This window comes from Mytilus edulis, chromosome 4, assembly GCF_963676685.1.
Source record: "Mytilus edulis chromosome 4, xbMytEdul2.2, whole genome shotgun sequence".
Lineage (NCBI taxonomy): Eukaryota > Metazoa > Mollusca > Bivalvia > Mytilida > Mytilidae > Mytilus > Mytilus edulis.
Window position 1 is genome coordinate 92782473 of NC_092347.1, and position 67610 is coordinate 92850082.

Consider the following 67610-nt stretch of genomic DNA (forward strand, 5'->3'; position numbering starts at 1 on the left):
GGGGTGCTGACCATGTGTTGTTACTTTGTTGCTGATCCATCATCCAAGATGGCCGCCAGCCGGGGACTTAGTTTAACATAGGACCCTATGGGAAATGCATACAAATGACTTCTTTTAGAGAACCACTGAATGAAATAAAACCAAACATGGCATGAATGTTCCTTATGAGGTGCTGACCAAGTGTTGTTACTTTGTAGCCAATCCATCATCCAAGATGGCCGCCAGCAGGGGACTTAGTTTAACATAGGACCCTATGAGAAATGCATACAAATGACTTCTTTAAGAGAACCACTGAATGAAATAAAACCAAACATGGCATGAATGTTCCTTATGAGGTGCTGACCAAGTGTTGTTACTTTGTAGCCGATCCGTCATCCAAGATGGCCGCCAGTGGGGGGACTTTTGAATGAAATTAAACATGTTTCTTTCCTAGCTTATAAATGAGGTTGTGTTGTCACTTTTAGCCAAATTTTATACTTTTTTATATGATTTCAAAAACCCAAGTAGAATCAGGTGAGCGATACAGGCTCTTGAGAGCCTCTAGTTAATTTTAATGAAGAAATTAGAACATGTGATATGATTGCCAGGAAGACAGAGCTCTTTCAGAGACCAAATGATGTAGAAGTTGCAAATATAAAACAATCTTTGCCCTTCTTTTATTTTATTTTTTCTTCAAGTTTTGGTTATTACTTGTAAACAATAATAGAATAAGAAAGTCTGAACAGCCAACATGATCAACAACCCTAGATCTTAAAAAATATCAATTGAAGGGAGCTTCAATTTACTCCTAGATGGGTTATTATCCCTAAATGAAGTCATAATTTTTGTGAAGATCTGTATCAAACCAAGTCACTATTTCTTATTTTGTTTGAAGATAACTGCCACTGTTGCTAAATAGTTGAAGGTAGAATTTTCCACATATGATCAATTCAGGAGATCCTCTAATGAAAAATTGTCAAGTTATAAGCAACTTTCACCTTCCATATAACCTGTCATAAGACTTGATTGTAATGCCCCCTTCCATATAACCTTGATGAGACTTGATTGTAATGCCCCCTTCCATATAACCTGTGATAAGACTTAATTGCAATGCCCCCTTCCATATAACCTGTGATAAGACTTGATTGTAATGCCCACTTCCATATAACCTGTGATAAGACTTGATTGTAATGTCCCCTTCCATATAACCTGTGATAAGACTTGATTGTAATGCCCACTTCCATATAACCTGTGATAAGACTTGATTGTAATGTCCCCTTCCATATAACCTGTGATGATACTTGATTGAATGTCCCCTTCCATATAACCTGTCATAAGACTTGATTGTAATGCCCACTTCCATATAACCTTGATGAGACTTGATTGTAATGCCCCCTTCCATATAACCTGTGATAAGACTTAATTGCAATGCCCCCTTCCATATAACCTGTGATAAGACTTGATTGTAATGCCCCCTTCCATATAACCTGTGATAAGACTTGATTGTAATGTCCCCTTCCATATAACCTGTGATAAGACTTGATTGTAATGTCCACTTCCATATAACCTGTGATAAGACTTGATTGTAATGTCCCCTTCCATATAACCTGTGATGATACTTGATTGAATGTCCCCTTCCATATAACCTGTCATAAGACTTGATTGTAATGTCCCCTTCCATATAACCTGTGATAAGACTTGATTGTAATGCCCCCTTCCATATAACCTTGATGAGACTTGATTGTAATGCCCCCTTCCATATAACCTGTGATAAGACTTGATTGTAATGTCCACTTCCATATAACCTGTGATAAGACTTGATTGTAATGTCCCCTTCCATATAACCTGTGATAAGACTTGATTGAATGTCTCCTTCCATATAACCTGTGATAAGACTTGATTGAATGCCCCCTTCCATATAACCTGTGATGATACTTGATTGTAATGCCCCCTTCCATATAACCTGTGATAAGACTTGATTGAATGTCTCCTTCCATATAACCTGTGATAAGACTTGATTGAATGTCTCCTTCCATATAACCTGTGATAAGACTTGATTGCAATGTCCCCTTCCATATAACCTGTGATGAGACTTGATTGTAATGCCCCCTTCCATATAACCTGTGATGATACTTGATTGTAATGTCCACTTCCATATAACCTGTGATAAGACTTGATTGTAATGTCCCCTTCCATATAACCTGTGATGAGACTTGATTGTAATGTCCACTTCCATATAACCTGTGATAAGACTTGATTGTAATGTCCCCTTCCATATAACCTGTGATGATACTTGATTGAATGTCCCCTTCCATATAACCTGTGATGATACTTGACTGTAATGTCCCCTTCCATATAACCTGTGATAAGACTTGATTGTAATGTCCCCTTCCATATAACCTGTGATGAGACTTGATTGTAATGTCCACTTCCATATAACCTGTGATAAGACTTGATTGAATGTCCCCTTCCATATAACCTGTGATGAGACTTGATTGTAATGTCCCCTTCCATATAACCTGTGATGAGACTTAATTGAATGTCTCCTTCCATATAACCTGTGATAAGACTTGATTGTAATGCCCCCTTCCATATAACCTGTGATGAGACTTGATTGTTATGTCCCCTTCCATATAACCTTGATGAGACTTGATTGAATGTCCCCTTCCATATAACCTGTGATGAGACTTGATTGTAATGTCCACTTCCATATAACCCTGATAAGACTTGATTGCAATGTCCCCTTCCATATAACCTGTGATGAGACTTGATTGTAATGTCCCCTTCCATATAACCTGTGATGAGACTTAATAGAATGTCTCCTTCCATTTAACTTTGATGAGACTTGATTGTAATGTCCCCTTCCATATAACCTGTGATAAGACTTGATTGTAATGCCCCCTTCCATATAACCTGTGATGAGACTTAATTGTAAATGTCCCCTTCCATATAACCTGTGATGAGACTTAATTGCAATGTCCCCTTCCATATAACCTTGATGAGACTTGATTGAATGTTCCCTTCCATATAACCTGTGATGAGACTTGATTGTAATGTCCCCTTCCATATAACCTTGATGAGACTTGATTGAATGTCTCCTTCCATATAACCTGTGATGAGACTTAATTGCAATGCCCCCTTCCATATAACCTTGATGAGACTTGATTGAATGTCCCCTTCCATATAACCTTGATGAGACTTGATTGAATGTTCCCTTCCATATAACCTTGATGAGACTTAATTGCAATGTCCCCTTCCATATAACCTTGATGAGACTTGATTGAATGTTCCCTTCCATATAACCTGTGATAAGACTTGATTGCAATGTCCCCTTCCATATAACCTGTGATAAGACTTGATTGTAATGTCCCCTTCCATATAACCTGTGATGAGACTTGATTGTAATGTCCACTTCCATATAACCTGTGATAAGACTTGATTGAATGTCCCCTTCCATATAACCTGTGATGAGACTTGATTGTAATGTCCCCTTCCATATAACCTGTGATGAGACTTAATTGAATGTCTCCTTCCATATAACCTGTGATAAGACTTGATTGTAATGCCCCCTTCCATATAACCTGTGATGAGACTTGATTGTAATGTCCCCTTCCATATAACCTTGATGAGACTTGATTGAATGTCCCCTTCCATATAACCTGTGATGAGACTTGATTGTAATGTCCACTTCCATATAACCTTGATAAGACTTGATTGCAATTTCCCCTTCCATATAACCTGTGATGAGACTTGATTGTAATGTCCCCTTCCATATAACCTGTGATGAGACTTAATTGAATGTCTCCTTCCATTTAACTTTGATGAGACTTGATTGTAATGTCCCCTTCCATATAACCTGTGATAAGACTTGATTGTAATGCCCCCTTCCATATAACCTGTGATGAGACTTAATTGTAAATGTCCCCTTCCATATAACCTGTGATGAGACTTAATTGCAATGTCCCCTTCCATATAACCTTGATGAGACTTGATTGAATGTTCCCTTCCATATAACCTGTGATGAGACTTGATTGTAATGTCCTCTTCCATATAACCTTGATGAGACTTGATTGAATGTCTCCTTCCATATAACCTGTGATGAGACTTAATTGCAATGCCCCCTTCCATATAACCTTGATGAGACTTGATTGAATGTCCCCTTCCATATAACCTTGATGAGACTTGATTGAATGTTCCCTTCCATATAACCTTGATGAGACTTAATTGCAATGTCCCCTTCCATATAACCTTGATGAGACTTGATTGAATGTTCCCTTCCATATAACCTGTGATAAGACTTGATTGCAATGTCCCCTTCCATATAACCTGTGATGAGACTTGATTGTAATGCCCCCTTCCATATAACCTGTGATGATACTTGATTGAATGTCCCCTTCCATATAACCTGTGAAGAGACTTAATTGAATGTCCCCTTCCATATAACCTGTGATGAGACTTGATTGTAATGTCCACTTCCATATAACCTGTGATGAGGCTTAATTGCAATGTCCCCTTCCATATAACCTGTGATGAGACTTAATTGCAATGTCCCCTTCCATATAACCTGTGATGAGACTTGATTGAATGTCCCCTTCCATATAACCTGTGATGAGACTTAATTGAATGTCTCCTTCCATATAACCTGTGATGAGACTTGATTGTAATGTCCCCTTCCATATAACCTGTGATGAGACTTGATTGTAATGTCCCCTTCCATATAACCTGTGATAAGACTTGATTGTAATGTCCCCTTCCATATAACCTGTGATGAGACTTAATTGCAATGTCCCCTTCCATATAACCTGTGATGAGACTTGATTGTAATGTCCCCTTCCATATAACCTGTGATAAGACTTGATTGTAATGTCCCCTTCCATATAACCTTGATGAGACTTGATTGTAATGTCCCCTTCCATATAACCTATGATGGAATGTCCCCTTCCATATAACCTGTGATGAGACTTGATTGTAATGTCCCCTTCCATATAACCTGTGATGAGACTTAATTGCAATGACCACTTCCATTTAACCTCGATGAGACTTGATTGTAATGTCCCATTCCATATAACCTGTGATGAGACTTAATTGCAATGTCCCCTTCCATATAACCTGTGATGAGACTTAATTGCAATGTCCACTTCCATATAAGCTTGATGAGACTTAATTGAATGTCTCCTTCCATATAACCTGTGATGAGACTTAATTGAATGTCCCCTTCCATATAACCTGTGATGAGACTTGATTGTAATGTCCACTTCCATATAACCTTGATAAGACTTGATTGCAATTTCCCCTTCCATATAACCTGTGATGAGACTTGATTGTAATGTCCCCTTCCATATAACCTGTGATGAGACTTAATTGAATGTCTCCTTCCATTTAACTTTGATGAGACTTGATTGTAATGTCCCCTTCCATATAACCTGTGATAAGACTTGATTGTAATGCCCCCTTCCATATAACCTGTGATGAGACTTAATTGTAAATGTCCCCTTCCATATAACCTGTGATGAGACTTAATTGCAATGTCCCCTTCCATATAACCTTGATGAGACTTGATTGAATGTTCCCTTCCATATAACCTGTGATGAGACTTGATTGTAATGTCCTCTTCCATATAACCTTGATGAGACTTGATTGAATGTCTCCTTCCATATAACCTGTGATGAGACTTAATTGCAATGCCCCCTTCCATATAACCTTGATGAGACTTGATTGAATGTCCCCTTCCATATAACCTTGATGAGACTTGATTGAATGTTCCCTTCCATATAACCTTGATGAGACTTAATTGCAATGTCCCCTTCCATATAACCTTGATGAGACTTGATTGAATGTTCCCTTCCATATAACCTGTGATAAGACTTGATTGCAATGTCCCCTTCCATATAACCTGTGATGAGACTTGATTGTAATGCCCCCTTCCATATAACCTGTGATGATACTTGATTGAATGTCCCCTTCCATATAACCTGTGAAGAGACTTAATTGAATGTCCCCTTCCATATAACCTGTGATGAGACTTGATTGTAATGTCCACTTCCATATAACCTGTGATGAGGCTTAATTGCAATGTCCCCTTCCATATAACCTGTGATGAGACTTAATTGCAATGTCCCCTTCCATATAACCTGTGATGAGACTTGATTGAATGTCCCCTTCCATATAACCTGTGATGAGACTTAATTGAATGTCTCCTTCCATATAACCTGTGATGAGACTTGATTGTAATGTCCCCTTCCATATAACCTGTGATGAGACTTGATTGTAATGTCCCCTTCCATATAACCTGTGATAAGACTTGATTGTAATGTCCCCTTCCATATAACCTGTGATGAGACTTAATTGCAATGTCCCCTTCCATATAACCTGTGATGAGACTTGATTGTAATGTCCCCTTCCATATAACCTGTGATAAGACTTGATTGTAATGTCCCCTTCCATATAACCTTGATGAGACTTGATTGTAATGTCCCCTTCCATATAACCTATGATGGAATGTCCCCTTCCATATAACCTGTGATGAGACTTGATTGTAATGTCCCCTTCCATATAACCTGTGATGAGACTTAATTGCAATGACCACTTCCATTTAACCTCGATGAGACTTGATTGTAATGTCCCATTCCATATAACCTGTGATGAGACTTAATTGCAATGTCCCCTTCCATATAACCTGTGATGAGACTTAATTGCAATGTCCACTTCCATATAAGCTTGATGAGACTTAATTGAATGTCTCCTTCCATATAACCTGTGATGAGACTTAATTGAATGTCTCCTTCCATATAACCTGTGATGAGACTTAATTGTAATGTCCCCTTCCATATAACCTGTGATGAGACTTAATTGTAATGTCCCCTTCCATATAACCTGTGATGAGACTTAATTGCAATGCCCCCTTCCATATAACCTTGATGAGACTTGATTGAATGTCCCCTACCATATAACCTGTGATAAGACTTGATTGTAATGTCCCCTTCCATATAACCTGTGATGAGACTTAATTGTAATGCCCCCTTCCATATAACCTGTGATGATACTTGACTGTAATGCCCCCTTCCATATAACCTGTGATGAGACTTGATTGTAATGTCCCCTTCCATATAACCTGTGATGAGACTTGATTGTAATGTCCCCTTCCATATAACCTGTGATAAGACTTGATTGCAATGTCCCCTTCCATATAACCTGTGATGAGACTTGATTGTAATGCCCCCTTCCATATAACCTGTGATGAGACTTAATTGTAATGTCCCCTTCCGTATAACCTTGATGAGACTTGATTGAATGTCCCCTTCCATATAACCTGTGATGAGACTTGATTGCAATGTCCCCTTCCATATAACCTGTGATGAGACTTGATTGTAATGCCCCCTTCCATATAACCTGTGATGAGACTTAATTGCAATGTCTCCTTCCATATAACCTGTGATAAGACTTGATTGTAATGCCCCCTTCCATATAACCTGTGATGAGACTTGATGGTAATGTCCCCTTCCGTATAACCTTGATGAGACTTGATTGAATGTCCCCTTCCATATAACCTGTGATGAGACTTGATTGTAATGTCCCCTTCCATATAACCTGTGATAAGACTTGATTGTAATGCCCCCTTCCATATAACCTTGATGAGACTTGATTGAATGTCCCCTTTCATATAACCTGTGATGAGACTTAATTGCAATGTCCACTTCCATATAACCTTGATGAGACTTGATTGAATGTCCCCTTCCATATAACTTGTGATGAGACTTGATTGAATGTCTCCATCCATATAACCTGTGATGAGACTTAATTGCAATGTCCCATTCCATATAACCTGTGATGAGACTTAATTGCAATGTCCCCTTCCATATAACCTGTGATAAGACTTAATTGCAATGTCCACTTCCATATAACCTTGCTGAGACTTAATTGAATGTCTCCTTCCATATAACCTGTGATGAGACTTGATTGTAATGTCCCCTTCCATATAACCTGTGATAAGACTTGATTGTAATGTCCCCTTCCATATAACCTGTGATGAGACTTGATTGTAACGTCCCCTTCCGTATAACCTTGATGAGACTTGATTGAATGTCCCCTTCCATATAACCTGTGATAAGACTTGATTGTAATGTCCCCTTCCGTATACCCTTGATGAGACTTGATTGTAATGTCCCCTTCCATATAACCTGTGATAAGACTTGATTGTAATGTCCCCTTCCATATAACCTGTGATAAGACTTGATTGTAATGTCCACTTCCATATAACCTGTGATGAGACTTAATTGTAATGTCCCCTTCCATATAACCTGTGATGAGACTTAATTGCAATGTCCCCTTCCAAATAACCTTGATGAGACTTAATTGAATGTCCCCTTCCATATAACCTGTGATGAGACTTGATTGTAATGTCCCCTTCCATATAACCTGTGATAAGACTTGATTGTTATGTCCCCTTCCATATAACCTGTGATGTCCCCTCCCATATAACCTGTGATGAGACTTGATTGAATGTCCCCTTCCATATAACCTGTGATGAGACTTGATTGTAATGCCCCCTTCCATATAACCTGTGATGAGACTTAATTGTAAATGTCCACTTCCATATAACTTTGATGAGACTTGATTGTAATGTCCCCTTCCATATAACCTGTGATAAGACTTGATTGTAATGCCCCCTTCCATATAACCTGTGATGAGACTTAATTGTAAATGTCCCCTTCCATATAACCTGTGATGAGACTTAATTGCAATGTCCCCTTCCATATAACCTTGATGAGACTTGATTGAATGTTCCCTTCCATATAACCTGTGATGAGACTTGATTGTAATGTCCCCTTCCATATAACCTTGATGAGACTTGATTGAATGTCTCCTTCCATATAACCTGTGATGAGACTTAATTGCAATGCCCCCTTCCATATAACCTTGATGAGACTTGATTGAATGTCCCCTTCCATATAACCTTGATGAGACTTGATTGAATGTTCCCTTCCATATAACCTTGATGAGACTTAATTGCAATGTCCCCTTCCATATAACCTTGATGAGACTTGATTGAATGTTCCCTTCCATATAACCTGTGATAAGACTTGATTGCAATGTCCCCTTCCATATAACCTGTGATGAGACTTGATTGTAATGCCCCCTTCCATATAACCTGTGATGATACTTGATTGAATGTCCCCTTCCATATAACCTGTGAAGAGACTTAATTGAATGTCCCCTTCCATATAACCTGTGATGAGACTTGATTGTAATGTCCACTTCCATATAACCTGTGATGAGGCTTAATTGCAATGTCCCCTTCCATATAACCTGTGATGAGACTTAATTGCAATGTCCCCTTCCATATAACCTGTGATGAGACTTGATTGAATGTCTCCTTCCATATAACCTGTGATGAGACTTGATTGTAATGTCCCCTTCCATATAACCTGTGATGAGACTTGATTGTAATGTCCCCTTCCATATAACCTGTGATAAGACTTGATTGTAATGTCCCCTTCCATATAACCTGTGATGAGACTTAATTGCAATGTCCCCTTCCATATAACCTGTGATGAGACTTGATTGAATGTCCCCTTCCATATAACCTGTGATGAGACTTTATTGAATGTCTCCTTCCATATAACCTGTGATGAGACTTGATTGTAATGTCCCCTTCCATATAACCTGTGATGAGACTTGATTGTAATGTCCCCTTCCATATAACCTGTGATAAGACTTGATTGTAATGTCCCCTTCCATATAACCTGTGATGAGACTTAATTGCAATGTCCCCTTCCATATAACCTGTGATGAGACTTGATTGTAATGTCCCCTTCCATATAACCTGTGATAAGACTTGATTGTAATGTCCCCTTCCATATAACCTTGATGAGACTTGATTGTAATGTCCCCTTCCATATAACCTATGATGGAATGTCCCCTTCCATATAACCTGTGATGAGACTTGATTTTAATGTCCCCTTCCATATAACCTGTGATGAGACTTAATTGCAATGACCACTTCCATTTAACCTCGATGAGACTTGATTGTAATGTCCCATTCCATATAACCTGTGATGAGACTTAATTGCAATGTCCCCTTCCATATAACCTGTGATGAGACTTAATTGCAATGTCCACTTCCATATAACCTGTGATAAGACTTGATTGTAATGTCCCCTTCCATATAACCTGTGATGAGACTTGATTGTAATGCCCCCTTCCATATAACCTGTGATGAGACTTAATTGTAATGTCCCCTTCCGTATAACCTTGATGAGACTTGATTGAATGTCCCCTTCCATATAACCTGTGATGAGACTTGATTGCAATGTCCCCTTCCATATAACCTGTGATGAGACTTGATTGTAATGCCCCCTTCCATATAACCTGTGATGAGACTTAATTGCAATGTCTCCTTCCATATAACCTGTATTAAGACTTGATTGTAATGCCCCCTTCCATATAACCTGTGATGAGACTTGATTGTAATGTCCCCTTCCGTATAACCTTGATGAGACTTGATTGAATGTCCACTTCCATATAACCTGTGATGAGACTTGATTGTAATGTCCCCTTCCATATAACCTGTGATAAGACTTGATTGTAATGCCCCCTTCCATATAACCTTGATGAGACTTGATTGAATGTCCCCTTTCATATAACCTGTGATGAGACTTAATTGCAATGTCCACTTCCATATAACCTTGATGAGACTTGATTGAATGTCCCCTTCCATATAACTTGTGATGAGACTTGATTGAATGTCTCCATCCATATAACCTGTGATGAGACTTAATTGCAATGTCCCATTCCATATAACCTGTGATGAGATTTAATTGCAATGTCCCCTTCCATATAACCTGTGATAAGACTTAATTGCAATGTCCACTTCCATATAACCTTGATGAGACTTAATTGAATGTCTCCTTCCATATAACCTGTGATGAGACTTGATTGTAATGTCCCCTTCCATATAACCTGTGATAAGACTTGATTGTAATGTCCCCTTCCATATAACCTGTGATGAGACTTGATTGTAACGTCCCCTTCCGTATAACCTTGATGAGACTTGATTGAATGTCCCCTTCCATATAACCTGTGATAAGACTTCATTGTAATGTCCCCTTCCGTATAACCTTGATGAGACTTGATTGAATGTCCCCTACCATATAACCTGTGATAAGACTTGATTGTAATGTCCCCTTCCATATAACCTGTGATAAGACTTGATTGTAATGTCCACTTCCATATAACCTGTGATGAGACTTAATTGTAATGTCCCCTTCCATATAACCTGTGATGAGACTTAATTGTAATGTCCCCTTCCATATAACCTGTGATGAGACTTAATTGCAATGCCCCCTTCCATATAACCTTGATGAGACTTGATTGAATGTCCCCTACCATATAACCTGTGATAAGACTTGATTGTAATGTCCCCTTCCATATAACCTGTGATGAGACTTGATTGTAATGCCCCCTTCCATATAACCTGTGATGAGACTTAATTGTAATGTCCCCTTCCGTATAACCTTGATGAGACTTGATTGAATGTCCCCTTCCATATAACCTGTGATGAGACTTGATTGCAATGTCCCCTTCCATATAACCTGTGATGAGACTTGATTGTAATGCCCCCTTCCATATAACCTGTGATGAGACTTAATTGCAATGTCTCCTTCCATATAACCTGTATTAAGACTTGATTGTAATGCCCCCTTCCATATAACCTGTGATGAGACTTGATTGTAATGTCCCCTTCCGTATAGCCTTGATGAGACTTGATTGAATGTCCACTTCCATATAACCTGTGATGAGACTTGATTGTAATGTCCCCTTCCATATAACCTGTGATAAGACTTGATTGTAATGCCCCCTTCCATATAACCTTGATGAGACTTGATTGAATGTCCCCTTTCATATAACCTGTGATGAGACTTAATTGCAATGTCCACTTCCATATAACCTTGATGAGACTTGATTGAATGTCCCCTTCCATATAACTTGTGATGAGACTTGATTGAATGTCTCCATCCATATAACCTGTGATGAGACTTAATTGCAATGTCCCATTCCATATAACCTGTGATGAGATTTAATTGCAATGTCCCCTTCCATATAACCTGTGATAAGACTTAATTGCAATGTCCACTTCCATATAACCTTGATGAGACTTAATTGAATGTCTCCTTCCATATAACCTGTGATGAGACTTGATTGTAATGTCCCCTTCCATATAACCTGTGATAAGACTTGATTGTAATGTCCCCTTCCATATAACCTGTGATGAGACTTGATTGTAACGTCCCCTTCCGTATAACCTTGATGAGACTTGATTGAATGTCCCCTTCCATATAACCTGTGATAAGACTTCATTGTAATGTCCCCTTCCGTATAACCTTGATGAGACTTGATTGAATGTCCCCTACCATATAACCTGTGATAAGACTTGATTGTAATGTCCCCTTCCATATAACCTGTGATAAGACTTGATTGTAATGTCCACTTCCATATAACCTGTGATGAGACTTAATTGTAATGTCCCCTTCCATATAACCTGTGATGAGACTTAATTGCAATGTCCCCTTCCAAATAACCTTGATGAGACTTAATTGAATGTCCCCTTCCATATAACCTGTGATGAGACTTGATTGTAATGTCCCCTTCCATATAACCTGTGATAAGACTTGATTGTTATGTCCCCTTCCATATAACCTGTGATGTCCCCTCCCATATAACCTGTGATGAGACTTGATTGAATGTCCCCTTCCATATAACCTGTGATGAGACTTAATTGAATGTCTCCTTCCATATAACCTGTGATAAGACTTGATTGCAATGTCCCCTTTCATATAACCTGTGATGAGACTTAATTGAATGTCTCCTTCCATATAACCTGTGATAAGACTTGATTGCAATGTCCCCTTCCATATAACCTGTGATGAGACTTAATTGCAATGTCCCCTTCCATATAACCTGTGATGAGACTTAATTGCAATGTCCACTTTCATATAACCTGTGATGAGACTTGATTGTAATGTCCCCTTCCATATAACCTGTGATGAGACTTGATTGTAATGTCCACTTTCATATTACCTTGATGAGACTTAATTGAATGTCCCCTTCCATATAACCTGTGATGAGACTTGATTGTAATGTCCCCTTCCATATAACCTGTGATGATACTTGATTGAATGTCTCCTTCCATATAACCTGTGATAAGACTTGATTGTAATGTCCCCTTCCATATAACCTGTGATAAGACTTGATTGTAATGTCCCCTTCCATATAACCTGTGATGAGACTTAATTGCAATGTCCACTTTCATATTACCTTGATGAGACTTAATTGAATGTCCCCTTCCATATAACCTGTGATAAGACTTAATTGTAATGTCCCCTTCCATATAACCTGTGATGAGACTTGATTGTAATGTCCCCTTCCATATAACCTGTGATGAGACTTGATTGTAATGTCCCCTCCCATATAACCTGTGATAAGACTTGATTGTAATGTCCCCTCCCATATAACCTGTGATAAGACTTGATTGAATGTCCCCTTCCATATAACTTTGATGAGACTTGATTGCAATGTCCACTTCCATATAACCTTGATGAGACTTGATTGAATGTTCCCTTCCATATAACTTGTGATGAGACTTGATTGAATGTCCCCTTCCATATAACCTGTGATGAGACTTAATTGCAATGTCCCCTTCCATATAACCTGTGATAAGACTTAATTGTAATGTCCACTTCCATATAACCTTGATGAGACTTAATTGAATGTCCCCTTCCATATAACCTATGATGAGACTTAAATGATATGTCCCCTTCAATATAACCTTGATGACAATTGAATGTCCCCTTCCACATAACCTTGATGAGACTTAATTGAATGTCCCCTTCCATATAACCTATGATGAGACTTAAATGATATGTCCCCTTCAATATAACCTTGATGACAATTGAATGTCCCCTTCCACATAACCTTGATAAGACTTGATTGAATGTCCCCTTACATATAACCTGTGATGAGACTTAATTGTAATGTCCCCTTCCATATAACCTTGATGACAATTGAATGTCCCCTTCCACATAACCTTGATGAGACTTAATTGTAATGTCCCCTTCCATATAACCTTGATGAGACTTAATTATATGTCCCCTTCCATATAACCTCTGATGAGTTTTAAATGTAATGCCCCCTTCCATATAACCTGTGTTGAGACTTAATTGTAATGTCCCCTTCGATATAACCTGTGATGAGACTTAATTGCAATGTCCCCTTCCATATAGCCGTTAGGGGAACTTAATCGTAATGCTCCAATCCATATAAGTTGTATAATCTGCAATTAGACTTTCTTATTATGTCCCCTTCCATGTTGTATTAAGGGAGACTTTATCGTAAGTCCCTTTCCATATAGTATGTGATGAGACTTAAGGGCATCCGATACAGTTTCTCGATATAATGTCATTTTTATAATATTAAAATATGTTGTAGGCATTGGCGAGTTATAGAATAAAACACAAAATAAAACATAGGTCACCGTGCTTGTTTTCGAGAAAATTGAGGCTGAAAATTGGGGATTTGTGCCAATTTGTAAAAATGTTAGACAATGTTATAAATTTTTTGGAGCAGATATTCTTCGTCGTAAATTATTAAGATCGGGTTCAATCTGAAGCTGTGATAAGAGACAATAAGGAAATAATAAATTCCTACACGAATGACTATACAATTATTCAAGCCTTGCTTGATATTGCGGACCAGATGCTCAAAAAGGTATTATTTTAACCTAAAAATATAGAAATAAAGTGTTTCTGAAAATGTCATTTTTATCATTTTTCTACATTAACTGTATTTTGTCATGCTTTCTCCAAATCTCAAGTAAAAAATATATGTCACCGTGCTGGATTTCATGATAAACGCGATTTATTCCCAAAAATGCGTCCCCCCTTTGTAACCTCAACGTTAGCGCTAAAATGCACTACGTCGCTGGCGGACAATTTCGACGTTATCCCTGCAAGTTACCGGCGACATTTTACAGATGTATAAATATTGCTTGTAAAGAGCTACCTATAAATCGGAAATATTGTTGGCACTGGCTACGGTTACATGGAAATGTAACAATAATAAAAATATTATTGTTACATTTGAGACTAAATGCCGGAATGCATGGCTGGGTAAGGACCTAATTAATTAGGAATGTAACAATAACTATTGAGGCTACGGTTACATAGCGTTATTGTTACATGAAAAACAGCAATGTACGATGGGACTTGTAATATGTACTAAATAATAAAATTTGATGAAATCAATTTTATATTTACAATACATAAGATTATTACAACGTCTGTATCGCATACCGTGCAATTTCATTCTGCGATATTCCTTTTCAAAGACAACTTAGCAGTCAAGCAAACTGCTTTTGATGTATCAAAATTGGTAATAGGAATCTCTTTATCCATTGTTCAAGTATAATGACAGTAATAATAGTAGGTGTGCACTTTTCTCAGCCTGAGTTCTCAACAACAAATCATAGTACTATAGTTTTGGCCTTTGGAACTGCTAATCTGAAGTAGTACCTTTAAGAACATCACTGAAACCATTAATACGTAAAACTATTTAAACACCATTTGTTGAATAATAATATTTACCAAACATCATTATTACAAGTATTATTTAGTACATATGAAAGAATTAAGCAACACAACTATATATGATTTTAATTTAATAAATCTAGCGTACATTGATGTTTTTCATGTAATAATAACACAATGTAACCGTAGACTCAATAATTATTGTTACATTCTTAATTAATCGGTTCCTTACCCAACTTTGCATTCCGGCAATTAGTCTCTGATGTAACAATAATATTTTTATTATTGTTACATTTCCATGTAACCGTAGCCAGTGCCAATATTGTTTCGGAAATAAAATCACGTGAATCATAAGTACCTTTCTCTGTGTCTGGTCTAACACCCCATTTACACTGACAAAAAAAGATCGATCTTTAATAAGATCGATCTTTGGTCCAGTGTAAACGGGTAAGATCAATCTGCAATCGGACTTGAAAATTCTACCTCTAGAGGTGGTTTTAAAAAGATCGATCTTATTTGAATCGATCTTGTTTTTGGTGTAAACGCTTAGGTCGATCGAGATCGATCTTTTTTCGGGTAAATGTTATATTTAGATATAAAAATAAAGGTCAGATCGGTTCTTTTTATGTTGTAGTGTAAACGCACTGGATTAAATAAGATCGATTGCGATCGATCTTGCGTGAGCAATGTAAACGCAAACTGTTTTTTTTTTAAAGATCGATTCAAATAAAGATCGATTCAATTATTTGGTGGTGTAAACTTAGTGAGAAATATCTCTAGAATAGTTGTTACGGACTGTGGATAATTTTTACGGCTTTTAAAATTAAAGACTCGGCAATTTAGAACTTGACATACAGGTACATGCACTCGTGTATTATTTTATACCATATGTTGACCTCTAGATGGTTTTTTTTGTTTTTTTTGTTTTTTTTTGTTTTTGTTTGGTGGGCTGCTGTTTCATTACAATACTCCTTAAAATCCTTTTATTCACGTTTTAATCACTTTTTAGAATTTCACATTTATTCATAAAATTGAACTTTTATTAGGGTCAATGATTACAATAAAATAAAATTTATAGGCTCCTAAACAGTTTTGAAGTTCACTTGTATATATACTTATTTCCACTGGATAACAACATAAAGGTCTTTTCCTGCAAACGGAATTTCTTTTTTGAACATAAATTAGGCCTTGAGTTCCCCGTTTGAATTGTTTAACATTATCATTTCGGGGCCTTTTATAGCTAACTATGCGGTATGGGCTTTGCTCATTGTTGAAGACCGTACGGTGCCCTATGGTTGTTAATTTCTGCGTCATGGTTGTCTCTTGTGGAGAGTTATGTTACAGTTTGTATCAGAAAACAAACAAACTCTTATAAAGGAGAATCTTCAATTTGCTAAAGTATCCAGAGAGAGAAACTATTATACCATAATTTAGAATTTTTTGATTTGGCAAAACGATTGAATTAATAGCGAAAGGACTGGACATATTTCCTATACACCCCCACCCCCCAGCTTTGGGTTTGTTTTTGTTCCTCTCCCAACTTTCCACACTACACCAACCTAAATTACGATTTCAAAGCAAGTCAATTTTTAAAACTTATACTACTACTAGAACACACCCGTGATATCGCGGGTCCGTGACTGAATTTAGGTGTATGATTATGCGTAAGCCTTATTTTAGTATGGTATTGTCATCTGATAAAGTCATGCCGATTATAAGGTTGTTTTTTTCGCCAACTTTTCTACCCTCTCCAAGCATTGTCTGGCATGAGCAATTGAGAACAAAAGTATCCCTATATAGTTCTCTCAATTATCTATCCACTAACAATATACTCTGGTGAAACACTCATTCTTGTATTGCAAGTGTTGGCACATCATCTCAGGATATTATAAGTCGTCTTCAAACAAACCTAAAGCTTCTAACATTAACCTATTATCTTCAAAGCAACAAAGCTTCGATATAATCAAAATACTGTAGATCCTACCTGCTTACCATGCAAAAAAACCACAGAAACACTAGATCACTTCCTTCTTGAATGTAAGAATGTTATGTTCTTTTCATATTGTTATGATGGTATGATACTAAACCCCTAACGGGAAGGATTGTGCCTGATGTTCATATGATGAAATCATAATCTTTCAGTCAGTTTAATTGAAGTCTGGAGCTGGCATGTCAGTTAACTGCTAGTAGTCTGTTGTTATTTATGTATTATTGTCATTTTGTTTATTTTCTTTGGTTACATCTTCTGACATCAGACTCGGACTATTCTTGAACTGAATTTTAATGTGCGTATTGTTATGCGTTTACTTTTCTACATTGGTTAGAGGTATAGGGGGAGGGTTGAGATCTCACAAACATGTTTAACCCCGCCGCATTTTTGCGCCTGTCCCAAGTCAGGAGCCTCTGGCCTTTGTTAGTCTTGTATTATTTTAATTTTAGTTTCTTGTGTACAATTTGGAAATTAGTATGGCGTTCATTATCACTGGACTAGTATATATTTGTTTAGGGGCCAGCTGAAGGACGCCTCCGGGTGCGGGAATTTTTCGCTACATTGAAGACCTGTTGGTGACCCTCTGCTGTTGTTTTTCGGGACAGGTGAGCTTATGCCATCACTTGGCGTCCGTCGTCGTCCGTCGTCTGTCGTCCGTCGTCTGTCGTCGTCTGTCGTCGTAAACTATTTCAAGAATCTTCTCCTCTGAAACTGCTGGGCCAAATACTTTCAAACTTTAACTGAATGTTTCTTATGGTATCTTATTTATAAATTGTATTCGAAGTTTTGATCTATCAACAAACATGGTCGCCATTGCTAAAAATAGAACATAGGGGTCAAATGCAGTTTTTGGCTTATAACTCAAAAACCAAAGCATTTAGAGCAAATCTGACATGGGATGATATTGTTTATCAGGTCAAGATCTATCTGCCCTGAAATTTTCAGATGAATCAGACAACCTGTTGTTGGGTTACTGCCCCTGAATTGGTAATTTTAAAGAAATTTTGCTGTTTTTGGTTATTATCTTGAATATTATTATAGATAGAGATAAACTGTAAACAGCAATAATGTTCAGCAAAGTAAGATTTACAAATAAGTCAAAATGACGGAAATGGTCAGTTGACCCCTTTAGGAGTTATAGCCCTTTAGAGTCAATTTTTAACCATTTTTCGTAAATCTTAGTAATCTTTTACAAAAATCTTCTCCTCTGAAACTACTGGGCCAAATACTTCCAAACTTTAACTGAATGTTCCTTAGGGTATCTAGTTTGTAAATTGTATCCGAAGTTATGATCAATCAACAAACATGGTCGCCATTGCTAAAAATAGAACATAGGGGTCAAATGCAGTTTTTGGCTTATAACTCAACAAGAATGCACACACTGAAATGTCTCGCCTTCTTTACTAATCATTGATTTTATGTCGATAGTCCTAAGTATAAAGCTTGATTACAACTGTCACATAAACTTAACATTAACCAAGATAGCTAAACAAAGACCAATGAACCATGAAAAGTAGGTCGAGGTCAGATGAACCATGCCAGGCAGACATGTACAGCTAACAAAGCTTCCATAAAACAAATATAGTTGACCTATTACTTATAGTTTAAGAAAAATAGACCAAAACACAAAAACTTAACACTGTGCAATGAACCGTGCAATTGAGGTCATGGTCAAATAAAACCTGCGGGACTGACATATAGACCATAATATATTTCCATACACCAAATATAGTTGACCTTTGGCCTATAATATTAGATAAAAAGACCAAAACTTAAAAACTTAACTTTGACCACTCAACCATGAAAATGAGGTCAAGGTTAGATGACATCTGCACGCTAGACAAGTACACCTTACAAACATTCCATACAACAAATATAGTAGACCTATTGCATAAAGTAGGAGAAAAACAGACCAAAACACAAAAACTTAACTATAACCACTGAACCATGAAAATGAGGTCAAGGTCAGATGACATCTACCAGTTGGACATGTACACCTTCCAGTCCTTCCATACACCAAATATACTAGCCCTATTACTTATAGTATCTGAGATATGGACTTGACCACCAAAACTTAACCTTGTTCACTGATCCATGAAATGAGGTCGAGGTCAAGTGAAAACTGTCTAACAGGCATGAGGACCTTGCAAGGTACGCACATACCAAATATAGTTATCCTATTACTTATAATAAGAGAGAATTCAACATTACACAAATTTTGAACTTTTTTTTCAAGTGGTCACTGAACCATGAAAATGAGGTCAAGGACATTGGACATGTGACTGACTGAAAATTCGTAACATGAGGCATCTATATACAAAAGAGGGACAGTCAAACTCATAAATCTAAAACAAACTGACAACGCCATGGCTAAAAATAAAAAAGACAAACAGAAAAACAATAGTACACACGACACAACATAGAAAACTAAAGAATAAACAACACGAACCCCACCAAAAACTAGAGGTGATCTCAGGTGCTCCGGAAGGGTAAGCAGATCCTGCTCCACATGTGGCACCCGTCGTGTTGCTTTAGTGATTACAAATCCGGTAAATAGTCTAATTCGGTAGGTCATATTCATGAAAGGGAAGGGGATTGTAGTTACGACGTAAGGAACATATCCGATATCATTTGTGAAACGGTTATTCCATAACGGTCAACCAACTCGTGATGGCGTCCGTAAAATTTACGAAGGGATGATTTCAACTTCACCATTTTCAAAGTATGAAGCATCCAGGTCTTTCACCTTCTAAAATATAAACCTTTTAAGAAGTTAGCTAACACCGCCGCCGCCGCCGTCGCCGGATCACTATCCCTATGTCGAGCTTTCTGCAACAAAAGTTGCAGGCTCGACAAAAACCAAAGCATTTAGAGAAAATCTGACGTTGGGTAATATTGATTATCAGGTCAAGATCTATCTGCCCTGAAATTTTCAGATGAATCAGACAACCCGTTTTTGGGTTGCTGCCCCTGAATTGATAATTTTAAGGAAATTTTGCTGTTTTTGTTTATTATCTTGAATGTAATTATAGATAGAAATAAACTGTAAACAGCAATAATGTTCAGCAAAGTAAGATCTTCAATTAAGACAATTTCACCAAAATTGTCAATCGACCCCTTAAGGAGTTATTGCCCTTTAAAGACTTTTTTTACAATTTGTTCATCATGTTGACTTACTTTAAAAAATCTTCTCCTTTGAAACTGCTGTATCAATTTCAGCCAAACTTAGGCTAAATGAGTTTCAGAGTATCTAGTATAAATTTTATATTTTATTTCCTTGTATGTCAAGAAACATAGCTCCTATGGCTAAAATAGAACATAGGAGAAAATGATTATTTTTTTTGGCTTTTGAAGAAAATAGGACGATCCAAAAAACATTTAAATAAATTGAAAAGCCAAAATAATCATTGATGAGAGATTTAACCAAAAGAATTAAGGTGAGCGATTCAGGCTCTTGAGAGCCTCTTGTTTTATTTGGTCGGGTTGTTGTCTCTTTGACACATTCCCCATTTCCATTCTCAATTTTATCATGTGATACCCGCATATTATACCTACACGAACTGGAAAGCTTCTTCGGCGTAGCTTTAGAACTGACTGTACCAATGCTCAAATCTTACCAACATAGTAATAGACGCACAGTTAACTCGCTATGTGCTTGTGGTTGTAGATGCAAATGCACTGACAATTGCTTTATGGTAGAATATATAACCCGGCAGCAAACTGTGCTATGCTTTGCATGCTCAAAGTCCAGCAAGCGTAAAGGTCAGCGATTGTTGCCAATGTACACCCCACAGGGAGTACATTTATTTATTTTTTATATTCCCAAACCAAGTGTATATAGACTTTTTAAAAAACTTATTCATTACGTAGTGCTCCTTTGAAGGAGGGATTTTCTATTACAGATACAGATTGGCCGTATACGTAATCTAGTCCGGTAAGGACTTCAATTTTCTTATGCATGTAGAATTTCCGGTAAAATTCCAAGGAGAATGTAAACAACTGTTTGAACATACATCATCTTAACTTCTTATTTGCAAAAAAGAACAATGTGCCAAAGCATGCAACTATACTTTGCTGTCCTTAGAATAGGTCTTTACACTGTACGTGAATATCTTTTTACGAAAGCACCTGTTTTTCAGGTTTTTTTAACATGTTTATTAAAGGTCTTTTACTTTTTTGGGGGTTTAAAATAATTTATCCACATCAAGCTCCATAAAGATATACATACATACGATACATGTATATATGATGTGAAGTCCTATGACATAGAAATCTGCAACATTAAATATTTATCGATTTTCAACATTTATATTCTGAAATTTTCCTATTTACATAATATGATGCAGGCATTACCTGTAAAGTGGGTCTCATTGGGGTCTAAGCGTGATGCGGGATTGCTGATTTTTCGTAAACTGAAAGTCAAATTATTGTGTCATGAAAACGGGAAATGAGGTCTTGCAGGACCCCGGAAATGACAAAAAAATGAGAATTGCTTACGCACATACATGTAGTGTGAGCGGGATACATGAATCTAACAAAACAGTAAGCGAGATCCGGGATTGGAATCCCCCAATGAGACCCCCTGTAAATGAGGACGAAGTCTGTTATGATTTTTTTTTTAAATCAAACATGTAATAGGGTTCTTGGACAGAATAAAAGGATTCGTCAAGTTTAAGATGCTTTATTCATACGACATAGATAAATTAATCCTGAAAGTACACAAATAACAAAACGTAAATACATAGACAGTACAGTGTACAAAGGGATATAACTCTAAATCATAAAACTGAAAGTACATGTATAAAATACGATAAACTAGCTCTTTTCTGTAAGAATACAACCAATACGATTTAAGTGAATATATTATAAATATATGAATTCAATCAAACTCAAATATCAACCAAGTCAGGAATAAGTGCTACATTATGTCCAATCATGTTACGCTACTCATTCATAGATTTATGAATGAACTATAATGTCTTACTATAATGTTTACGTGTAATAATTGACATACATGTACAGGTAACTACTATTCAGAAGACACAAACAATACATACACACTGTATACTGAACTAAAATTAAATAGACAAACACAGACAATAGGGTAAACTAAAAATACATGTAACACTGATCTTACCATGTATATGGTACAAAGGTCTATCTCCGTATTTGGAAACATCACTAGATCAATAGAATATGAAGATATTCTGGTCCTGTTAAAAATACAAATATAACCTACATAAGTCTAATGAACTAACTATATCAGCATAGCATTTATAAACAATAAGTAAGACGTTCAGTAGACATTGCTTTAGACCTTTTATAATAATAAAATAATTGTACCAATACATGTATCATTAATATATCTATGATATATTATTTCTCTGAGTTCATGAAAATACTTCTTTAAAATAAAATATCTATCATTAAGCACAATCATTCTGACTTATTCAAAATACATTTTCTCTCAGATTCAAACTAAAGGAATACTGTGCAAATATTAAAGACTAAGAAATATTAGTAACTGACCTGATTAATATGGAATAAGTGTCCAGAATATTAAACTATATAACTATTTAAATATGGCTGCTACATGTAAAGCTTTCTCTCAAGGTATATCAAAAAGAGTGGCAAAAACTATGAACTTAATGACTGTGACCAATAGTAGACAAGATAATATGACACATGACTGACTGACTAATGAACCAGAAAAATAGAGTAGAACTGTACTAAGATATAAGAGAATAGAAGAATTGATGAACTCTTAATAAACATATAATAAAACTACTAATTAACATGATTAATATTAATTATTCTAAAAGAAAATAAATATTAATGCTAAACACTCTACCACAAACATGTTTTAAAAAAGAGAAACGGAAATACCGTAACGTTTCTGATTTTGGTTCTGTTGTTAGGGATTTTAGTTGTGACGTTATTTAAATTTTCCCGATTTAAAAAAAAAAAATTTTTTTTATTGAATTTTCTACTGTTACAAGGGACTTCATCCCCATATTATTGATTGCAAAAGCCAAAACCAGCAAATATAAAACAAACATTTTTGTGTGACAAGACTGCTTCTCTTAGTCTTAAAACATGTCATAGATACTTAGTCAGCTAAAAACAATTGATCCAAGGAATTACTTCTTTAGCTCAGTCACTTGGAGCACTGCCTTGTAACACAGTAGTCCTAGGTTCTAGTCCAGGTGGAGACAAAATGATTTTGTAATGAAAAATCATGCTCTCAAGTTACTTCATATATATAGCCCCAAAAAAGTGTAGCTTTATTATTATCATATTCATTAAGCATTACATTCCGTACATGAGGAAAAGGACATACATGTAGCAGCTAAATACTGATCATGCAAAAGAATCCTTAAATAAAAGTTTATAAAAAGTATTAATACTAAACATATATCCTTCGAATGAATGTTAAAAGGATTTTGACCAGTCTAACTCACCGAGTACATTTTATACAGAATGACAGATCATCAAATTAATAATATTTGGAGGAAATCAATTTTTGATAACTGGAACGCTAATCTGATTATTCATGCCTTGTTTGATTGAATTACCTCCCTTTTATTACAGTTACCACTGCTGAAAATATCAAATCACATTCCTTGTTCTATCTGAATTACAATGTAGCTCCCTTATCCTACAGTTACCACTGCTGAAAATACCAAATCAAATTGTATCTTATTCATGAAATGCTTTGTGCACTGATCAACTGCATCTTCTTCATTACAATGATAGGTGTCCACATTGCTAGATTTGGAATACATGGCTTTGTCAGATATTTTAGACTTAGAAGTCTGAATGTCCATGGCCATTTGATATCTTTTGCTGCTCTTATAAAGCACATTTAAAGAGAAGAAAAATCCTTTATCTGACTGTTTTTCCTGAATTTTTCAATTAATTGCAAATTCAAAGATGGGAAGTGAAAATTCAACTGTTATTTACATACATGTAGAATAAACTACAGTGTATGTTGTAGTATAAACCAAACTTAATATTAGAGGACACACAATTAATGTTCTGACAACAATGAAGCTAATTAAGCACTAAATTTCTGACATATTTTGCCAACAAAAGATGAAATGTTGGGGCAAAAATAAATTTTCGAAATCTTTTGGATGATTTAAGATTTTAAAGACAAGTTTGAGTGAAATGGAGATGTTTTGGTAAGGTGGAAGCATTTGAGAGTTTGATATGTACATGTTTGTCATGTGACTTGTTACCTTAGCTGTATTTGGCAAAATGTTTGGGAACTTTTGGTCCTCTATAGTCTATACTCTTCAATTCATACTTTATTTGGCCTTTTAATTTTTTTTATTTGAGCTTCGAATTCACTGATGAGTCTTATTAGCAAAACCTGTGTATGGCATAATGGTAAATTTGAATCCTGGTATCTATGATGAGTTTATTTACATCTACTTCATTTGAAATCTGTAAGATAGTTATCTCATTGGGAATCATACCACATCTCCTTATTTTTAAAAGTATACAAATGTCTATAAACATAACTACATTACTCTAAATATCAGCACAACAATATTTCATCTGCAAACTTGCAGAAGCAAATTTTTCTTCTTTCCTTGCCTTATTTTGAACTTGATGTTGGTCTCTGACATTCTCAGTAATGACTTTTTTTTTATTTATCTGAATTTCATACACAAGATAATTTTTAATTAAATTGTAATTGATATACAAAATGTATTATAATTTCTTTACATTTTTTAAAATAATTTTTTTTTTAGTGCTAGATATTTAGTTGGTTAGTTTCTCACAAGAACCTTAGTAAAACTTAAACAACTTTTAATTTCAAATGTTACTTTAATTATAATTTTTTACTCATATGAATTGAACAACATAAAAAGAACATTATTTACATATGGCCCTTTATACTATTGTAAAATCCAAACATTGTAGCGCACCGCGCGAATGAGCACTTCTCTTTCAAATCTCACCACTTCTCCCTATCAGTTTCAAAAAGAGAAGTCACTTCTTCCTATAATTCTGAAGTAGTGTGAGCCCTGAATGTGTATAGCTTTTGGCTATGTTACAGAGTAACAGGTGTTATGATAACTTTATTGAAGTTCCTATACAGGATAAAAGGTGGTAGATACAATGTACCCAAGCATTTTCCTGAATATATGCTGACATCTCTGTTGTTATCCAATCACAAAATTGACACGTTTGTAATCATAGGTTTGAAGGTTTGAACATTGTTTTCAATTTAGACTTGTATATATATATATATTTCTAAAACAGCTTGTAATTATGCAGGGTTCTCAATAAGGACTTTTGAAGGCGAGTTCAGGCCTGAGGGACTCGTCATTTTTAGCCATGGTGAGTCCAACATTAGACGAAGATATTCTATTGCAATAAAATGTATTATTTTAGTCTCCATCATGCCCATGACCTAATAGATTAATGCATTGACATTAAATTCAGATTACTTTTAAACTTTTGCTTTAAAATGATGATATATGTCTTCAGTTTTTACAAAATATTTCAATCTTGATGCATCTTTGGACTCAACAGTTTTATAAATGGTGAGTCCAGACAGATTTTCATGAGTTTAGGACTCATGGACTCGCCTTAGTGATAACCCTGATTATGTAATCAAAAAATTTTCTAAGAATATGTTGTTAAATCATTGTTCGCATGCTGATGAAATGATCATTAATTTGTTTTACACCTACAGGTATTATTATTAAAATAATTTTACTGATAATTAATTTATCAACTTTTCTTTTCATATCTGAGTTATTTTTCCATACATAGAACTTAATCAATAACCTTAGATAAATTATATAGACTCTGTTAAGTAGGTTTCATTAAAAAAAATATATTAGTCACTATTGAATCTCTATTTAGATTTAAACTTATTTTAAGATTACAAATGTGTAGGTGTAACTGTAGGAAAAATAGAATTAAAAACACCAAAGACAAAAGGTAGATTAAAGTCAAAGCAAAAATTGAACTACACATGTACAAATGTACATGTAATCAGGTAATAATTATACCATCTTTTCTCAGAATAAAATGGTAATGAGTACACATGCAATGGATCTTGAATACAAATAGCATAAGTAGTTTGAAAACTCAACACGGTTAACTATTAATTTATTTCGTAGATAGTGCGACATCATAAGTCTCCATATAATTGATAAGATTAAATTGATTGTACATGTAACTAAATTTATAAATAACAATACTGTAAGGATTAGGGTAAAATATCCTGTTTGTAACAAGTTTTCTGCATGAACAGCCAAAACAGGATGTAGATGCATAAGACATGTTTAGTTTTATATGTATAAAACAATTAAGAATAAAATCAATATAGAAACCAATCAAAACAATTTATCAAAGAATCTTACTTGTACAATGCTAAATTGAAAATCTTTATGGAAGTGTTTATTCAAAGGAGCAATAAGCTTATACAGAGCATATCTAAGGTTGACCAAACTTCCAAAATAAATCTATATATATTAATGAAAGAATTTGATAAAGATTTTCTAAAAATTGTTGTAGCTAAATCTCTGGTTGATGATATACATGTATCAATACACTGGCATAGAGAACAAATTATAAAATATTAAGGGAAAATATAAGTAAATTCATGGTTAAAGTTTTAACTTTAGGAAAACAGCTTACAGCGCTTTAAGCTTAAAAGATCTTTTAAATATTGATCTAGTTTAATGAAAGAAACAAAGGTAGAAGATCCCATTTTGATATATGCATTTTAAGCTGATTTTTGAAGGAAAAATAGATTATTGATTTGGGGATGTATTAAAGGTTTGCTTTCATTCTGACAGCCTCTTGTTAAAACTTGATTGGGATTGCTTATGTATGTGATTTCTGAATTTTATATAACTGATTATTTTTGCTAATTTTGTGTATATGCTTACATCTTTTTATTATTGCCTTCAACATTAATTGCCTAAAATACAAAATGAAGATTAAAGTTTTAAGGGAATATTTCCTATAAGAGTAGATTTATAAGTTATTTCATTTAAATTATTTGTACATGTTATCTTGCTGATAATTTTTGCTGTCCCCACTTTTGTCTTTATCTATCCACATATATAATTGTTTAAAGAAGTAACTTAAATGCCTCAAATTGGCTCCTATTCATATTCAAGGCCAGTTTCAGCTATAAAGGAGGATTGAAAATTTTGATCATATTGAGGACATATATGTAGATTTTGAGATGCTGGTCTTTTTTTTAAAAATTTATGATCCATTTATGGGCATTTTGTTGTTTCGTCTATGCATCCAGTTGTCCTTCTGTTCGTCCGTCCGTTGGCCCCTCTTCAGGTTAAAGTATTTGGTCAAGGTAGTTTTTGATGAAGTTGAGGTCCAATCAACTTGTTCCCTTTGATATGATCTTTCTTATTGGAACACCCAATTACAGTTTTGACCCCAATTTCAGTCCACTGAACATAGAAAATGATAGTTGGCTATCCATGTATTATGGACATATTCTTGTTTTTACAGTAGCTCTCTGTATATTAAGATAGAAAGCTTAATAACATTTTCATGATTAGCTGAAAGGTGGAAAGTTTATCCTCAGGTATCTATTTTTCTGACCTTTATAGCAAATGTAAATATCACAAACTTTTGACCTTTTGATATAAAACAATAGGTAAATATCCTACAGAGGTGTGAAAAGATCTTAAGATCTACAGCCAATAATCATTCACCCTTAAAAACTCTGACATTTATAAAATATCGATTGGATTTTGATGACTCATTATAATACTGGTATATTATATACATGTATATGTGCAAATTGTTATATTGGTAATCATACCACATCTCCATATTTTATAAAGATGGACAGTGGAAAAGAAAGTCTCATTGACATTCTAGATTTAGAGGTAAACATGTATAAACTCTATTGTATAATCAATTATCAGATTAATTTACACACCTACAGCATACATGTAAATTTTGAAATTTACAAAATGTTTTGATGTGACATTTGCCTGTATTTCATCAGTTTGTGATTTGGGTTATCTTTTCTACATGAACTTTTGTGTATACTAATATGTTTGGTGATTGTGTTAAGTGTATGGCCACAATTTATTGTACTTTGTTATTGATTTATACACCAAACCCAATATGTCAGAAGAGGTCAGTATTATATTTAAGAGATCTCTATTTCATCTGTAAATGTTTTTGCATAGCTATTGTAATATAAATATGTTCATTGAGTATATATATTTTCAGTTATTCAGAAGAATATGTGGGAAGGCCCCTGCAGCCCCTAAACCAACCTTCTCTGTGTTATGTCTGGGTCTAGCTAACTCAGGGAAAAGTACAATACTCACCTTACTCAGTGGAGAAAATGCTGATGGTATAAGGCCAACTGTAGGTAAGTGTTATCATATGTACATGTAGATTCACAGTATAAAGGACAAGGTATGATAAAGGCTGTTTCTGGCCCCCCTTTTTCCAGAATTTTGAAACTTTGAAGTTGGAACCCATCCCGTCGTTGGAATGAACTGCAGAATCTCCTCATCCACATAGCACCTCATTTTATTGTGCTATGTGGTCAAATCTGTGCAAACTATGACCTTAAAAGGCCATGAATGACGAAAAGAGTAAAAAATCTACAATTTAATCATGTTTGGAGACAAAATTTGACAACAGCGCCAACGTAGACCATCCTAAAATTTTCAACCATCAACTCTACTCTTATGTATGATTCATTGAAAAAATATCATGGATTGGTGGTGTAAAAAATGTACATTGGTGTTCAAGTCTTCAATTTAACAAAGATGCTAAATTTTAGACCTCATTAGGATGAAATTACAAAATTTTGAACCGTTGCTAGGCAATATTTTTGTTGCTAGGTTGTTGCTAAGCATTTATTAAACTGAAATTGACTTGACTATTCATTTGCAAATGGAATTTATTTTTAAACAAACAATTCTATCTTAAGTAATACTAGTTGTAATGATAAAACAATTCAGAAGTGATGATTTTGCTATTTAATAAAACCATTGCTAAGCAACTTTCCTTTCACCGGAACACAAATTTGTTTTTAATTTTGTTTAGTTTCGATACAAAGGCTATCAATGATTTATACATAAACTTATTCCGGTGGAGCCAAACACGCCCCTTGTCATACCTTGTCCTTTGTCACTGATGTATTACTATGTTGCACAATATGTAGGCTTCCTCAATACAAAAAAAAACTGAACACCTCAAAAAAGTCCAAAAGTGGCATTAAAACACCAACAATCAATCAATCTATCTGGGCACTCAAACCTCCTCCACCAATAAAACACTTAATTAAAGCCATTAAATTATGAAATTGGTGTAATCACCAACAATTAATCAATCCAATAAGTTCTTGACTTTTATAATGTTATTTTGCTTTGCAATGAGTTTTGTATGAATACCCAGATCACCATCAGTCTACAGGTGTGCTTTTTTTATATGGTGAGATATCAATATATTGTAGGTAAATCAATATTTTTTCTTTACATTATAGGTTTCAGTATCAAAGCTTTGATGTTTGCTGACTGTTTCGTAGATGTCAAAGAACTTGGAGGTTGGTAAATTCTATTCTCAAAATACAGGAAACTGTTTAATAATTGTTGAAATTTATAGGAGGAAAGTGAGTAAGATTTGGACAGATAGATTAATAAAAAGAATTTTACACTTGATACGTTTGTTTTTGTATAGTACTAGTAAAATGTTTTAGAATTCCCCAAAAGGTTGTGTGTGATAATATACAATGAAACTATAAAATAAGGATTTAAGGTCCTTGGTTTCAAAATATCATGCTATTTAAAAGACTTTCACAAATATTCACTTAAAAAGCAGGAAAATGTAGGGTCCATATCCTTGTTTTTGAGATATGATCAGTCGTAAATTTGGAAGGAAAGATTTAAAAAAAAAAAGGCTTTTAAACCTGTATGTAATAAAATTACGAAAAGAAAATTAGTGGCTGGCAGGTTGGAACTACATTAGGATTATGAATAAACATGTATGATAAAAAGTCAAATGGAAGAGTAGTAAACATCCTTAAAAGATGTTAAAGAAAGTTTAAAATTACATTTTTTTCATAAGAGATCATCCTACATTTACTTCATACATTTCAAAGGATCATCTTGTTTGAAATAATGAGGAACTATGCTATATCTGAATTAAATTAAATTTTAAATTCATTGTAGGAAGTGACAATGTTAGAATGTACTGGAACAAATATTTTTGTGGAGCTCAGGCAGTTATATTTGTAATAGATAGTGCTGGTAGTAAAGAGAGTATGGAAACTGCTAATGCAGAACTACACAAAGCTTTAGCAGATCCAGAGCTGGATGGTCTCCCTTTGTTAGTGTTAGGCAATCACCAAGATAAAGAGGGTGCAAGAAGTAAAGAACAGGTATTACAATTATTTAAATGTGGGATTATTACCTCCAAATGGGTAAATATCAAATGAGACCTTTAATATACTGTGCAAATTATTAAAATTTCCATTTTATGGAACATATTATATTTCTCAATTGGTATGGCGTGGTTTGTGCATCATGAATAGTTATAAATGTCTTGTCTGAATTAATTATGACTAGCCTTAAATAAAATAATGTTTCATAGAAATTCAAAATTATGTATAGTCTTTTGAATATACAATAGAAAAATATTATAAAAATAATAAAGATATGATTGTCACTATAATTTTTTTTCCCTGGTCACATGTGTTTCAACATTTAGCAAAGGATAGCAAATGGCAGCTAGTTTTAGGCCTTTTTCCTTAGTAGTAAAAAAATATATTATGAACAGCATAAAAATAATCCATTTTATTGTGTGAATAACCATTATTACTTGATTATTAGATTACCAAAGAATTGGAGCTTGGTCTACAGTCAACTGCTCGGAAGTGGATAATTCATACTTGTTCAATGAAAAATAAAGATGAAATAATGGCAGCTTTTCAAGATTTCAACAAATTACTTTTAGAAATGAAAGAAAAAGAAGAAAGGGAAGATAAGACAGAAGAACAAGATGGAGAATTCAGCAAGATTTGATTGGACACAATCATTTTAATCTTTTTATTCTGTATTTAATTGAACCTTTATTTATACACCTTACAAATCAGAACAATAATTTACAATCAATTGTAAAAAATAACTGTGTTACCCACTTTTAAAGAAATTTGTTATTAATATTAATATAGTTTCTTTTATTTGAAAAGAAATCACATTTTGGCTTTACTTCAGTTCATTTTGGTTATACAAATACAGGTTCACCACACTTGTTTTAAAGGAAATAAAAATAGAAACCTGGCCTGTGAAAAGTGCTTATATATATTTTAACAGAAGAAATTAACAAGAGAGAAAGTTTAGGTTATGATACTATTGTTATTATATTTTGTTTATGAACACAGATGATTATAAGGAATAATGAGTACACTCACATTTTTCTTAGTTTTCCGTCCAAGTTTATTTATATTTTTTATATCTCAGACGATCATATCTCATGTTGTACATAATACATTTCAATTCTATTTATTTCAATATTCCATTCATCATTCAACAAATTTTATTGTAACTTTTAAAGGCCTAGTTTCATTACATTGCATTCAGGGAGCTTCAGTTGGTAAAGGATATTACAAAACTGCTGTCATATTTTGATTATTGAAACATCACATTACATAGATATTTCATGAGAATCCCTTATTTAATTGAGAGACAAAAATCATGAGGATTTCCAAAATTATGTTTATTCCCTATAAACATCCAACTTCTATGACTGCACTTGCTTGCCATGATAACTTTTCACCATTGCATAGGAAAAAAAGTAAAGAGAAGCTTGATTCAATTCGTAATTTCAAGGTTATAGCATAAAAAGGTCGTTATAATTTGAATGCTCTCTTTGTAAGTTTAAATATATTTTATTGTCCAAAAACATTGACAATGGGATTATACACAAGTTTTGTAATTTAGAAGTCTTCTTCATTACATACAAATAATAAATATTTGTAAGAATAAAATACCTGGGAATAAAATCATTTACAATATTGAAATGGAGAAATAAAATAAACAAGATTTTAACCCCTTTGTTATTTTATAGGGTTGTAATAGCATTGATTGTGCTTATTGAATGTGTACTGTGATTGAATGCTTTATTTAGATATAAAAGTACTTATATAAATCATTACATTTTCGTTACAATTATCCGCTGTTATTGTAAACTTAAGTTTTCCTCCCATCATGTTTACTTTTGCCTTATACAGGAATATTGCTATAAAATATTGTGTACCTTGGCAGCTGATTAATATATATAATACAACTTATTTATATGTTTCATGATTGTCTTAATTGTATATGAAAGATTAGTTTTGTGTGACTAAATAGTTAGTAATGTTACAATTCCAAGGAAATTGTTTTAAAATTTGTTTTTCTCTTCAATGTAAATGAAGAACTCTCTTAAACAATTTGTTGGAGAATTTTCGTTTTAGAATGTCTTTAGTTTTTAAAATAAAGTTACCTACTAATGTTATGTAAAAGAATGGTGATTTGTTAGAATAAGCCTTGTTATAAAAAGTATATACTATTGCACTAATATTAGTCCTTTGACATGATGACAAAAGACTTTATTTAACAAAAGCTTCTGTAGGTATGGCTTGCTTGTAGGAAAATCTTCATAATTACAAATATATTTGAAATCATTGCAAACCCTACTATCATGAAGCAACCACAGCACAAATGATAGGGAGGAGTTTCAGAGATTTATAGATTTCTTTACATAGAGGATACATATCTACGTGTTACTGTTACAATATGGTTTGTTAATGCAGGGGAAAAAGGCTTGAAAAGTAGATCTGAATTTTTGTATGTTGTGTTTTAATTGAATATATTATATAGTAGAGGTTAGAATTGGGTTTTAGTTTTGTTATATTTGATAGAAAGTATAGATTTATTTGAGATTCATTAGAAAATAAAAGTTGTAATAAATGTTAAAAGATTTCAATTCTTTTGAACCCATTCCATTTGTTTTAAATATCAGTGCTATGTTCTAGTTGATAAGAATCGGAGGATATTTGCACTTTTTAATGAGACACAATTTAAAGCCACTTCAGAATTATCCCTTTGTTTAAGTTTTTGTATTCTTTGTATGTATTCAGGGTAAGATACCATAAAATAATGTTGGCCTTACAGGAGCTATGCATGTTATATATGAAAAGAGAGGACACAGTATGATGTGAATATAAAATAGATGTTCTATAAAATTCAAATTCAGCAATATGATATTCATGACCGTTGTTTCTGTGTGGTTATATCTGGTTTGCTATTTATATCTCTATAGTATCTTAAACTTGTTATTTCAACACTTTTTGATGAATATATCATAACGAAAACTCACATGAAAATTTATTATCTAAATCACAATCACTGAATGGTTGATAAAAAGTTCCAACACAAAATATATAATTTGAAACCCTTCATATACTTCCATGCATAATGACACCCAAAATAGATCAAGTAGAAATTCACAAATAAATCTCGTTTGCCATTACTCTGAACCTTGACAAGAGATATTTGATTTTCTTTTCTTTTAAAATACACAGATGTCTGTAAACAGGTTTATCTTGGCAGGTGTGCCAATGGTATTCTGATATAAAACTTTTATGAGGAACTAAAACTTAGATAAAACATACGTTATTCTTATCATTAATCATAAGGAATCTGGAAAAAAAACCTTTTACAGTTATGAAATGAGTTTTAATGTCATAACAACAAAAATCAAATGTAAAATTGCTCATGGCTTTAAACTTCAATATCATAGATCAAATTTAAAGAATAAATCGAAGTCCTGGTTCGGCATCCATATTAAAAGATTACAGGGACATCCAAAAGCTATCGTGCAGGAAAAAATAATCGCTGTAAAAAAAAAACTAAGAAAAACTAAAGTGCACACCACTAAACACAGCACAACAGGAAAACAATATCTACAGTAACCAAACCAAGGGTTAAATTCGGGTTTTCCTGAAGGAAATGAGGTCACTATCAGTGAATAAACTCACCATAGATACCAGGATTGAAATTTTGTCTTTGCGCCAGATGCGCGTTTCGTCCACAAAAGACAGTGACTCAAGAAAAAAAGAAGTTAAAAGGCCAAATAAAGTACGAAGTTGAAGAGCAGTAAGGACTAATAATTTCTAAAAGATTTGTCAAAAACAACTAAGGTAATCTATTCCTGAGGTAGAAAAGCCTTTGTATTTTAAAATTTCAAAGTTTTGTAAACAGTTAATTTATAAGGATTACCATATCAATGATAATTCATGTCAACACAGAAGTGTTGACTACTATGCTTGTAATACCCTTGGGGAATAAAACTCCACCAGCAGTTGCATCGGGCCAGTAGTTGTAAATAAACTCATCAAAGATACCAGGGTTGAAATTTTGTCTGCGCCAGTCGCTCGTTTCGTCCAAAATAGACTCATCAGTGACGCTCGAATAAAAAAGTTAAAAAGACAAGTAAGTATGAAGTTGAAGAACATTGGGAACAATTCCTAAACGTTTTGCAAAATATAACCAAATATCATAGTTATTCCATAATGCCCGCGTCACACTGTCCCGATTTTTACGCCGATGGCAACACGATTATGGAAATTTTCAAAATCGGGACTGATCGTATTCAGATCGGGCTATTCGTTGTGTCATCTTTAACCATCGTAGAACCATCGGCCACTTTTTCTAGCCATCGGGGACAACTTCGGGAAGGGTTCTAAATTTTTTAACATGTTAAAAAATCCCCGAAGGTGCGCCCGATGTTTATGGTTCGTATTGAGTTCGTATCACCATCATCAACATCGTAATGTCACCGGGAATGCATCTTTGAACATCGTATTGCATTCGTGTTTCCATCGTTTCCATCGGGCAGTTTTGACATAACGATGTCTACACGAATGAATCACGAAATTAACCGAAGGTCTTACGATGGCAACATGACTTCGTGAAGACCTCGTAATCCCGTCGTGATGCCATCGAATATAAGTACGAAGGTGACAAGATGGAACTACGACGGCAATAAATCCAGCTATATGTAAGTTAATTTTCGCGCTTAAATATTAATTCAAATGGAACAAGAAGAGCAGGTATTACAGGCTCAGGATTTACTTTTACAAATAAAATATTATTTTTTGTCAATTTTTCATATCAAATAACATAATAAAAATCATAAACGCGCCTCGTATACCAACACTGCAGGTACACGTATATAGGGAAACCAACTTTTTCTTCATTATTTTGATTTTTTATGTATCGTCTGAGTTGTTGTCCCACGAATGTTTACTCCATAAACATTTTGTTTTCTATATGTCATATTTTGCCGCATTTGTTGCTTTCCCCACATCCTTCCTTTAGTCTATATTATTATGATATTCTCCTGGAAAGAGCTCTTTTTGAAGAGGGATCAACGAACCCATTACCTTACCTTTAAGATAGATCAGTAAAGTTAACATGGGCATACTTATGGGTGATTATTCAGACTAGTGCACACATTTTACAGTTCAAACAAGGCAATGCCGAGCGTGGCATCCCATCGTATGTAACATATTAGGGACAAATATGGACACTATATTTGTATATGACACATGCAGAAAAAGGTAAATTGAATACGCATATTTGATACATAAACTATTTTTTTTAGAAATCAACCAAATTATTCTGTAACTGGAAATACCCACGGTCTTCCGTCTTATGATTAAACCAAAAAATTAAATGTACAATATAATATATATTCAATATTGATCAAACAATTTAAAACGCGTGATGCCTTCGGTATATAATTTAAATGCATCGTAAGCTGTACACGACGTCTTTTAGACATCGTATGGCCATCGCGCCATCATTGTAATCCATCGTGTAGCCTTCGTGATCCATCTTGTAGGCTTCGGATGAGATATGAAGCTCAAATAACGTCTTCGGTTAACCTTCGTATGCCCATCTTTTGCTATCGTATATACTTTCGGCACCCTCGTATAGACTTCGTTATTCATCGTACTTGCTTCGGTCACTTTTGGGTATTTCAACGAGATCGGGACCAACTTCGTACGAACTTACAATTTTCGCATTCGGGTGTCCATCGTATATAAAAATCGGGACAGTGTGACGCGGGCATAACGGTCAATTAAATTATGATGGCGTCAGTGAAACTTACCCTTATAAAATGCAAGCCCTAGTATACCGTATCAACTAGTAAATATATACAAAAGTCAAAAACAAGTCCAGCTTCTATATTTGTGTACCTCCTCAGATCTATGTCCTATCATTTATTGCGTCATAGACATCAATTATCTTTTTTCATTCTTTTCTCATTCTCATATCTGTTTACTTTCAAAAAGTCATGCTCTGCCTATGTATTGACGTCATAATTATCAAAATGTCATCTAGGATATTGAAATTTAAACACTTTTTGAGTTATTGCAAAATAATTATGTGAAATAAACAGATATACGGCAATGCCATATACACACACGAAATCCATAATGTTCCCCACAAAACCTGCATCCACATCATTTTGAAAATCTTAGGACTGTATTTCAAATGAACTTCTAAATATGGCTAACTTTTGGTTTGTTGCTCTCATCGTATACACTTGGTTTTAATTCAACATTTAACAGCTCTTATTTTGTTCTTGTCATAAAACATTAAAAGACCCAAGACTTAAAAAATATCTGTTACTGAATATTTAAATATAAAAGCTGTTTTTATACTTAAAGAATCAGAATTTAGACAAAATTAACAGTTACAAATGTTCCTTTTATTCAGTTGGTTAGTAAAAAGTGTCAAATAAGCTACGAATCCTAAACAGCTAAAACGATAAAATATATCATATACTTTGTGTCATTTGTTATTGTTTTTTTTTTTTCATGAGCTTTTCTTCCAAACTGATAGAGCAATTATTTACAGTTTGTTCTTATGTTGTTATACCACGGTTTACAAATACAGGGTGCGAGCGACCTACATAGTAGATTGAAGGGGGCCCCCTATTGAATGTACGTTTACAGTTCATTTGAAAATTTTATTATATACAATCCATAGGGTATTCATTAATTTTTGGTGGAAGAAGACGTCAAGTCTTCTGAAGACCTGGTTCGCTATGGGACCGACTTTAAACTCATTGAGCCTCCGTATGCCGCCTTCGTTTCTGTGTATTACAATTTCATAACAACTTAAGATTCCTGACACTGATTTTTACACATGATTAAGCATCTGAATCATTCAATTTGTAAATTAGGATTGAAAAACAATCACTATCGTAAATATGACCTTTTTATTTATGTAAATTAATAGATTTCATCTCATCCACATGAAATCCATGAACGTTATTTGTTTACTTGTAACCGGATGTTTTTACTGTAGATATTTTTAGTACGCATGCGTGGATTTGGTATCAGGACAACTCGCCCTTGAAGATTTTTGTAAAAGATTACTAAGATTTACGAAAAAATGGTTAAGAATTGACTATAAAGGGCAATAACTCCTTCAGGGGTCAACTGACCATTTTGGTCATGCTGACTTATTTGTAAATCTTACTTTGCTGAACATTATTGCTGTTTACAGTTTATCTCTATCTATAATAATATTCAAGATAATAACCAAAAACAGCAAAATTTCCTTAAAATTACCAATTCAGGGGCAGCAACCCAACAACAGGTTGTCCGATTCATCTGAAAATTTCAGGAAAGATAGATCTTGACCTGATAAACACTTTAACGCCTGTCAGATTTGCTCTAAATGCTTTGGTTTGTGAGTTATAAGCCAAAAACTGCCTTTTACCCCTATGTTCTATTTTCAGCCATAGCGGCCATCTTGGTCGGTTGGCCGGGTCACGCCACACATTTTTTAAACTAGATATCTCAAAGATGATTGTGGCCAAGTTTGGATTAATTTGGCCCAGTAGTTTCAGAGGAGAAGATTTTTGTAAAAGATTACTAAGATTTACGAAAAATGGTTAAGAATTGACTATAAAGGTCAATAACTCCTAAAGGGGTCAACTGACCATTTTTGGTCATGTTGACTTATTTGTAAATCTTTTCTTTGCTGAACATTATTGCTGTTTACAGTTTATCTCTATCTATAATAATATTCAAGATAATAGCCAAAAACAGCAAAAAATACCTAAAATTACCAGTTCAGGGGCAGCAACCCAATAACGGGTTGTCGGATTCATCTGAAAATTTGAGGGCAGATAGATCTTGACCTGATAAACAATTTTACCCATGTCAGATTTGCTCTAAATGCTTTGGTTTGTGAGTTATAAGCCAAAAATTGCATTTTACCCCTATGTTCTATTTTTAGCCATGGCGGCCATCTTGGTTGGTTGGCCGTGTCACGCCACACATTTTTTAAACTAGATACCCCAATGATGATTGTGGCCAAGTTTGGTTTAATTTGGCCCAGTAGTTTCAGAGGAGAAGATTTTTGTAAAAGTTAACGATGACGGACGACGACGACGGACGACGGACGCCAAGTGATGGGAAAAGCTCACTTGGCCCTTCGGGCCAGGTGAGCTAAAAAGAAGTTAAAAGGCCAAGTAAAGTACGAAGTTGAAGAGCAGTAAGGACCAATGATTTCTCAAAGATTTGCCAAAAACGACTAAGGTAATCTATTCCCGAGGTAGAAAAGCCTTAGTATTTTAAAATTTCAAAGTTTTGTAAACAGTTGATTTATAAGGATTACCATATCAATGATAATTTATGTCAACACAGAAGTGTTGACTACTATGCTTGTAATACCCTTGGGGAATAAAACTCCACCAGCAGTTGCATTTACCCAGTAGTTGTAAATAAACTCATCAAAGATACCAGGGTTGAAATTTTGTCTGCGCCAGTCGCTCGTTTCTTCCAGAATAGACTCATCAGTGACTCTCGAATAAAAAAGTTAAAAAGACAAATAAAGTATGAAGTTCAAGAGCATTGGGAACAATTCCAAAACGTTTTGCAAAATATAACCAAATATCATAGTTATTCCATAACGGTCAATTAAATTATGATGGCGTCAGTGAAACTTACCCTTATAAAATGCAATCCCTAGTATACCGTATCAACTAGTAAATATATACAAAAGTCAAATATAAGTCAAGCTTCTATATTTGTGTACCTCCTCAGATCTATGTCCTATCATTTATTGCGTCATAGACATCACTAATCTATTTTCATTCTTTTCTCATTCTCATATTTGTTTACTTTCAAAAAGTCATGCTCTGTCTATGTATTGACGTCATAATTATCAAAATGTTATCTAGGATATTGAAATTTAAACACTTTTTGAGTATTGCAAAATAATTATGTGAAATAAACAGATATAGGACAATGCCATATACACACACGAAATCCATAATGTTCCCCACAAAACCTGCATCCACATCATTTTGAAAATCTTAGGACTGTATTTCAAATGAACTTTTAAATATGGCTAATTTTTGGTTTGTTGCTCTCATCGTATACACTTGGTTTTAATTCAACATTTAACAGCTCTTATTTTGTTCTGGTCATAAAACATTAAGAGACCCAAAACTAAGAAATATCTGTTACCAAATATTTAAATATAAAAGCTGTTTTTATACTTAAAGAATCAGAATTTAGACAAAATTAACAGTAACAAATGTTCCCTTTATTCAGTTGGTTAGTTAAGGTGTCAAATAAGCTACGAATCCTAAACAGCTAAAACAATAAAATATATCATATACTTTGTGTCATTTGTTATTGTTTTTGTTTTTTTTTCATGAGCTTTTCTTCCAAACTGATAGAGCAATTATTTACAGTTTGTTCTTATGTTGTTATACCACGGTTTACAAATACAGGGTGCGAGCGACCTACATAGTAGATTGAGGGGGCCCCCTATTGAATGTACGTTTACAGTTCATTTGAAAATTTTATTATATACAATCCATAGGGTATTCATTAATTTTTCTTTCATTTAATCTTACCAAATTTTTGGGGAACATTGTCCTTTTTTCATTAATTCTTTTGATACCAAATACTTGGAGAACATTGTCCGTTTTTCATTTAATCTTCTTATACCAAATACTTGGAGAACATTGTCATTTTTTCATTAATTCTTTTGATACCAAATACTTGGAGAACATTGTCCGTTTTTCCTTAATACTTTTGATACCAAATATTTTGAGAACATTGTCCGTTTTTCTTTAATTCTAGGAAACACTTCCCTTTCTTTTGTTATTAAATCGTCTGAAACCTTATGCTTTGGAGACATTGTCCTTTGTTTCGTTCAATCTTCTGATGCTTGGTGGTTGTTGATTCTATCACAAGGACAAGTTACGCGTGATGTTAGCGGGCTAGGTCTTTACAATAAAACAGTAACACATATAATTGTGAGCGATTCTTCTAAGAAAGTGCTTTGATGTTTCGCTTATATCATCCATCAAAACTTACAATTACTAATTAGCTTTTATTGGTTCAATATTATTTTATTTTATTTTATGTTAAGGATGAATTCAGAAGGATTGGCGAAATTTTACCTTTTCATTAACTCGAGTAATTTGTCGATCGATTCCTACATATTTTTCAAAGACAAAGTCTGCAGTACTTTACGAATTATATGATATAAAGAATTGTCATAGAATATCAACTATACCACCAACCAGAATAACAGTAGTCTATCGGTGTTGACATGAATATCAATTATATGGTCATTTTTATGAAATTCCTGTTACAAAACTCTGAATTTTTCGAAAAACTAAGTATTTTCTGATCCCAGGAATAGATTACCTTAGCCGTATTTGGCACAACTGTTTGGAATTTTGGGTCCTCAATGCTCTTCAACTTTGTACTTGTTTGACAAAAAAATGTCAAAACTGGACCATTGTCATATAGATTACACCTAAATGCGACCAAGCTTAGCGAAAGGTAGTGCGACGTAATCAGTCAAACAAACTTTATTGGATTAACTTGTAAAGAACGATCGTTTTTATTGGTCAATTCAAACCTTCGACCTCACACCTGCGAAAATAGAACACGCCTACTATAAAGATGAATGGACTGACCAGCATTCACATAGCCGGTCAAGGTTGTTATAACCTTCCATCGTCGTATTCTCGTACACTATTGTGTTCTTGATTATCCCATAGCAATCCTAGCTTGTATACATGTGCATGTAAAATTCATTGATTTTATTATTTTGTGCAATAGAAAAAATTAAACTTTAAAATCTTAACAGTTTTCACGTCGAAATATTTAAATGAACTGTATCCTCTCAGTTGGATCTGGATTACGAGATTTACCATTTTATTTTGAGGTGAGAGGACTTGAATAAAACATTTGGTTCTTTTTATTTTTTAGTTGTAATCTCTGTCCTGTTTTTATTATTGTTCAGTCTTTTCGGTCCTGCCTTTTTTTTTTTTTAAGTTTGTCCGGATTTTTTTTTTACATAAATCGTCATCCTTTTTTGCCAAGTGACTTATCCTGCCTTTTCATATCTTTCGCAAGTTCTTTGTATTCGACTAAGGATAGTGTGATTTTTTTCTGATTCAGTTTTCTTGATTTTGAAAAAAAAATCCGGAAATTCTAAGTAAATTGAGAACATGTAACCAACCATGCTTTGCTTAGAGAAAAATGGAAAAGTACTTTATAAACTCCAGCGATATACTTCGTGAATTTTATAATTAACTATTTTGCTATTCTCGGTTGAAAAACGAACGTATATTACATATTGTAAAGATTTAAATACAATGTAGTTACATAAAAAACAATCAGTTTTTAAAAGCGTTTTTATTTATTAAATGTATTGATAAAAAGGTTAGTCCATTCTTGTACATGCATTCAGTCTTCTTTAATTTCTTAATATTTCGTATATCAGTTTATCCTACATGTATGATTTTGTATTTCATTTTAAATACGAATGCATACTACACGTCACTTTGGCGGATAGTTCAACAATGTTATGTAAATCACTATTCTTATGGTATGAAATTTGAAATTAAAAGATAATTTTGCATCCAATTAAAATCGAAAACAGTACATTTATATTGTTATTATATTTCATCCTTTTGACCAAAGATTTGTAAAGTATACAAATCCTTGTTTCTGCGTTCGTATTACTGAATTTATTTCACTTGACTGGGCGGAGTTTATCCAGTTCGCTCATAATAACCCAGTCCATCTATAGATAGGTGTTTAAGGATACACTCATCAATGCATTGTCCAGTCATTCTTTTGTCAATTCCTTTGAGGTCACTGATAGGTGATTAAAAATCGGTAATAACTATAACGGCAATCATCGTAACCGCACACAGGACTTACTTCCATATGTCTAGGACAAAATACCAATGTGGTTATCGTATCAGTGGTATCGAAAGTTTTTTTAAACGATAAATGTAACCTGAGAATGAGGGAATCATACTGTCTCAGATAAGGATTATATAAAATATGGAAAAACGAATTCTTAAGCTATCCTATGTAAAAAGAAAACAATAAAAAAACACCAAATATTAATTTGTAAGAAATGGAAAAAAACCCAACATTCGTATGTGTAGTTACAATTTTTTCTTATTGTGATCTTTCCGTTTAAGTGTATCATTAATCAGCAGATACCAGTATATTGTATGTCATCGAAAGCATCGTTCACGCAATAATCAATGTTTTGACATGAATCATGCCTTATTAAGTATTTTTTTAAAATAAATGTGCATCAAAGAATACGGTGGGATGTACTAAGATAACATTTTTGCCTTTTCCGGCCAAATTGAGAGCAGAATTTGAATTTTCTTCTTTTTTCATCTCTTTTTGGTGATATAGCCCAAATACATATTATTCTTCCTGCCTGGTTGTCTTAATTTTCGGCAGTATGACTCTGGTGAAGATTATTCCAAAAATCGACACTGAAAGCAAAACAAATAAAACGTTTTACTTTTATTCAGCAATAAAGAAGTTTGTAGGCTAAATGTAATATCTCTTTATAGTATATTTACATAGATAAGGTTGATACATTTTCGCCTGATTTTTCTTCACCATCATTATTCTAATTTTACTATAAATTCGTCATGATTAGTTAAATTATAAAATAATGTTTCAAAATATATCTACTTAACACGCGATAAGAAGAAGAAAAATAACAGTTACATCTTAAAAACCCAGAAATGTTTCTAAATTTAAAGTACACAAGTGTACTAACGAAAACAACATATCATTAATCAAAACCGTGGTTTGATATTCTAGAACTATGAATGGCTAGTAAAAGTTTAACATATCTAATATTCTTTGAAATCCAAAGCAAACTTTATAAAAATTACTAAGCACTATAAAAATCAACATATATTCAAACAATCGTGCCCAAAAGGATGCAGTTAAAAAAGACGAATCGATCTCCCTTGTCATGACTGTCAACGATGATAAGTGATCTCCCTTTAATTTTATTTATTGGACAGGTTCATTAGCACAAGGAAGTGAAGCCTCTTATAAAACTTAATGCGAATCCGAACTGTGACAAATTGCCTTTTATTACAAGCATTAATTAGAAGTGGATTATTAAAACAATTCTTTGAGCTTTAATAAGTTAAACGTGCAATCATTTTCAATATATCTGCAACAGTAAAAAGAAAAATTACAAAAATATCGAACTGCAACGAAAATTCAAATGGGGAAAGTCCATTATCAAATGGCAATATCAAAAGATTGTTGGTTCTTCATATCTTTACATTTCAATTCAAAAGTTTAGGCTTCTCCATAGGTATTGTACGATTTGAACCAAACATGTTTTAACAGATAAAAATTGAAGTTTGTTGCACTCGAAAGTTAAAAAATAAAATTGTAAGTGCCATTGGAGTAAAAAATAAAACACATATATACTGCATACTATCCCCGAAGGTATTACACGCTCCAGAGTCAATTTTTTGACAATAAATATAAATCATGGACTGGTATACATCCGAATGTATTCATCTCATTTGACAGTTCCAAATTTTGGATTCTAAGAGTTTCTGTTGAAGTAAAATCATAAATGTGCATTGAATCTGATGTTCAGTAGTTGTCATTTGTTGATTTGGTTCAAATGCTTTTCTCGTTTCTCCTTTTTTTTTAATATAGATTAGACCGTTGATTTGTCCGGTTGAATTGTTTTACACTGATAACATTTTAGGATCCTTTAAAGCTTGCTGTTCGGTGTGAGCCATGGCTCTGTGTTGATGATCGTCCTTTGACCTGCAATGGCTTACTTTTATAAATTGTGACTTGAATGGAGAGTTGTCTCATTAGCAATCAAACTACATATTTCTATATCTATAAGAAGCAGAATCCACACAATTTGATCATAATACAGATTATGTGTCCAGGCTTGATAAGTTTTGTAAGCTTGGACACAGGATCCATAAGTTTTTAGATAGGATAGAATCTTCGCGTCTGGCGCAAATACATTTTTTCACTCCTGGTATCTATGATGAGTTTATCTACACGTTTTCCTTTATAATCATGAAACTGGATTCTACTTATTTACCAGAATATACTAAAATAAAAGATAAAAGTGCATACTCATATATATCTGATACAGTAATTAAAACTTAACACCTGTCTTTCCGTAGCGAAAAATAATATCATTTTACTATGTAATTAGTTAAATTATATCAAACAGTTTATTTCTAGCAGAATAAACCCGTCAGGAGTCTGTAATTTATTGGATTTCTTTTGTTGCAGTATATTATATTTGTTTTAAATTTGTTGTTTTGTACATAATTACAGCACGTACGAGAAAAAACTCTGAAAACAATTCGTAAAATAAAAAGCTTGAAAAAAAAACCCAAAACAAAACAACACAGAACATTTAACAGTTTAAAAGGGCCACACTTAAAAGCAAAATCATTGACTGTATTATTTTTGTACGAATGTGTTCATTACGACAACAACATGTTATTTGGTAGAATAGGCATTTTAATGTTCTCCTGTTTGATGAGACAGTTGCACAGTGCTCCTTCATCATACGGTACAATGATTTCCATGCCTTTAGTTGATAACATTGGAGCAACCTTAAAAGCCGATTTGGATGTAACCAAGATGAATAAATACTTGCATGAATATATTCAACAGGAAGTTAGCCTAGGCGTGTCGAAAGCCATGGCAGGAATGGTCGAAACAATGGTAGAAAATAAAACGCGTGCTGTCCAAACAGAACTTGAAGGTAAATAATTTCAATAACATCTGATGTATTTATCTTCTTTACTTTGGTTAACTTATTCATTTCTTTTTGTATCAGGAACAATACCTTTAAGTGCAATGAACAGTGTGTACTGATGATGTGACTGGTTGTTCGTCCGTCGTCCGTTTAAAAAAACAAACTTTTAGCAGACTGATCTTCTCTATATTTACATAATGATGTCTAGTTTCACCCCCCCCCCCCCTCCCCCCGTCGTTTACACAGGTAAATGACAGTCGCAGTTAGGTTTACAGAGAAAATTGTAGTTTTACGACTTTTTTAGATACATATTTATCTTAGAGATTTATGAGTAATACTTTTCTCTTTTCTGTTTACAACCGTCTCTGCAAATAATATTTTATGATAACACAAATGCTCTCGTGAAAGCACGGAAATGCAGAAACGTCAATCTTTTAATTTTCATATCTTGAATTGAACTTCAAATTGTAAACGGATAAGACAGTTTAAATTATTATTAATCACATTTGTCAATTAATGTTTTATCCAATTGGAGTGTAGTTTTTTTGACGGGTTATGGCTTATTCTTTCACTTTGGGAAGTAAAAGTTTTCAGGGTTTGGCAATTACTTTCAGACTAATCTTTGGAAGTTTTCGGTTGGTTAAAACCTTAACATTTAATGCACGTTGACTATTCAATCCCTTCCTTCGTCTTCGAATTGTGTAGCAGAAAACAGGTTTTTCTTTATTTTGACAATTTTTCTTTATGTCTAATGTCATTTTAATGTAATGTTTGAAATCAACCAATTTGATTAATAAGTCATTGAGATGTTAAATTTTAGAAATTGTGAACACTAAAATAATCAATAACTTAAATCTTTAAAAAGCATACTACCAATAATTCATAACCCCATTGACTTCAATGTAACATTCTGCAACCTCAAGCATTCAAAGCCGTAATGTTGTAACTTTGAATAAAGAAACAGTCATTACATGTCAAAACTATACCTTATTCTGACTTATCCGTAAACATTCAACATATCTTTAAATACATACTATAGCACACAGTTTCCCAGACGTTGTGTTGTACAGAAAACGGGTACTTCTGATCAATGCAAGAAGACGAGCTGGCCATCCTATTATTTTAACGTGTCATTTGTTTTATATTTAAAAGAAATCAAAAACAATAATTTTTCAGTGATCCCACGTTCTTAAGCTTTCATTTGATACAATCAATACCCAAATATATTAATCATTGACGAATTTATTGTTTGCGTAGAAATTATTTTGTTTAAGATATGTACTAACTTCTTGCATGTTCCTTATGACAGGGCTTGAGTGAGTGGTTCTTTTCCAGAAGATGTAGAAAATACTAACCCAAATTGAAATTCAATCTGATAAAACCCTTGTGAATGTTAAATTTTGATAAATGTCTTTGTTAATGAAACTCTCATGGCAAATTAGACTCTGTAATTTAAATTACTTCAACAATTTGTGAATTTCATTTCTAACCGATTATATACTTTTCAAATTTTTATCTCATTTTAATATGTCTGGCAAATATTTCATTTCGCCCAGTCTTTTCAGCTTCATCCATCTTATTGCGTAAAAACCAGGATTTCCAAGTTACTCATTTGGCTACATAATCACTCGTTAAACCCGGTTTTATGAGATGATAAGTTATTTTGAGTCATATCGTTACTTGTTGCTCTTTGGTTAGAAAAGTTGATATAACATTTAGAATCATGGCTATATTTTTCCTTATTCATTTTAGCAAAAATCGGCGATAAGATGAAACAGCTTAATCAGAAAGGTAAATATAAAAAATTAAAATTAAAATCACAAAAATACTGAACTCAGAGGAAAATCAATTCGGAAAGTCCATAATCACATGGCAAAATCAAATAACAAAACGCATCAAAAACGAATGGACAAGAACTGTCATATTCCTGACTTGGTACAGGCATTTTCAAATGTAGAAAATGGTGGATTGATAATATATCAACATAAAAATGCTTTAGCATTACAAAACAGCCTATGGTCAAATATTGCACTACAATATAACAATGTAAGTAATTTGTATTCCTAAATACATGTACGCTTGTTGTTAAACTTTTCCCAGCTTCTATTGGTTATTTCAATAATCAATTGAACCAAACAAAAAAAATAGCAATACACCAGTAACAGCCTTATAAATGCAAACTTCAATTATATTTTCGTTTGCAATTTGTTTTAATTATATTGATTAGTAGACTGGACCTATATTATGCATGACTTATCTATCATGTAGACAGGTTATTATTTGTGAATCTGATCTTTCAAGCTTTTAAACTTCAATTAAGATTTTTTATATGAGAATCGCGACAAGTGACTGCGAAAACAATCTCACATTTAAAAATCATGTGATAGATGAAAGAGACTAACTCTATTGGCAATCAATCGCAAAAAATATCTACTATTATTACAGATCAATTGAACAAAAAATGAATGACCCTCAAAGTAAACGGAACGTTTCTCACTAATGCTCACACATCGTTGTCAATATAATGGAATGTTATGCGACTGTCCAAATGAGAGGTTTAGCTAGATATAAATCAAAGTTTAACCTACCATTTTCTACATAAGAAAATGCCTGTACCAAGTCAGGAATATGACAGCTGACTTTGCGTTTTGGGTTTTCCTCGACGTGTGGTATTATTGTGAATTTTACCTTTTTCTCTAAGAATTCTCTTGTTGGTATTGTTTGTATGACCAGTAAAGAACTTATTTCCTTTTAAGTAGCTTTGAATAATAGGTTACTGAGCATTTCATTTTAACGAACGTTTGTTAAAATCTGTAAAATTGATATTGAAAGAAAACTATTATATCGAATATAAAAACTATAAGAAGACCGAGATCGTCTTTAATATTTTGGTAAGAAAGATTTCTGGTCTTGCCCTAAAAGAGTAACGAAAGATACCAGAGGAACAGTCAAACTCATAAATCGAAAATCAACTGACAACGCCATAGTTAAAAAAAGAAAAAGTCAAACAGACAAATAATAGAACACAATACACAACATAGAAAACTAAAGACTAAGCACCACAAACCTTACCAAAAACTGGGGGTGATACAAGTCACTTTAAGTTTGAAATGCTCGAAACTTAAGACGAAGAAGTGTAATACAAACGTTTTTTCTTCTTGTAATCGTCATTTTTAATCATATTTATTAAGCGTAGTAAATGTATCCATCCATCGACATTCCTTCTTTCCCAGTATAGTTCTGTTAACATAGCTTATAGATATAAGAAGATGTGGTATACGTGCCAATAAGACAACTCTCCATTCAAGTCACAATTTGTAAAAGTAAATTATTGAATGGTTTACCTCGTCCTCTTTTTTTGTTTATAAAAGCATGTTAAAATGTTCTTGGCCTTTCTAATTTTCTAAATGTCTTATATTGGGATTTATAGCTCTGTACGTTAATGTCACTGAACGTGTTTTTTTTTAGTTTTTATAATGCATTTGACTTTCAGTCTTAATTTAATTCCTGTCAGTTATGTACTTTTTATGTTTCATCTTGATGTCTCTTTCAGCATGCAATATGATTTTAAAGCCTATACATGTTAAAGTAATTTTTTTTAATGTTTACATTTCATAACATAAAAAATATTTTGAAATATGTTTCTGCACTATTCTTATTCAATACAGTCACACGGTACAACATATTTTAACGACAACTTTCGGAATTAAACGTCCTAGTACATCTCCACAGTTAGTATAAATGTTTTATCAGGCACACTTGTGTCTTTTCAGATAGAGAAAAGCATGCGTTTTTCGCACATCTGTCCTCTAACAAGGAAAATCTGATCGATGGAACAGTGGTTATATTTAACAGAGCACCACTCAACGTCGGTGGCGGATACGATACTGCAAGTGGAAAGTTTACATGCAAAGAAGACGGTTTGTACTTTTTCTCATGGACAACTCTATCAAATTCAAGAAAAGATTTTACAAGTGCATTATTCGTGAATGGAAATGGCATAGCAGAGAACATTGTAGACAATGACGAAACTATCGATACGATGACTGGTTCTAGCAGTGCTATATTTCAAATGAGAAAGGGAGATGTTGCATGGATAGGTGTTGTTGGAGCCGAAGGAACGTACCTTAGACATACTTGGACAAAAGGCATACCGGCATCTGTGTTTACTGGATTTAAAATTGATTGATGTATTTGAAACTAATTATGCTTATATGTTGTAATATATGGCTATATAAAATTTACTTGCAAATGTGTAACTATTATTTCTTTAAAGACTTTCCAATTCAATCGACATAGGTAAAAAAAAAATAGGTATGAACTAGACATACATTCCAAAAAAAATCCTATGATACTATTAAGAAAAAATATTATTTATAAAAAAAAAAAATGCGTAAAAAATGCTGTTTCCTTGTCTTTACAATTTCAATTATGAACTAACACCTTAAACTTTTACAAGAAGCTCAAGACGACCAATATTTCCGACATACGCAACAAGACAGTATAGTGAATAAATCATAAACACGCTTACAATGAAGGCATTGTCAAGAATTACTAGAAATACCAGGAAATCTGTTTAAAATAAGAAATATAAAAGACTAGATACCATTGAAATATATAAGCAACAACAAAACCTTAGTTTGATAACGATGAATAACCATGACAAAACACTGAATACCTATAGCGTTGTCGTTGGTTTTGTGATTTTCGTTTCGTATTTTCCTTTTTCCTTCGACATGTAATTTTGTATTGTCTCTTTGGTACATTTTGACTTTATTTTCGAAATAACTTGCAAATGCAGATTGCCTCCGAGATACCATATCAAACAAAACAAAAAAGGTCAATGGTGTAAACATAACTTCCCAATCAGGTAAACAAATGTAGTAAAAACAATATACCAGAAGTCAATTGTTGTTTGCCACTCCTTCAAACAAAATATATCTTTAGTTAATCTTTTGATGTCCCTTTCGTTCAAATAGCTTTTTAAGTTTCTATGTATGGATCCAAATGTTTAGGTTTGAGCGTTCCTTATGAGAGTAAATCCAATAAAGCGCCACAGAAAAAAAATAACAGAATAGCTTGATTTAAACTTATAACATTAAACGACAACACTTATAAATAATGACAATTAACAACAAACATTGGCTTCTAATTTCGGAAAACACCGAAAATATATGACTGGTGAAAAAAATCTGTACTCTGCGTTAAACAAAAACTGCGTTATGTGGAAGAACAACTGAAATCAACACTGCTTAAAGTTGACGATCACAATCACCAATAGGTTAACCGACATGAAGTGTCGGTATCTCATCTGACAGTCACGACATGCTGTGGTCGACTAAGATACCAGTAAAATCGCCTTACTTGTTATTCACTATTTGCTTCCTTTTTCTCGAAAATTAAAGTAAGTGTGAATTGACATAGAGGGTGATACATTTATACCAGGAGACCCTGTTTCCTTATCAAAGCGATGGAGGGCATTCGAACCCTTCCGTGTTGTGGTTGTGGCCGTGGTTTGTCTCTTCCTATTCTCTTTACCAGATTCGAACATTGGTAAACTACTGTCAATTTAAAATGGAACCACATAAAAAACAAATAAAAAAAAGACAAGCGGTTTGTTTCATTTAATCATTTGATTTTTTTACTTTTTCGGAAATAACTACCTCTGTACTAAATAATGAATTCTTTAATAAATAATACAAGGTTCGATTATTTTGTTTATTCATGTCGACTGGTAAATCATTAAAAAAATTATAATGAAGAAATAACAAAATTAACAAAAATAGTGAATTCTGCGAAAATTTCAAAACTTAAAGTTATATACCGTGTCAAAATTAAACGCTCAAACAACTGTCATATTCTTAACTTGGTACAGGAATATCCTTATGTTGAAAATGGTGGATAACTACTATGTTTCATTGTCAATATATGAAATTTGTTCATATGTGGTATTAATTAGAAACTATGTTTAGTGATGGGGCAAAAGAAGTAAGATGGTACAAGGACAATTGTTTATTAATATTTTCAGTCGATTTGATCGTCTTTTCTAAGGCTGTATGTTAATTTTATTAATCTGCGACATGTTTTGTATCTACTATTATTTAATGTTACTGTTGTTATTAGACAGTAAAAGGATATTGAATTATTCCACTAAATAAAATACTATTTAAAATTATGATCATAAAATATACTTTTAATACATATACATATATGCTCAAGACGCATGTTTATGGAAAAACCTTCATGAGGTGAACTTTTGTAGACGAAACACGCGTCCGGCGTACATAAAAAATTACAATCCTGGTATCTATGACGAGTTTATTTATAACCAATGGGTCGGTGCCACTGCTGGTGGATGTTCATAATTATAAATTAGCTGTTAACAAAAATTTGCATTTTTGAAATTCTTAGGGTTTTCTGCCTCAGAAATAGATTACGTTAGCTGTATTTGCAAAACATTCACGATTTTTTGGTCCTCAATGTTCGTCAACTTCGTACTTTATTTGGCGTTTTAAGCATTGTTTTGATTCGAGCGTCACTGATAAGTCTTTTGTAGACGAAAAGCGTATCTGGCGTACATAAAAAATAATATAATCCTGGTATCTATGATGAGTTTATTTCCTGAGTGAATTGCAACCTCAGTTTAAGTATAAACAATTTCTAAGTTTTTCAGTATTATCTTCTTTCTATTTAACCTTAATGTATAATTTTATGAAGATGTATTAATACCAAAATTTATTACACTTGAGAAACTTTTTTTGATTTGATTTGCCATTTCTCATGACAATATTTCTACTCTCGTCAATTAATGAAATAGACTTTGTAGTTTAGGTACTATTCTCAACAAATATTTCTTTGGGTAAGTTAAGATATAAAGTATAAATTCCGGAGACATTTAATGTACTTTTTATGATACCAGTTCCAAAGCAGAAAAAGATTTAGGATTTTCTAACATCTCCTCTTTAGTAGATGATGTATGGGTATATTTGGGAAAAAAATAAGATTCCAAGATTTGATGCGAAAATAAGGACTTTAGCACTTAGAAACACTATTGAAATGTCAATGAACATATGATATTTGTTGAAATAGTCGTCATCATTTCAATTTTCGTAATAAAATCCGAGATTATGATGACACCATGTAAATACATTGTCAATCCTTAAATGTCAATGACATTTAGAACTAACTATTAATGATATCATGTAGGTGGTGTTATATTATAACCATTTAAAAAATGCCAATTACAAACGGCACTATATATGTAAAAAGTCTATCTGATATTTTAATATTTTCTCATCTTTTTTTGGTTTATTAGGAAAGGGATTTAGGTTCTTAACAATAGACTTCAGAGATTGTGATATAAAAAAAGTCTGAAATTATTCATGATTTTTTATTAAAGATCATAATACTAGGCCGCTCCACTTGAATTCAATACAGCATGAACAAAGAATACATAAAACAGCATATAGGTGAACCAATATAAAATATGTACACATATGGATTCGCTTGCAGTTCATGCGATTCCCTCAGTAAAGTTTTATATTGATCTGCAAATTAAAAAAAAAATAAAATGAAAAATCACGCGTTTTGACCATCGGTATACATGTACTACAGATGTCTCTGATATAACAAATGAGCATTGTTTTCTGTCTGTGAAATCATACTGAAAAGTCTATATAAAAAGAGATACACAATCTCCAGAAATTGGTAATTGAATTTAGATTATGTCATTTCTTTGTTTAGCAGTATTATTCTTTATCTACATAATTTATCATATCCACATAACTAGTTTCTCCAATAAATTGTACGCTTATGACAAAAAGTGTGTTATATGTTTAACTTCATGCCTAGAAGTATAAATAAAATTGAGAATGGAAATGGGGAATGTGCCAAAGAGACAACAACCCGACAATAGAGCAGACAACAGCAGAAGGTCACCAACAGGTCTTCAATGCAACGAGAAATTCTCGCACCCGGAGGCGTCCTTCATCTGACCCCTAAACAAATATATACTGGTTCAGTGATAATGAACACCATACTAAACTCCAAATTGTACACAAGAAACTAAAAGTTAAAATGATACAAGACTAACAAAGGCCAGAGGCTCCTGACTTGGGACAGGCGCAAAAATGCAGCGGGGTTAAACATGTTTGTGAGATCTCAACCCTCTCCCTATACCTCTAGCCAATGCAGAAAAGTAAACGCATAACAATACGCACATTAAAATTCAGTTCAAGAGAAGTCCGAGTCTGATGTCAGAAGATGTAACCAAAGAAAATAAACAAAATGACAATAATACATAAATAACATCAGACTAAAACTATTTTGAAACATTTAATGCTTATTTTTTTAAATTAATGCTCATCACCCCAATCTGCTATTACAAATAATATATTTTATATTTACTGTTGTCGTACAATTCCTTGATTCTTCATTTATGTGAAAAATCTTTGTTGACAAAATAAAAATAAATTTAATTAAGACTATAATTGCTTATCTATATATGGCAAGTACACATCATTAGGCTTTACAGCATAAATATGCATGATAAAGGGATATGGAAATTGAGCAAATAACTTAACATTATAATAAACATAATTCTTTAAATATTCGTACGGTGAAAATACTTCCTTAATTACCTTTATTCACTAAGGAATGGTTTATTCATTTTCATCTATTTATGTTTGATAATTACAAATTCCATGAAATTGACAAACAGATTGAAATTTACCTAAGTCGGTGTTATGCAAATAAATAATCCCTAATCAATATGAATTAACTGATTATATATGATAATAATGATGAGAGAACGAAAGATGATACAGTGAGTTTTCAGAACAAAAGCTAAAAAATTACAAAAGAAAATCTACATATAAATAAAAAGAAATGTAAAAATATTAAATAGGAAAGGCACTATAAACTAAATAATATCGACTGCATCGACATCGACTAACAACCAGAACAAATAAAGCAATAAAGCAATTTTTAACAATATTATACTAGTATCAAAGGTTGTCATCAAAACCAGATGAAAATCCTGATCATGGTTTCTTATCGAAAATAATACTATCAAGAAAAATGCATACAGAAACGTTTAAAGAGGTACAGAGATTGATAAAGAAAACGTAAAATAAATATATTCCTTAAAATGAAATTATATCACAATTAGCTCCTATTTTGAGATGAAAATTAATAACTTTTATTACTAAATCTATATTCCTTAAGGCTTTTCATTGAGGAAATTATAACATTAACAGCAACAAAATGAGTATTTTAATGAAACATCAGACTTTCGTTAGGAATAAGTTCTATTTATTTGTTTATAAACAAACCGAAGATATAGAAAAAATTGGTGGTAAAACAGCATTTTTGTCATTAAAACTACATATAACGTGGGTTTTCATTGCATCCTTATTAAATCTATCCATAACTTCGATTATTAAAAACGAAATCCTTTGATTAAAACAAAAATAGATATTTGTTTTTTTGAAAACTCAACACATTTGTTTCAATTATAAATCGACTTTCTGATCTGGACTAATAAAGGCAATATTGTATACCACTGTTCAAAAGTCATAAATCGATTGAGAGAAAAAAAAAACATTGAATAAAACACGGCTACTATAAGAGACAAACAACATAACAAAAAAATAATGAAGTGCAACAAAAAAACCACGACAATGTAACAGTCATAGAAACGAACAATTAGCTAACAAATGTCATATTCCTGATTTGGTACAGGACATTTTAAGAAAAATAAAAACTGGGCCGACTTGTTCATTTATTCATATAAGGATGGATTCGTACCGGGAACGTCTTCTTAAGAATGATCAGTAGCTATCATTACCTTTTATCTTCACACTCCGATATAAAGATGAGGCAATAAGTTTCAGTGATTCAGATTCCAAAGTAGAAATTAAAACATCATAATAAGGACTACAGAAAGATAAAGTATTGTCATCTGTTAATTAAACATATTGTTAAGTCTGGTTTAAAAGCTAGCTCCAACTTGTATAACAAATGTGCATAAATTCGTTATATTGATCAGGCAACAAATACATAATAGGTTAATGTGACAATAGTTGTGACCCAACTTCCAAAGAAAACAGCAATTGTTGCAATAAAAGTACAGAAGGGTTCACGTAAATCGCAGAGGGGAGCTGTACCTCCCTGTTGGGGTTGGCCATGTTTTTTTTCTGTATAGGATGGCATGTACATTCTGCATGGTATTTGATATACTATGTTACTGTCCCTCGTATATATTAACTGAGTAGACCAAACCTTTCAAATATTCTTTCAAATTAATTCCCATTTTGTATAGCACAAAGAAAATGATGATGTAAACAAATGATCATACTGGGGATTTGTTTTCTTCTTAAATTATTATAATTATAAATGAACCCACTGTAAAAAACTTAGATATTTGATAAATGTTTTTTAATTTTTCGAATACTCCAACGTGTACAAAATTGCCAGTGTAAACCATACGAGGTTTGTATAAGATCAGGTTCGATCAACTCACACATAATGATAATAAGTGTGATATGTTTTTAGAATAATTTCAGTATAAAATTAAATCCTCAATCATATCAAATAATTAAGAAGCAATATAATTAAAAAGGCAATGTTCATCTTCCTTCATCCATTTGGGTTAATCAGTTATTTAATTTAGTTTGGAACGTAACGTCTGTTATTCAGTGTGCACCATATTTAAGATGGTATTTTTTTCATGGACAAAACAATATTTCAAGTCATTCCTGAACTACGCTTTATAAAAATTAATACGCTGAAATTTCTCTAAATCAATTGTAAAAAAAAAATCTATAATCATTGTGAATACGCCAGTCATATATATACTAGTCAACAAAAGAAACGATACACGACTTCGAAATAAAATTTATCAAAAAGTATTAAATATAAAACAAAATGAGTTACACTATTTTTAAAAAGCTTTCATTTGCAATGTATGTACATGTGATAATGAAAATCAAAACTTGTCGGAAAGTATCTAAATTCCGTGTAAACAGTTATAGGGTGCAAATTAGTTTTGCGGAAAGTTGAATAAAAAATCGACACGTAATTTTCTACGTACTAAATAAAATTTCAAATTTGTTTAAAAGTATTCAATATGCTAATCAAGTTGTGTTTCATGTTGTAACTAATGGGTTGAAATATTGTTTTTTTTCAAAGTTTTGGGAAAAAGTGCTTTTTTTAAATCTCAAAAAATGCAAAAAAATTTTTTAAAATTTTTGTCTCAAATCAATCTTTAGATATGAAAACAACACACAGTAAATTTGGAACCTTTCGGATTAGTTTTAAGATTGTTACCGATTTTTGAATATCACTTTACACATACTGTCTATAGTAAATCAGTTGATAATGTATACATTTTATAGATTTCTCGTGGGGTCGAACTTTGCTTAACAAATAAACGAAGAAACTGTATAATTGTTAAAAACAAATTGATGGCAAACACTGTCTTTACCTTTAAATGAGAGGTTGGCATCATTAGTTGGAACTTCTGTTTTTAAAATTGTCGTTTTATGTAAATTTTGTACTACTTACTTATTATAGAATTTAAATTGTGGGACCACCAAAGGTTCTTAACGCCTTTAATAATTAAAAAGTTGAACAATTAATCAGGAATAACCTTTATGTTTATCAAAATAATCGTGTTATTCCTGATTAACTTTTCGAATTACTTTATTTAGATTTGAGAACCTTTGGTGACCCCACAGTTAAAGTGTCTTTAACTAGTACATAGTGAGCAGTGGTCGTTACAGACAAAAGTTCACCTAAACTGTCCCAGTTAATGGGATAATTAAGGGAGCAAATCAATGGTCACAGCCACACTGTTTTGAATATGATTCTATTAGAGAAATATACAATTTGTTGTTAGTAATATGTACTACAAAAGCAACAATCTTAGGAATAGTTAGGTTGGTACTTTTCATCTAAAGGGTGAATTAAACACTTTGTAAATGTCTTTAGTCTGATACGCTATTCAGGATTTACCATCACCAGAAGAGATAACCTTAACAATTGTAACCTTTTGAAATACAAGATTTAAAATGGGAAATAAGGGCAACAACAGTATCAATAGTCATCATTCAATAAAGGAAAATCAAATCCGGGTTACTTACTTAAAACGAGGTAAACACATCAATAAGAAGAGGAAAACAACAGATGAATAGAAAAACTGAACTAAATTGCATATTCAACATATAGGCGTTGTTAGTTTTGAAAAAAATCTTGAATGTTTTTTTTTTCGTATTTGGATTTTAAAATGAACAATGTTTTCTGTACTGCGTTTTTAATGATGCGGTCTCATCATTTTTAATGAATTTTATGCAAGGTGTTTGGATTAAAAAAGAGTGGCGAAAGATACCAGAGGGACGTTCAAACTCATAGATCATATGAATAAGTTTGTCTGTGTTAATGTCGTGATTACGATTAGAAACCCATCACCTTAACATATGAAATACATTTTAACACAGGAAAATTATTAATAAAATGTTTATTTTTATTGATGTATCTTAAGCACTAAATCTCCCGATTCATTAAATATGCATTATATGAAAAAATATATTGATATTAAATCAAATCAATATCATCACGGTGTTAATGCCATTTGAATTGCTTATTCTAAATTTTAACACAGTTTTGCACAACGTGGAAAATATACAGCATACCTGAAAGGTTAATATATATTTTGTAACATTTTGTAATTTCTAAAATATTTACAATATGTCTAGATTCTTAATTTGGGTCCTCGATGTTCTTGAACGCGTACTTTATTTGACCTTCTCACTTATTTTGATTCGCGCGTTTATAGTTTGAATTTGTAAATAAATCAGTTTAAATGTCTTTAAAAACAACCTTGATGAACCTTGATGAACGACAAACACAGTGTTCAAATAAAGAAAAAAGAAAAAAAAACCGACAACAGAACAATTTGTTTGTGTTTGTGGTTTCTACGTGATCTTTTAGTGGAGTTACATAAAAGTAAAATCACAAAATCACTGAACTCCGAGGAAAATTCAAAACGGTAAGATCCTTAATAAATGGCCTATATGAAGTAGAACTTAATCATATGATCATATCTACAACACGCACTACACAGGCAATAAAGCAATTTGAATCTAATAACTTTTTGTAGTTTTTGGGAAGTTATTTGATTGGTTTTTGTAGCATGACCATGTGTTTCATTGAGAAGATGTTAAAATAAAAAGTTTTGTTATGTTTTCATTGGAGATAAATAATGTCTTTTTCATAGTTAAAAAATATATTTCAAGAAAAACTGTTGAATGCCTTAAAGAAGAAATATAGTTACAATCTGCTATGCTGTTATGATTGTAATGCATCCGCACAAAAGTATGGCTTTCGAACTTTTTCCATCCGGGCGTTGCTGGTTGGTCTTGTGTAGACGAAACGCACGTCTGGCGTATTAAATTTTAAACCTGTTTAAATCTGGTACCTTTTGATAGCTATTATTCGTGTGTTTCTCTGTCCTATATATTCTTCCATTTATTTGTATTGTAGTCTTGTCATGTAATGTTGCAATTTTAATGATATATTTAACTTTGCCATAAAAACGGGAAGTTTGGCATGCCACAAAACCTGGTTCAACCCACCATTTCTTTCTTAAAATGTCTTGTACAAAGTCAGAATAATTATCAAAGGTACCAGGATTATAATTTAGTACGCCAGACGCGCGTTTCGTCTACATAATACTCATCAGTGACGCTCGTATCACTCGTATAACAAAAATGGCCATTGTTATATTATAGTTCGTTTCTATGTGTATTACATTTTAATGCTTTGTTTCTGTTGTGTCGCTGTTCTCCTCTTATATTTGATGCGTTTCCCTCAGTTTTAGTTTGTAACCCGGATTTGTTTTTTTTCTCTATCGATTTATGAGTTTCGAACAGCGATATACTACTGTTGCCTTTATTTGTATAATTGTGTCAGATATTAATTTTATCAATAGACCGTTTGATCATATTTATCCCAGATTCGCCAACTCATAAACTTCAGTTAACTTCTTAAGAAGAATTTTATAAAAAGGTTTTCAAATCTTTGTTTATAATACGAAACTTACAACTTTATAAGTTTGACCAATCGAAATGGATTGCAAAACTCACCTAACATCACTTTAAAAAAAAAGGTAGTTAGAATCTAATTTTTTCTGAACAAATCATTCAGTCAAAATGAAATGAATTTCTCTTTATGTCACTTATAATAAGATGTTCAGTTTATGTTATATGAATTCATAATTTAAATCTATAAACAGTTCATTTCATACCATACATGAACAGAAAGCAACATATTTCTACGATACTGAAAAATATTTGAAACGATCTACTTTGTCTTTCCCTTGACATACATTTTGTAAGTAATATTCAAGGCGAAATCCTCAAATTCTATCAAAATGTATATAATGCGTGACAACATTTGTTTTAACAATATCTTTTATTTTCCTGTCTTGGCGATGTTCTATGTGCCTTTAATTGTCTTTAGTATGTCAAAAGAACTTTACGATATTTGGAAATTTGCGATATTAGATATTGCAACATTTGACCTATTGTCATCATTTCATAATCACTTTTATACTTTTTGTCATCTGTTCATATTTCTGAGGTTATTGCTATTGCAAATTAATAGCTCTTTCCACAGAAATGTCATTATTACGATTTGAAACCCATCACCTTAATGAAATACATAATGCAACAGGAAAATTATTAATATTCCTATCATTACAAAAAAACCGAGTAATTTTATTGATGTTGTACCAGCCTAGTAAAATCTCCTGATTAATAAGATAAGCATTTATATATTATATGAATAAATACTTGATATTATATCTATACCTTAGTTTTTTTTGAAAAATGCAAAGTTTTGTTACAGGAAATTTATAAAAATGACCATCTAGTTGATATTCATGTCAACACAGGAGTGCTGACTACTTGGCTGGTGATACCCTCGGGGACGAAACGTCCACCAGCAGTGGCATCGACCCAGTGGTGTAAATAGTTAACAAAGGTACCAGGATTATAATTAAGTACGCCAGACGCGCGTTTCGTCTTCACACGACTCATCAGTGACGCTCAGATCAAAAAGTTATAAAGCCAAACAAATACAAAGTTGAAGAGCTTTGAGGACCCAAAATCCCCAAAAGTTGTGCCAAATACTGCTAAGGTAATCTATTCCTGGGATATGTGAAAATGTAGAATTGACAAGGTATATAAAACATAACAGACTAAAAAGTGCAGATCCTTACAAATATAAAATTTTACTCTGCAATATACAAGTTGAATTATGTTCTGAAAATGCAAGCGCAAGAGTGTGTGGGAAGGTTCTCTTTTCCTTTTTAATATATGATGGTATTCCTATAAATTATATTCACAGTTGTAGAAAAAAATGTTGTCAACTATTTAACTTTTGTTTTATTTATAACAACCCTTAATTAGATATGAAAAGATGTGGTATGAGTGCCAATAAGACAACTCTCTATCCACGTCACAATTTATAAAAGTAAACCATTATAGGTCAAAGTACGTCTTCAACACGATGCATTAGCTCACACCGAACAGCAAGCTATAAAGGGCCCCAACAATTACTAGTTTAAAACCATTCAAACGAGAAAACCAACGGTCTAATCTATATAAAAAACGAGAACCTAGAAACACTTAAGAACCACATCAACAAACGACAACTACTGAACATAAGATTCCCATATTCAGGTGATGATGCACAGGGATTGTAAAACTACTAAAAATTGTATCATTAAGTAAAAAAATCTTGATATTTGATGTTCATTGAATATTTTGGGTAAAATAGAATAAAATTGGTAGTCTCTTCGTTTTGATAAATGTTTATGTTGCAGACTGTAAAAAGTAAAATAAAAAAAAAGAACTACGAGGAAAATTCTAAACGGATAGTTCCTTAACAAATGACAAAATCAAAAGCTCAAACACATCAAACGAATGGATAACAACTGTCATATTTTTGACTTGGTACTTTAAAATATGTGTAAGTATAGAGTTTGGCATACGATATAGTTAAAAACTGTAATTCGGTGTAAATAAAACAGTTTGGATTTTCTTTGAAGAAAACCAGCCATGTATTGTTATATCAGTATAAGAAAGTTACAATTCTTTGATATGCAATAAATGGACAATATATCAGGGACACAATTAAAAAACAAATAAGCTGAAAAACGAAAGAACAACATGACAAAATAAAGGAAACAAACAAACATCAATTCACAAAATAACCACCGGGAAACATATTTTTTTAATTGTAACAATCGGGTGCTTCAGAAGAGTACTCTATTCGTTGTAATGCTATTGACAATCATAAAGAGGCGATAAGTCGCACATTGTGATGACACAAGGATAGGAACTAGAGTAGACAAAAATGTAGAATATGTCTTTGATCTTTCTTTCACTTTACCCTATGCAGTTGCATCATAATTTTAGTGATTCCTGGCTAAACTGCGTTGTGGTGTTACATATTTAAATTAAAATTTAACAAAATTATAATAATATACAAAAATGCATGCTTTGTAAAATATTGTACAGGCTATCATGTTATTTCAGAGTGGCTGGAAAAAACTTTTTGTGGCTTTGTTTTTAATAATTTGATTGGTTTATGAAGGATGAACATATGTTTTTCTTTTAAATTACATGACTTAATAACGTTTAGGATTGAATTTTGCTAAAAAGATTTATTAACAAAGGTTATAATAATATATTTGCAGTCAAACTTATTACATTATAACGTTGTGTCGTTTGTTTTCTCTTATTTTTGAGTGTAAATTCACATTGCGATAAGCCGTGTCACGGTACTTGTCTATCCCAAATTCATGTATTTGGTTTTGATGTTATATATATATGTTATATTTGTTATTCTCGTGGGATTTTGTCTATGTGTGTTACATTTTAGTGTTATGTCGTTGTTCTCCTCTTATATTTAATGCGTTTCCCTCAGTTTTAGTTTGTTACCCCGATTTTGTTTTTTGTCCATGGATTTTTGAGTTTTGAACAGCGGTATACTACTGTTGCCTTTATCTATAGCTGTTGTTTAGAACAAAAGTCAACAAATATCGATGCGAACTTACTAATAAGAATGTTCTTTTAAAAGAATAATTTAATGGGATCTTATGTTTTTTATCACTCATTAACAAAGTAAAGTGTTTCTGATGGATTTCGATTTATTCAAAACTTTGTGAATTGAGGGGAGGTAGATCGGAAAAATTTAATTTATCAAAAAGTATGTTTTTTATTGATATGTTAGCAGGGAAAAAACACATATGGTTATCCCATTCTTTTTCTTTTGAACCATTACAAAGGAAAATGCATTTCACTCAAACCTCTGTTTACTATTATTCTTATGTGTTTTAACTCTTGTCATAGCAATAGCAAATACAATCTGAGTGTAATCATGATTTTCAACTAGCAGGAAAAACCTAAAATTGAAACCACTTAGGATCTTTCGATATTCTGGAACCTTGCTTTTGATGTTGAGAATTTTCATTTTACAATAATAATGACTGCAGGTCTATTTTTTGTTTTGTTGCTAATACCAATAAGATTTTCTTTTGTATGATCTCTTATGTTGTGAATGGCATGTCTAAATCTGTTCCATAGCAATGTATGTCGATTCGATTTTGGTATGACTTTAGTTTTTGGTCTGTATATTATAGGACTATGCTGGACCAAAGATTAAAGGTATATTTTTAACACTTAACCATTGTTTTGACTCTTTTGTTAATGTGGTATACAAATGGTTGTTTGTTGTATATTCCGGAACTGACTTTTGTCATATCAGTTTGTTTTTGTCAGAAACTCATTTAAACTCTTGTAGAAATTGAGCTTTATATACGTTATCAGAGCTTCTTAATGAGTTTATTCATACTTTGTTTTTCCATAATGTCTTTATAGTTACTCAAAATATCGGTCATTATCACTATTTTCTGACTAGACTTCTAGATCTTTGTCTTGTAATGTAAATGTATTTTCTTTGCGAACATGATATACTAGCGATATTGAAAAAAATATAGTTTTAATGATGTTGTGTAGGTGGAAATATAGTGTACACTGGTTTCCTTGTATGGTGACATTTTTAATTAAAAGGATATCTGTTACTTAGAATTAAATGCAAAACATGTAATTTAGTTCTGGGTAATTACGCTAATGAGGTTTAAGTAATAAAGTAAGAAACTCGCATTGATATGCTGTTATATAAGATTATACATGAAGGTTGAAGATTGCATGATACAAAACAAAACAGTAAAAATAAAAGTCGTTCACTAGCTATATAAGGGTATGAATTATCTTTTAGTCACAGTATCTCTCCAAAACTTCAAGCAAAAGGGAGTTTTGATTCATTTATTTTTTGTGTAGTTGAGTCAATCTAAAGATATGAATAATGATTTATTGATAGAAGAAGCATATTTTGAACTTTTTAAATTTAAAGAACAACATATTAATAAGTCTCCTGAAATTTTAATTAATTTTGTGCAGATTATAAACGATAAAGTTTACTCGTCTAGTTAAGCTACGCAATAAGTACCAATGATAACAATTTGAAGGAACCTATAGTTGTATAGAATCATTGTATCTTCAGTCGTTGTTCAGGCTTTGCAGTTGTTGGTTTAGCCGCTATTGAAAGGTTGCTACTGTAATTTATGTCGTTGTTAAGACTTTGCAATTGTGATTTTATTCGTTGTTGAGACGTTGCAGCTGTTGATTCAGTCGTTGCTGTAATTTCACTTGTTTTTGAGACGTTACAATTGTATGTTCAGTCGTTATTAAACGTTGCTATTGTAATCTTAGTCGTTGTTGAGACGTTGAAGATGTCAGTTGATCGTTGTTGAGAGTTGCAGTTGTACTGTCAGTCATTGTTGAAACGTTACAATTGTATATGTTCATTCGCTATTTAACGTTGCTATTGTACTTTCAGTCGTTGGTTGAGACGTAGCAGCAGTAAGTTTAGTCGTTGGTTGAGACGTAGCAGCAGTAAGTTTAGTCGTTGTTGAGACGTAGCAGCAGTAAGTTTAGTCGTTGTTGAGACGTTGCAGCAGTAAGTTTAGTCGTTGGTTGAGACGTAGCAGCAGTAAGTTTAGTCGTTGGTTGAGACGTAGCAGCAGTAAGTTTAGTCGTTGGTTGAGACGTAGCAGCAGTAAGTTTAGTCGTTGGTTGAGACGTAGCAGCAGTACGTTTAGTCGTTGGTTGAGACGTAGCAGCAGTACGTTTAGTCGTTGGTTGAGACGTAGCAGCAGTACGTTTAGTCGTTGGTTGAGACGTAGCAGCAGTACGTTTAGTCGTTGTTGAGACGTAGCAGCAGTAAGTTTAGTCGTTGGTTGAGACGTAGCAGCAGTAAGTTTAGTCGTTGGTTGAGACGTAGCAGCAGTAAGTTTAGTCGTTGGTTGAGACGTAGCAGCAGTAAGTTTAGTCGTTGTTGAGACGTAGCAGCAGTAAGTTTAGTCGTTGGTTGAGACGTAGCAGCAGTAAGTTTAGTCGTTGGTTGAGACGTTGCAGCAGTAAGTTTAGTCGTTGGTTGAGACGTTGCAGCAGTACGTTTAGTCGTTGGTTGAGACGTAGCAGCAGTACGTTTAGTCGTTGGTTGAGACGTAGCAGCAGTACGTTTAGTCGTTGGTTGAGACGTAGCAGCAGTAAGTTTAGTCGTTGGTTGAGACGTAGCAGCAGTAAGTTTAGTCGTTGGTTGAGACGTTGCAGCAGTAAGTTTAGTCGTTGGTTGAGACGTAGCAGCAGTACGTTTAGTCGTTGGTTGAGACGTAGCAGCAGTACGTTTAGTCGTTGGTTGAGACGTAGCAGCAGTAAGTTTAGTCGTTGTTGAGACGTAGCAGCAGTAAGTTTAGTCGTTGTTGAGACGTAGCAGCAGTAAGTTTAGTCGTTGGTTGAGACGTAGCAGCAGTAAGTTTAGTCGTTGTTGAGACGTAGCAGCAGTAAGTTTAGTCGTTGGTTGAGACGTAGCAGCAGTAAGTTTAGTCGTTGGTTGAGACGTAGCAGCAGTAAGTTTAGTCGTTGGTTGAGACGTAGCAGCAGTACGTTTAGTCGTTGGTTGAGACGTAGCAGCAGTAAGTTTAGTCGTTGTTGAGACGTAGCAGCAGTAAGTTTAGTCGTTGTTGAGACGTAGCAGCAGTAAGTTTAGTCGTTGTTGAGACGTAGCAGCAGCATGTTTAGTCGTTGGTTGAGACGTTGCAGCAGTAAGTTTAGTCGTTGTTGAGACGTAGCAGCAGTAAGTTTAGTCGGTGGTTGAGAAGTTGCAGCTGAATGTTCGTTATAATTATAAGATCTGTCTCTGTTAAATCGTTGGTGCTGTAAGTTCAGTTGTTATCGAGACGTATCATTTGTTTGTTCAATTGTTGCTGGACGTTGCCAATGTAAGCCCAATCGTTGTTGAAAGGTTGCACTTGCAACTTCAAGTGCAAGTTCAGTCGTTGTTTTAACTCTGCATTAATTGATTTGAATTTCAGTCGCAGTTGGGACGTTTTAATGATTCATCCAGCAACGATGTTTTTTTGAGAAATTAAAGAATAAAATTTGTAGTCTTATATTTTCGTATTTCGACGAAGTGCTCTTATCAACGGCCTTTGTTAGTCTTGTACAGTTTTTAATTTTGGTTCATTAATATGTTTCGGAGTTTAGTGTGAAGTCCATGTTCGCTGAACTGGTACACGTTTTTGATTAGATGCCAATGAAATCCGCCTCCGGATGCAGGATTTACTCTCTACATTGAAGACCCAATGTTAACCTTGGCTGTTTGCTTGCTTTTTCGTCGGGTTGTAGTCTCCTTTACACATTCCCTGTTTCCGTTTTCCATTTTTATATTGATTTGAACATTTGAAGTCTTGATATTGTTTTTTGTAAAAGTTTAATATGATCTTCAACTAATCATTTCTTTAAAAGATCAAAAGGAGAAGTTAAAACAATTGACACTGATATGAATTACGCAGCTGATAAGCACCTGGGATATACCTTTAAACGTCGTCATTTATACATAAGATCGTACATCTGACACATTTCCGAACAGTAAACATTTGATTATTTTGAGTAATTAAAATCATATTCCCAAGTTGAACTTCATTTCATAATATGAATGCATGACATAACTTCAGTTGAAGTGATAATAAATATAGGGGAATACAAACACTTTTTCTCAGTGAATATTATTTTTAAACCTTTCTGCTTTGACACTAATGACGTTTTATAAAGTCAGAGTAGAAACTGCAAGCTCTTTAATACAGAATGACTTGGAAAATGCACATCCCATGTGACATTGGTATATTCCTGCTTATGAAGTGGAAATTTATATTTTTAAAACAAAATTGTGGTAAATAAACTCATCATAGATACCAAGTTGAAATTTTATTATTAACGCAAGACGCGCGTTTTGTTTACAAAAGACTCATCAGTGACGCTCGAATCAAAACATGTTTAAAAGGCCAAATAAAGTACGAAGTTGAAGTGCATTGAGGACCAATAAGTCCTAAAAGTGTTTTGCCAAATACAGCTAGAGTAATCTATTCCTGAGGAAGAAAAGTCTTAGTATTTCAAAAATTCATAGTTTTGTAATAACAGTTAATTTATAATTATGAACAAATCAATGATAACTCAAGTCAACACAGAAGTGCTGAATACTGAGCTGGTGATACCCTCGGGGAATTAAAACTCCACCAGCAATGGCATAGACTCGGTGGTTGTAAATAAACTCATCATAGAAAACAAGATTGAAATTTTGCATATATGCCAGACGCGCGTTTTGTCTACAAAACACTAATAAATGATGCTCAAATAAAAAAATGTTAAAAAAGTTATACTAAGTACGAAGTTGAAGAGCATTGAGGACCAATAATTTCTAACAGTTTTGCCAAATATAGCT

At 33.2% G+C, this 67610-nt stretch overlaps 2 protein-coding genes across 2 annotated transcripts; both read left to right on the plus strand.

The window, feature by feature from the left end:
• Nucleotides 1–21453: 21453 nt before the first annotated feature.
• On the plus strand, nt 21454–33535 carry LOC139521081 (ADP-ribosylation factor-like protein 15). Its single transcript, XM_071314343.1, has 5 exons — nt 21454–21650; nt 28792–28936; nt 30062–30121; nt 30747–30955; nt 31407–33535. Exons 1-5 carry the CDS (start codon nt 21597–21599, stop codon nt 31596–31598), a joined length of 660 nt encoding a protein of 219 aa, XP_071170444.1. The 5' UTR covers nt 21454–21596; the 3' UTR covers nt 31599–33535.
• An 11860-nt stretch (nt 33536–45395) lies between these two features.
• LOC139518567 (heavy metal-binding protein HIP-like) lies at nt 45396–49953 on the plus strand. The gene is made up of 3 exons (XM_071310053.1): nt 45396–45707; nt 47454–47492; nt 49475–49953. The coding sequence occupies exons 1-3, from the start codon at nt 45437–45439 to the stop codon at nt 49888–49890; spliced, it is 726 nt and encodes a 241-aa protein (XP_071166154.1). The 5' UTR covers nt 45396–45436; the 3' UTR covers nt 49891–49953.
• The last annotated feature ends 17657 nt before the right edge of the window (nt 49954–67610 follow it).

Excerpts from the sequence above, each read along its gene's own strand:
- LOC139521081 (XM_071314343.1), top strand. The coding sequence starts at position 21,597 with ATGTGCCAAAGCATGCAACTATACTTTGCTGTCCTTAGAATAGGTCTT. Across the intron at positions 21,651-28,791 it reads TTAGAATAGGTCTTTACACT|TTATTCAGAAGAATATGTGG; the intron begins GTACGTGAATAT and ends ATATATTTTCAG. Across the intron at positions 28,937-30,061 it reads TGGTATAAGGCCAACTGTAG|GTTTCAGTATCAAAGCTTTG; the intron begins GTAAGTGTTATC and ends TTTACATTATAG.
- LOC139518567 (XM_071310053.1), top strand. The coding sequence starts at position 45,437 with ATGTTATTTGGTAGAATAGGCATTTTAATGTTCTCCTGTTTGATGAGA. Across the intron at positions 45,708-47,453 it reads TGTCCAAACAGAACTTGAAG|CAAAAATCGGCGATAAGATG; the intron begins GTAAATAATTTC and ends TATTCATTTTAG. Across the intron at positions 47,493-49,474 it reads GAAACAGCTTAATCAGAAAG|ATAGAGAAAAGCATGCGTTT; the intron begins GTAAATATAAAA and ends GTGTCTTTTCAG.